The sequence below is a fragment of the Poecilia reticulata genome, chromosome 15 (assembly GCF_904066995.2).
Source record: "Poecilia reticulata chromosome 15, P_reticulata-male-v2, whole genome shotgun sequence".
NCBI classification, from domain to species: Eukaryota; Metazoa; Chordata; class Actinopteri; order Cyprinodontiformes; family Poeciliidae; genus Poecilia; species Poecilia reticulata.
Window position 1 is genome coordinate 16,827,509 of NC_088844.1, and position 56,595 is coordinate 16,884,103.

Consider the following 56,595-nt stretch of genomic DNA (forward strand, 5'->3'; position numbering starts at 1 on the left):
ATTCTAACTTTAGAGAATTAGCATCAGATTAACTGAGAAAAGACCTGAAGTTGGCACATCATAACTTAATTTTAAACAATTGTGAACTCTACCAAAATATGATGGTCAGCAGTTGTACTTTGAAGATAGTTTTATTCAAAACATTTTATACCTTTGTTTCCATTAACCGTGTGTCTTTTTCACTATATTTTAGAAACCTCCCAGGATTTGTGTCAGTAAATATTTTTTATATACTTAGAATGGGAAAACTGATCATTTTTAAAGTTGCATTAAAAGGCTTTTTATTGGAGTAGGAATTACAGCTGGTAGGTGTTTCCGTGTGGATTATTGCCTTTCTGTCCTTCTAATACTTTCGCATCTGTAACATCATTTTCAAAGGAGCTTTTTAAAATATATTTGTGGCATGAATGCCAAGACTTTGTTGGGCAACATACACAGCTGTGTGAGCAATAACTTAAATAACTTAATACTAATCAATCTCATACTATTTTTTGTTTTATCAATCCCATACTAAACAAAATAGAACGTAGACCTGTCTGTAATGACAAAGATTTACTCATGTCAACCAGTTAAACATGAAAAAATAAAATAAAAATGTTTAAATAGATGCCATTGCAGGGGAGCCGAATCAGTCTTTTTGACTTTGGTTCTCGAAACTGTAAAATGCAACAAGTTATTGTTAAAATACTTAGAAATACTTAATATTTTTTACCCATGGAGGTTGCCGTTGTTTCACCTGCACAATGTTTGTTTGTTCTGTACTGGAATCTACCGAGAAAACACAACAATGCTAACTTTACATGAGTTGTTGTTTATCGTATTGTGTTTGGTGTGAACACAACTTCCGAAGGACAGACATTTTTGCCTTAAACATTTCTTTCTAGAAGATTTTGAGTCGCTTGTACAAGAAAAATCGACGAAGGATCTAATAGGTGGTTATTACCCTCTCCAGCTAAAATCAAATACTGCGCCGGCAGTTTTTAATCCACAAAACGGCAAAAACCTCGCTGCCAGCTAGCAAACGAAAGATGCTGGGAGAAACATTAGAGACAAGCAGCTCTAGAAGCTCTTTTACATGCTAACGGAGCCATTGCTATAGCCGCCACCGAACCAAAGACCAGAACCTAAACAGCTGTTAGCGGACCGAAGACTGAAACGGACACTGAGCTACCTACAGAACTACTTATCGGATGACACAGTCCGACCAGAAGTACGTGTCATTCATCGTTTCGTTTATGAAGCTGAAGGTGGCAGCAGCAGTGAACATCAGCTTCTTCGTCCAACTCTTTCCTCTTCCTCCGTTTACCCCTACTGATTTCCACATTCCCATCCATTTCAGTGCGCTCTGGTTCAAATTGAAAAGGAACGTTACTCATTGCTGTTTTGGCTTGCATAATCGAACCAAGCATACATCATTTACCCAGAATGCACTGCAGCATAAACACCATGCGTTGATGTGACCTTAACATTTATAAAAAAACTCAACAGTCTACAGTATTATTACTGTATTGTTTTTGCATGTAAAATACATATTTCTCAAATACAATCCTTGGTTAAAAGTAATTGTGGTTCCCTTTAAGTGTTTTTAATTAATCACAGGGTATAGTCCACAAGAGAACCCATGCATTAACCTAAATACACCGCTGACATTCAGAATGTACATTATGCAGAGAGAGAGCTGCTTGTTACTAAGAAGTCCTAAAGGAGATTCTTGTGCAGGTGGCTCCCATGTACCGCCAGAACCGCATCCCGCAGTCTCGCTGACACTCGCCAACACGTGCACGGCAGCTCGCGCGCTCGTTGCTCTACAGCAGCAGCAGCAGCAGCGGCGTTGTCCCGCACAACACGAGCAAACGGCGTCCAGCACGGGACAGACCCCGCACCCTCTCACTGCAGCATGGCAACCGAGGTAAGGGATTTCCTGCTGCTTCTGTTAGTATTCCCTCAAAGACTCCATTGCTGGCCATTCTTATTTTTATCCCGGCAAGTGCAGGTGGGGGATGCGTTGCTGCAAACTGAATCAGATGCATGTGTGTCCTGAATGTGGCGAACACCTGATTGAATATTCGACTGATTCTGCAGCGCAGGAGAGGGTCGTTTGCTTATTTAGTTGTTCTTGTTCTTTTATTTATATTCCCTCCCTAATATCTAATAACATTTTGCAATTTGCTCGCATTTTACGTTTCTTCTTTTCTTTTTTTTTTTTTTTTTTGTACTCCAACTCAGATGCAAATATTCATTGAGTAGTTATTTATGGAGACTGTTGATTCAGAATGTGATTGCACTGTTTATGAAAATGACTATTACGATGACATTCAGTATCAGGGACGTACAAATCCTCGTCTTACCTTCATCTGCATCATGTCTTTACTCATCTTTACAAGGCTTAATAAATATTTGTAGCTAAAGTGTATCCTTTTGACACATTTCAGAGCCTAGTAAAACAGATTTCAATCCTGAACTCTTTTTTTTTTTACATTTTTTTAATTAATGTTCTTTCATTGTAGTTTTGTATGACTTGCAAATCTAAATCAAGATCAACAGCAATGGCCGTGTTCATGCTGTGACTAATAGCACAACTAGTTGCCTCGTTCAGGAGTTGTGGGTTTATTTTTAGATCCAGTAATGCCTGGTAGCTCTTGGGCCAGCAGCACGTCTTCCTCCCCTCTCTGTGCCCTTGGTAATGTCACCATAATGCTGAAGACATTATGGTGGCTGAGTTATCATGGTGATGATCTCACAAGAGGATGCAGCTTTTACTTGGTATGGTTTGGGGAGCACACTCATCCAGGCACTGATATGCCTGTGGGTTAATTTATGTAAGCATGTCCAGTACATGTGGGTAAGGGAGATGTATGTATAGCAGAATTGCCCCAATTTATTGATCAGTGAAAATAGTAAATTAAGCACACTAAAAATAAAGCTAAAGTTGAGAAGAAACCATGGAACTGTTTTTTTTTTTCTAAGGTTTTATATATTTTATTGTCTGGTGTTCTGTTGCAAATCCCATCATTTTCTTAGAAACAAATGTACGTGCACGCAAACACACGTATATTTTTTTAGTCCATGATCCTTCATTAATCCAGAATATAAATAATTTGATTTTACTGATGCAGTTTAAAACCATAAATACCAAACTCTGAGACACTAGCGGAACAAGTCAGCGTCGGGCCGGGGTGCGGGGCCAATGACCGGGCCCCTCATGTGTATCACCTGCGCTGCTGGAAACTGTTGAGCGGGGAGGAGGGGCGGGGGGTTGTGTCGCGTTTCTCACTTCATTTTTGAAGCACATTGGCTAAACCGTGAGTCAAACAGTCACTGGGACTGACTACTATATCTTCCATTGAGGGACAGTAACTTTAACTTTACATACACCTTTCTGAACAGGCGAGGGCACACTTTCTCTGTCTATAATCAGACATTAAAGCGACTTGAAAAAATTCCTCCTTCGCTGGCACCTCCAGACCCGGGGCCCCATGGGGCACCCATCCAGGCCCGGGCCGGGGGGCAGCCGCACTTCATCTGAGATGAGCTCAGCTTCTTGTGCATGTTTGCAATCCTTCCATTGTGTTTAATGCATGAAAAGTCGACAAAATGAGTTGGCTCGCTCTGCGTCTACATATGTATCGCCTGATATCATTGCATCCAGATCCCGATCCCAGTCGGTAGCTTTGCTTTGGCTTGGGACCTGGACTGTTTGGGAATAATGCGCCAAAGAGTAGACTGGCAGAAAGATCCCAGCTAAAACAATATTCCACCTTTTCCAAAATAAACAAAAACGAGATTTTGGTCTCAGAGTTGTTCATCTATCATTTCAATCTTTTTCAGAAGTTCATAGACCCTGGGGTAAACAGGAGGCCACTTGCAGAGTTAAGAAAGGATGAGAAAAAGAGCACTCACTGTGGAAAAAAAAATGCTGTGAGAGATAAAAATGAAATGTCTAATGTTGAATGCATTTACTCTGCATACCCTTATTGTTTGAGTATGTGTGTTGTCTGCCCACTGGCAGCACTCACCCATATTGTAGCTGTGTTCATTGAATCAAAATGACTAAACTAGGGAACATGTCATGTTAGTGAGAACTGCACAAAGCTAGAATGCAAGAATAAGGAGGAGATGTCATTAGAGTGGAAAAAAAGCGACAAAGAAAATATTACCAGTGACTATCTCTTCATTTTGATCAGTTCTCTGCCAGAGGCTTTCTCTTTTCTTTTTGCGTGTGTTACTTTTTTAAGCTTCCCCAGAGTCTTTTCTGATGACAGTTTTGTCCTTTTGTAAAATGCAGTTTTAATGGCTCACCCAGTCCTACAAAATGTCAACGCGTTTTATGTGAATTCATTTTTTATTTTTACTTGACGTTAATTATGTAACTTACTTACGTAATGTCAAAGGAAAGGAAACTATTCTAATTTCTGTGGCAAACGGGAAGACATTTGTAGAAACTTTTAGGAGTTGCACAATCGAGTGCATGGCATGAAGTTCCACTTATGTTGAAGTGGACTTCTTTCACAATTTCCTTCAGTGAATTGAATGGTGGGTCTCTTTGTCACTTCAACCTACATGCAGAAAGACCCTCAGGCTGTGCAACGGTACCCCAGGTTGTTTAAGTTCCTCATTCTTGTTCACTCACTCCAGGATTCTTCTGTTAGCCACAATTGTTTCCCCCGTGACTCTTGCCATCCACTTGCCTTTGTTAGTTTAGTTCCCTTTGGTCTATTTTATTCATTAAAAAAACACTTGCGTATCTACTAAAAAATCTCTGTACCTGGGTTTTTTGAAAACCTAATGATGAAATTTTATTTCTTGAGGTATTTCTTGTGGTAGCCTTCTTCTGTTCCCAGTCTCTACACTTGTGTTTTCTAAAATTTAAACCCTATAAGGAAGGGAAAACACGTAAAAAATATAATATATAGCTTTTATTCAGGTGACATTTTTGTTTAAAAAATAGTTTTTGATATTTTTTGTTATGTAATATCTTAATTTTCAGAGAAATTGAAACAGGTTTTCATTAGCTGTGTGTCATTGTTGTCAAAATAAAGAGCAGTCAAAAATAAATATGTGATGTTATTTGTGTAGTGAGTTTATGAATTTCACATTTTTAGTTGACTTGCTGAAATAAGTAAATTTTTAGTGGTGTTCCAATTTGTTTGGCTGTACCAGTACCTTTTTAAATGTCTAAATCAGCGGTCTTCAAATCCAGCCCTTGAATATTCAGGTCATTTGGACTCTGGAGAACATGAGGAGGTAATTCCTTCATTTACTTCAGGTATGTTGGACCAGGGGCACATCTAAAACTGGCAGGACACTGGCCTTTTGGGCGTGGTTTAGAGGACCCCTGATCTAAATATTAAATTCCTACTTTCGGACACTTTTGGAAAACATTCTTGCTGGAAGAAAGACTTAACCCTCCCTATTATGGATTTTCCTCGTTAGTGTTTAGTGACTATTAAATCAGTTCTAGCCATCTTTTGATGTTTTGGTGATTTTTATTTAAACAGTACATTACTTCACATTCTGGCACTGCAAAACAAAGAACCTATGTAAACATAATGAGGTTGACGTTGGGCCAGCTGATGCTGATTTGAATAAACAAAGCTCTGGCGTGTCTTCGTGATTACATCTATTAATAGAATGACTGATGTATCATCATGGCCCAAAGATAGACACTATGTTAGAGAGGCAAAGAAACGGATATTAAAAGCTCTGGCTGTGAGACGATTGTGGCTGTTAGTGGATGAAAATAGAAGCTTAGACTCTATTCCTGGTTGAGATTGATGTTAGCCTCTTCTGTAAAGAGATGAAAGACTGGCTCTGTGCTGTGTCTGCTTACGTGGACTCACTACCTTCCAGTAATAACAGACTGCTGTGGCCACCAAAGCTCTGCAAAAGAAGCACGGATTAAAAGTTGCCTATTTAGTTCCGGCAAATGCACAAATGTTTAGCATTCCTGGAGAATATTATAACCTGAAGGACAACCTCATATGTGTTGCTGTATCTTTTTATACTTTCTTTTTGTTTCTTCTCTGTCTCCATATTTCCCCATCTCTACTTACATACTTTTTCTGTATTGCTAATTGCCAACCTCTTGGGAGAAGTAATTTAGATCAGCATGAGACAAGTTGACTGTGCCTGTTTGGATGTAAAACATAGAAGTCACTAGCAAAGTCCTGCAAAGAGCAGTATCTCTGGGTGCTGCAATTGAAACTGGGTCTGTCACAGCTCAAGGAATAGTCGGTGTTAAAACATGAGATTCTCACTTTTGGGCCATTACCATTAGTTAATTAAAAGCTGCCAAGATTATTTCACATCTATGGGCCACTGGGAAAAAAAATCTGACTTTAATCTCAGAATTCTGAGAAAAAAGTCAGAATTCTGAGAAAAAAGTCAGAATTCTGACTTTTCTCAGAATCCTGAAATTAAAGTCAGAACTGTTTTTTTTTCTAGTGGCCCTAATCCTCACATCACTATTTTGGCATTTATAATAAAAAAATCTCTGTAGAATTGACTTGCCAGAAAATACAGATGAACGACCAAAATAGAAAAAAAAGTGAACTTTTTAAAAAATATATATTTCTATTTTTATATAATATATTTGTATAAATAGCCACAAACTTCAATTGAGTTAAGGTGTCTGTTTTTGAGCTTTACGCCACTTCCTTGTTCAGAACCCTCTGAACAAGGAGGATCCCAGTGAACAACACAGTGAAGCTGTTCACTGGAACAACTTCACTGTGTTCCAGTGAAGTTGTTGGTGTTCCAGCATTTTTTGTGTTTCTGGGTTGTTCCTGAACATTTTAATCAAGTTCCTTTCATCTGAGAGGTATAATGAGTTTTTAAGAATCACTTAGGTTGTATGTGTTTCTTTAGTGACTCCATCCTGGAAAAAGAACAGTTAAGAATGTATCAGTAAAAACCCCTAAACTATTATGACAATCATGTCTGTGATGAACTGTTTGTGAATTCGATTGGACTTAAATCTGAAGAAACGCATCCTTTTCCTCCCCCGCTGCTGTGTATCTTCTAAGTTTCACAACCTCCAGGACATGCAGCGCACTGCATCACTGGTAACAAAGGTGTTCATACAACGAGACTACAGCGAAGGAACCGTGTGCCGATTCCAGACCAAGTTCCCCGCAGAGCTCGACAACAGGGTGAGAACAACAACAGAGCATTGTGAAACAACTGCAACAGGTTGCACCTTAAAATTATGTCCTTTTAGTCTAATAAGCAAACATACCTATTGAGCTAATCTGCTTTTCTGCCCATGCTTTTTTCACTTCAGATTATACAAGCTTTAAGAGTGTGATAATTCTCATCAAAAAGTTTAATATTGGCTCGAGTAAAATGCAGCATTCATGTTCAACATGTTTCTCAATAGGTGCAGCTTGTTTATGTTGCTGTGGGAGAGCTAAATATACTCATGTTCCCAGTCTGCCATATCTATACCACTCGTTACTTTCTCTCCTTGTTTGTGTTTATTAGGTAGAGAGAGCTCTGCTTGAGCAGACGGTAAAGACCCTGAACTCTTGTTATGTGGAGGCTGAGAAAGTTGGCGGTCAGTCATACCTGGAAGGATGCCTGGCTTGTGCAACAGCATACATCGTCTTCCTCTGCATGGAGACGCGCTATGAGAAGGTAAGAAGTCGAAAATGTCCTCACCTGATGACTTGAGATATTCCCGTGAAAGGACAAAAGATTTAAACTTCTTTCTTATCTGTAAAATGTGTATTATTAACAATCTTAAAATCTTCCTACATGTACGGCAAGAGACTGACATCAATAATTTTGTCAAAATGCAATGTTTTCAGAAATAGTGACAGATCTGACATTTATTATTGGACAGGAGTGGAGGCCCTGTGTCTGCACCCTGGGAGCTTGAAGCAGTGTGGAAAATGGGAAGAGGCTGCATGTCTTAAGTTTCGCCCGACTTAGTGTTACATCATTAACACCAAGTTAATGATGTAGATGTTTAAAAAAATTTTGATTTGTGGTAGAATAATATGAAAATATCTAAGTTCTGACCCACTGTCATCTAATTGTAAAGGTGATAGTAATCAACAGTCTGTTGTACCATGCTCAATTTTAAAGGGTTAAAGATAAAACTTTAAGAATCTGCTTGTAACTGAATTTGTTTAGTATTAAACTCGTAAGTCATATAAAAATGTTGATTGGTTTAGCAATTTAGAAGTTGATGTTTAAAAACAGACAGAAAAAGACATTTGGTTCTGTTTTGGCTGCTTTCTAAACTCCAGTAGTTTTTTTTTAAAAACTCAACTCCAGTGGGAAACAGGCAGAACCCAGGAGATAAAATCAGGTCTTTAAAACCTTCCACTACTTCTTACATCCTGTTCTGAAGGCCACGCATGAGTGGCACCGGGTAAAGCATGGCACGCCATCTGTAAAACAGTTTTACTGAGCACAGGCAAGATGTCCATCTTCAGAAAAGACAGGTGGCTCAACCTGTTCATGACTGTATTGCCGCTTGTTAGTCGCTGAGATGAAACAAGAACACACACGCATGGATACTGCAATCGCACACACAGGCACAGTGAGCTTGATTAATCCTCTTTGTCGTTTTCTGTGAACTTGCCAATGCGTCAGATGAGATTGGAGTGGCGTAAAGTTCCAGCATGTCTTTCTGTTCTGATCTCTGACTCGCACAACATTCATCTCCCTCGTCTTGTTGCATTTTGTAAACATTGCTTTTATCAAAGCTGCGCCGGACACTGGGAGATTGACCGAGTGCCCACAAAGCAGGTTTATTGCTACGTTGAAGCCATGCAGAAATGGCCTGGTCTGACTCACCTTTCATCTTCCTGTCAGGTGGAACCGCTCCATTGAGAGGCGCAGATGCTATCGGGCTCCACATGAGAGTTGTTTATTTACCTGTTTAAACTTTATGAATACCTCTATGACTGACGACGATAAAATATACCCACCCAGGTTGAAGCTGAGTGTGCATATTCACGTGTGCCACACAACCGTGGTTTTTCCGATCTTCTCAGCGGACTCTCAGAAGGCACTGATTGTTCCCTGCATGTCGGAACAAGCGTCGAAAAGTCCCTCACACAGACTCTTCATTGTGCATCTCCTGTTTCTTTTCTTCTTTGCTGACAAGAACATGGCTCGAAATGCAGCAGCAGATTTGCCACGATACAAGTTTAGAGTTTGTACGAAAAACACAAAGGAGCCTCTACGTGCAACTTTAAAGAGGAGGACTACTTCTGTGTAGTGTGTGTGTGTATAGTCTTCCCAGAGCAGCTGACACAATCATGCCAGCGTAGCAGTGACACAGTTAGAATAAGGATACGTGAATGTCAAATTTTGAAAGTAAAGAGGGTTGAGCTGTTCCCTGGGTTTACTAGATGTGTGATTGGCTTTTTCCCTTGAACACACAGAAACAGTTTTTGTCATTTTTTTTTTTATTTATTTGTAGACTACTGCCTTTTAAGATATTCAGTGTAGTTGATTTCATGACATAAATATTTTACACCATTGTTTTCTTTTTCAGTTTATAATATTATCTTGTTTAGTTTCCACTATTTAGTTAAATCCATAATGTGTGTGAGTGTGTGTGAACTGGTGAGTGACTGCACCTTTGGGGTTCTCTGGACTTGATAAGGCGCTATACAAGTACAAAGTCATTTACCATTCTACCATTTAAGCTTCTCTTCTTAAAGTAATCTTTATTTTACCAACATGTTTCTTCTGACTGGAAGTAAAATCAACATTTTGGATCAGCGCAGCTAGAATCCTGACTTCAATTTCGATAAGATTTTGTCGAGTGGACAAAAGATTAAGGCGATGACAACCAGAGAGAAAGCAACCTGCCAACACTTTGAGCCCATGCCAGAAAAGTAGCTGATTTTTAAGTATGGTGTCTCCGAACCAATCAAAAGGTGAACAAATATTTTCAGATTGTAAGGCTGGATAAAATGCATTGCACCCGCACACAAAGCGGATTACCTGTCAGTAGCACTAAAAGTCATTTCTCATTGATTATGCATGACAAGATGACATAATTGTTTTCTATGTTGTGTTTGTGTTTGTCTGTTAAATCCAAACTCAACAATGATCCGTGTTCCCCGTATCAAAAGACAGCACTGATCACATTTTCAAGTCAAGTGGAGTCTCAGATCTGCTTATTGAAGCCTGAAAATAGCTGAATGTTTAGAAAAGTGGTATTTAAAAAAGAAAAAAAAAGATTTGCTGACTTTGTTATTCTTATAGCAGTGATCCTAAGGCTGAGTTGAATGAAGTGCATCTGACATAATTAGACTGCATTTTAGAGTTGCATGGCATGCCCACATTGCTGGGACCCACACAGGCATGTCTGATGTACTTCTGAGGAGCTGTTCTAATCAAGCCTTTAATTTATATCTGTTCATTTAGCATGACTCTTCAATTCTCTGGAGCAACCTATCAGCAACAAACACAGACTACAAAGGTTATTCACAACTGTTGTTTTGTGTACAGACATGCCAGTTTGAATTTGTATGTCGAGGCATAGCCTGAAGTGCACAGTTTCCTCCCCACTGCTTTGTGGTTATTGCACAGTTGCTGCAAAACTAATGGGTGGGTTCATTGCCAATACAATGTAAATAAACCAGCCACTTTACTTTTTAGAAAGTTTGCCCTGATGGTTAGCCAAGGCATAACATTTGGCCTGAGAGAGTCATCTGTTCCGTTTGGAGCCATGGCTTCAAGATGGAAATTTTCAGAAAGCGAAAAGAGCTCCTCAGTTTTAGCAATTCAATTTACAGTCATGCTTTAGCTTGAATGGTTAGGAATACGCTAAAAATATACTGATATACTTTAACTATAATAGAATTATTTTAAGTTTGTGTTATAATTCTCTAGAATAAAAGACTCAGGATATGCATTTGCTACAAGATGAACTAATTTCTTCCATTTTCATATTTTCCACTTGAGACAAAACATAGCAGGAGATTAAATGGCTAAATCCAATCTCATGGTTGATCTCTCGACTCTCCATGGCCATTACATGTCACATAAAGTACCCTTTATAAACTAATATGCAGGTATTAGCCTCCAGTTAGTGCAGCTGTTTAGATTATCTTCTGCAAAACTGCGTTTAGCTTTTGCATCCAATAAACTTTTGATGTTTCTAATGAAATCTGGATTAAAACCAGATGTATGTTGGTCCTTCTCTAAAACCTCTTCAACCACCTTTAATTTCAGGTCTTGAAGAAGATATCAGGCTACATCCAGGAGCAGAATGAGAAGATCTACGCTCCGAGAGGTCTGCTGCTCACAGACCCCATAGAGAGAGGAATGAGGGTTGTATCCTTCATTCAGCTGCTGCTACATTCTCTGAGAACAACAAACAAAAGTGTATAACGGTCTAGATCGTAGATTAGCAATTGGAGAGACTGGTTGTTACCAAAACAGTTGCTAGAGAAGGATACCTGGACATAAGAAAAGCATAATTTCATTTGTACATTTCGAATAAATCTTTAATTCTAGTTCTCCATGGTATCTGTTCGACATCTCTTTGCTTCCAGGAATAAATCTAACACATGGCAGCTTTGAAGAGGTTTGCTAAAAGGAAACTGTGAAAGCAGAAACTACCTAAAAGCCGAGAAGCTAACAAAATGAGCAGGCAGACCTCATGGAAAGTCTTATTTTTTCAAATGAGCCAAGCACTTTTACTGTTTTATAGTGACAGTTTTCCAAATGTCTTTGTGCGGTTCATGGTACCGCTGTTTTTTTTTTTTATTATCTTCCTGACTGACCCCAGAACAGGCAACAGGAGAAAGAAAAATGTGCCCAACAGATCATCACACTAGCTTGCCGTAGAATGACTTCCTGAAAAATGAGACTAAAAGTCCAAGAGCAAAGTTTAACCAATGTAGCTGGTGCTGTCCTAAAACTACAAATAAATGTTGAAGACCATTTTACAGTAAGTGAATCTCGAACGTTTAATTTACCCATCAGTTCTTCTACTCCCTTGCCACAGTGACATACTGAAGCTTGTTCTCAGGGATCCAGACATTTTCACAGACCAGAAAGGAAATACACTCCTTACAGTGGGAAGCATCCTGCTTTCGTTCGGATCACATGCCTGAACAACCTCGACTGCCTCTTTTCCTTGCAGAGCAGCATTGGCTTTACTTTAATCTTTCCTTGGATGGCTGAACTACAAACCCGGTCTACGCTGTTCACTGACTGCAGGCAACACGCATTTCCAGCTGGGTCGGTGATCAGTTCATACTAACCCGATTGTATCCAGAACAGCCTCAAAAAAATTCAAATATGTTTGTTCAACTGCGATCTAGGTCGGTTTGTTCCTCACCTCGTCTCACAATGGCAGATTTTTGTGCCAGCTTTTCCTGATGGCCAACGTCAGCAAGATGGAGACTGATTCAGACTTTCCTCAACTGGGAATTAGGGGTAACAGTGGTAAAAATAAAATAAAATAAAACATTCAGTGTGTCCCCAGCTTAAGACTGATAAACAGTTGCAGAAAGTTGATAATTGACATCATCCTCATTAATTGCCACGATTTCCCCCACCATGTGATTTTGTTTAGCAGGGTTCTCTCTCTGTTCGGGAAAGTAGGAACCTCACAGGTAAAGCGCCACTGCCATTGTGCAGAAAGCTTTGACATGGCAATATTCATAGCTGTTATTGGGGATTACAGATCGATATTGGTTTAGGACATCCCTTTTCGTGCTCCTCTCTTGTGTGTTCCTCTTTATCTGTATGATCCTTGACGCTCATTGTGTCCCCAGCTGGAGATCAGCGTGTTTGAGGACCGGGGCTCAAGCGGCTCTAGCCCCAGCAGCAGCATGTCATCGTGCAGCACTGCTCGGTGACTGGAGGAGCAGCACCAGGCTTACGGGTACCACCACAGAGGCAGCGGGACACTCACCAACATCCGCATGTTGAAACATGAGAGCACCAGGTTCTAAAGACGAGCAGAGAGACGAGAAATCCAAGGAGGTGATCCACAAGATTTACACGCTCTTCCTGTTGAGACCTTCGACTAATCACCATTGGAGAAGGATCCGGCTTGTATAAGAGCTGCGGCTACTTAAAATAATCAGCCTAAGTCAAACAAAACCCACATATCAGCTTTGTGACTAAATGCAAAATCCAGTGTCTAAGAGGATAAAACTTTTCCTTTTGCAAAGACGTGAATCATTTCTGTTCCATTCTGTCATGTCTGTTTTATGTCCTAGCTTTGTTCGCAGGCTTACATGAGTTTAGGCCTGTCATCAGTGCATGACTAGTATCATTTCACTGTCATTATTATTCTGTGCTCATTTATAGTCAGGGTATTCCAACGCCTTTGCAGCAGCACCAGCATCTAAAATGAGGATAACTTGACTGCGTCCCAGGAGACACGGTGTTCTTGCATTTGTTTCAGGTAGTTGAGGTCAAGTCGCTTTGAATGGTGCAAATTGGGCTTACCAAAGCCCAAAGACTTTGTTCAGAGGTATTTGGCATACATGTCAAACTGAGAACAGCGTGATTTATTTATCTTTCTTGTTCATCACAGTGGATTAGGTGACCTGCATCACAGCTGCAGGCCATATATGCAGACATATTCACATACCATGCCCAAGCATTAGACATACAGTATATGCAGTGAAGGGGACATGTATGCACATGTAGTATATAACAATGAGACACATACGTGTGGAGCATGTGCTTATGCTTTCCTGCCCACACTGAGATTATTCTAGAGTTTGGATATGAAAAAAGCCAGGAAATAAGGTTTCAGGTCTCTGGGAACATATTCAGAGGTTTGGACTTTTTTTTTCTTTTTGCTTTCTCTCTGGAAATAGTTTTGATGTCTGGCAGTGTTTATGATTTTGAATTCACTTGCAGTCTAGTGTGAGATGAAAGCTTTCAGATCTTAACACTGTCAAAAACCCTTTTCCCTAAACATACTTACTGGTTTCCTAAGAAAGCTGAGAGAGAGTGGGCTGTTATCAGTGAAGCTGGAGACTCTGCAGTCATTAAGCCGAGAAATGTGTTGCTGTTTGAGGACTGGAGCTCGCAGGAGAATCGGCCCACACAGAGTTAAAGAACTAAACCTTATTTAGCCTGTATTCACGGCTGTTATGTAGATGCAGATTGTGTTAATAATTCAAACACAACAAAAAAAAGGCAAAGAATAAAACGTCTTGGAATGCACTGCATCCAACTGGCGCACTCAGAGAAGAAGAAAGGTGGAGAAAGAAAGTTATGTTTATTGTAGGGTTTTAAAGTTTAGATAAAATTATTATTATTTTTTTTTACAATGTTCTAAGATTGTAAAAAAATCTTAGATCTTGCACAATCTTTCTGCTGTGGCTTTCCTACAGTTTAAAGACCTTAGAATGAGATAAAATACTGGAGTAACCAGAGTTTCCCCCAGCTGTTTGCAGCATAAAGTAATGCTGTGATTCCTCTCTTCCACCTTTCCATGCATGCTGCCTAGTGAAAAATGGCTACTTCACTTTTCTCTGGCTTATAAGAAAGAAGGAAGGAACCACCTGTCAGAAAATACTTTTGGTCCTGAAAAACATATCAGTCATTGCTTGAAACACAACCTTTAAGCTTCAAGTCCATCTTGCCCCACTTTGCTGTTATATATGTTAGTATAAAATGTGCCATAGTGATGGCACCATTTTTGTTCTTGCCAAAGATGAAACTACAGGGGCGCTATGACTTGTTATCCCAAGGCTCCAAAGTAAAACTACTATTATTGATAACAGCAGCAACTTCTACATGAACAGAGTCTGTCATTTTAACCAGCAAATAAGTCTGATGTATATGTTATTATTTAAAGAACAGAATAATGGAAACGTACAATATTTTGCTCAGACAATATTGCAAGACAATATTTATTTGTGAACCAATTTTAATTTAGCAGTATAATTTGAAATCATTGCTTAAGTCTATGCATCAAAGGTCATATAGTTATATATATATATATATATATATATAACAGTTGTTCTCTGAAAATTTCATGCATTTCAAGCAACAGTAGGAGCAATATTACGTTTTTGTGTTTCTTTTTAAAAGTTACTTACATCATGCTTAACATTTTTTTATTAATTTTGTGTAAGACCAAGATTATCATACCCTTGATATCTCATAACTGCCAGTATTTTAAAATAATGCAATTCTACTTTCTAGTGCACAGAATTGCATTACTTTTATAATTCTCCCTGTAATTTTAAAGGATGCATTTTGTTTTCAAATTAGCAGATTTCTAATGTGAAAAGTCTGTGTTCACTTTAGAAAGACCTCATTTGGACAGTGTAGGTAAATTCTGAACCTTCATTGACTTAATAAAGCTTAAAATTTAGCTGCAACTCAATTTTATGGAAACCATTATCTTATACCACCTCTCATATGGAAAACCATCAATCTTGGTTGCGTAGCGTCATTAAGTGTGACCATAATGTTGCAAATATTGACAGAGTATCAACATAACATCCATTTTGTTTGTCTATGTTGATCATGTTGTTGTTTTTTTAGTGTTACTGCAGCAACTGATGCTGTTATGTTTTGTTACTGAATGTTCGACGGTGAACTGACCACTGCAGATCTGTGTTTTAAGTGTTTTAATTTATTTCTGTGACTAGTTTTACATCATTTAACCCTTGGATAACTGATCTAAACCAGCAAGATATATATGCCACATGAGTTTAGATGTGCTTGGATTTAGCCTCCTGTGCTTTCTTTTTTTGATGCCTTCATGTTTCATACTGGTGGAATGGATATCCAACCTGGTGCTGATGGACTCACCAATTTAAAAGTGACTTAACACTGCCAAAAGGCACATGAAGGAGCTTATTGGACAATGTATATTAAAATGAGTATAAACAGTCTGTGCAGGTATGACTTTGTAGCTTTGACTGTATGCATTTGTGAATAGAAGATATTGGATATGTGATACAATAATCCCACTTCACTAGATGTTAGTAACTTGTTTCCTATAGTCTTTAAGAAATGGAGCAGCTAAATGCAGACGAAGATGTCGGATTGTATCATTTGCGAGTCATTATTGGTTTGTCTGTAAATCTGTTGAGAGGTTTGATACTGTAGCTAACGAAGTTGATAGTAATAACTAGTTGATAATGATTCTCAGGGAAAACCTTTAACAGGCCAAATTTAAAAGGTCTTAAAAGAGTGTAGCAACATGGTGATGGCCATGTTACTAAGCTGGTTGCACAAGCTACAATGGAGTCTCTGACTGCAACTCCTCAGCCTGTGATTAAGCTTTGCATAGGCCTAGTATTGAGCAATTAATTTGATTTGGGTGTTTAGAAACATGGATTCATCTTAACGTAGCATGTCAGTGGCTCCTGGGGATTACAGTTGAAGAATCATGAGTTTGACTAAAAAAAATAAAAAATCTATCAACCTATCAGTTTTCTTTTTGATAGTCTACTGATATATGAAAATCTTCCACAAAAGGTTCTGCTTCCAATTGGTCTGAAAGTCTTTTTTTTCCCTTTTACATATTTAATAACATCCCTGTCCAAAGTATAGAGATTAAGAAGTGAAAAAGTCACTTCTGTATAATCAATCTTAAATTTGCAAACAAGACAGCCAATCATAAAATGTGATTTCTAAAAAAATGGGATTAGGATTAACTTAAAATGTAAAAAAGATCAACATTTTCAAAGAAATCCTTATTCTTAAGGAGTAGTTGCTATTCTGTGAGTGCCAAACAATGACGGGTAGCTCATTTAATAATGTATCCTATTGGTACTTTATTTATCTTGTACTGCATCTAAGAGTGACACACCTTCATTAGGTTGTACACAATCAGTACTAAGAACATATCAAAAGCTCGATGTTCTGTAAGAAAAGAAATATTGGGCAGCAACTTTGATATATTCCTGAAAATATCTAACATGATGTGTGCAGTACTGGTGCCGAGTTGTTTTGCGTCTGGGGAGACTTATGGTTCTGCACTGATGTTTTATGCTGCATGGTGTGTAAATACGGTAGCAAAGGACAAGACAAATAAAATCCCTCTTAAAAAAAATATTGCTACGTGCTGCCAAAAGTTATATGTTAATGTTGTGTGTTTATATTTGGTTACTAATGAGTTCATTAAAATAATGTTATGTACATTTTATAAAAGTTGATTATACATCCAATCCAGAGATGCTTTTACTGTCTATAAAGTGTTTGATGAAGCCAGTGAAAACAAGATCGATTGTTGTCAGTATTAAAATAAAATTCATTTTGCTTAGAAGATTGATACAATTTCTGACTTTTGTTAGTTTTAGAAACTGATATTTTAGATGTTTCTCAGAAAATCTTGGAAGGGAAACAGAGTTATATCACCAAAGGCCTGTTGATAATGTGTTCAATAAAAGACAAAAAAAATCTATTTTCCATCCATGTATCTTAGTTGCCTTTAACAAGCCTTGTGATCAGTTGGGGCCAAAGCTGTAAAAATTGCAATTGTCCCAATCCCAAAGGAAACAAGAATGCAAACTTTAGGTTTGGTGGTTGGGAAAGTCATAAAATGCATAATTGTGGTCCTTTCAGCTCTAACTTTATGGTTAAATTAATGTTAAAGACTCAAACAAGACAATTCAGTTGTAGTCATCCAGTTTACATAATCACCTCAATCATGGCTCTTCAAAACGCAAAAAGTGACTAATACAAATACTTCCCGAAAAGAGAAACCAAAGAAAACCAATAAAAGTACAACAGTGCTTGCTTGTATTTGTAAAATATGATTTAAAATGATCATATTAAGACTGGTGAATTTGCAGCATTCAAACAAAATATTTACCTTTTTTTTCATCTTTGTAATCAACCAACAGATGCAGATTAGAATATTCATTTATAATCCAGGCATGTCTTGGCTTTGTAACTAAATTAACCAGATACAGAAAACATATTGAGATGCATGCTGGGATGTAGAACTGCACTCCAAATTCAGCATAAGCAGTTTTACGTCAACCTTCCCTATTTGTGATCATGTTTTTAGGGATTAGTTTTGCAGTGACAGTAACCCAGAATGTGTCTCTGTTTGTGTGTATGTGTTTATTTTTACAGTAGCTGTATAGTAGATCCAGCAGAGCCTTCTCATAAAACCAGAAGTCAGTGATAAAGTTCTACTCAGCTGAGTTAAGATCACAGCTGACCAGAGTTGTGAGAGTTTGCTGATATTTCTCAAAGACACGAAAGAAGTGATGGAACATCTCATCACCTGCGGTCAAAGGTCACTCTCACATTAACGAGCTATTCTCTACTTCAGGACAGTCTTTCTTTCTCCCTGCTCGATTTATTCTACTCTTACGTTTTGCTTAGACCAGGGGTCTCCAACCTGTGGCTCCAGAGCCATTTAGATCTTTAAAAAATAACTGGCTAAAAATTGTAATGAACCAACTAATATTTTTTTAAATATAGATATAATAATAATAATGTTTTTTTTTCAGGGAATAATTGAATTTCCCCAAATTAATGACAGTATAAGTATAATTTTTAGAAATAATTTTCTTATTAGGTTGGAGACCATCTGCTATTTTTTCTTGTTTTTTTCGTTTTTGTTTTTACATAATTTTCCACAAATAACATCACTCCATCTAATGTATCCATTAAAAAAAGAAAATACCTGTTTTTATTTAAAAACCTGCAAATGACAATAAAATGGGGATTCTTTGAAAAAAATGACAACAGTTTTTCTACAGACAATATTGATAAAAAAATGTAAAGCTTGTCCTTTTTGAAAAGGTCATCCAACATTTACCTCTGAACAAGTTTTGCTTGTTCAGAGGTAACTGAACAGGCAAAACTGAACTGAAGCTGAACTGAAGACAAAAATGGCTCTTTAGATCATAAAGGTCACAAGCCCCTCTCTTAGACAGAACCGGCGTTTCCATGTTTTCAACATTGGTTGCGCTCTGGCTGGACAACACTGTTCTTTTATTGCTTGTTTTCTCAACAGAAAGGAAGTTGTCTACTTAACCTTCTCAGTTGTTTGTTTTTTGAGTCACGGAGAAGAAAAGTCACTTCTTGCTCTTGCATTAATGGACTTAAATGCTTATTCTTTCTGAAGACAGAAAACCCATATGCCGCCCGCGATTCTGCTTTCCAGAAATAATGGAGCATGCAGCAATCTGGAAAATATCTGTGCGCACTTGCATGTAAAACAGAGTCTCTCGGGACAAGATCTTTTCATCACAGAAAACTCTTTGTCTGAACCCGGTATTCTGCCAGTGACATGTGTTGATGACTTCATTTACAAATGAATGTTAATGTATTTAGTTTACCATGGCAAAGCCCGAGGACAACATTTATTCAGTAAGAGGCAGCTATGACTTTTTGTGAGAATGCAGAAAGCTTTGCAAGCTGCTTTCAGGAAGCAACATAAATGTGACAATTTCCACATTGGGTCAATTTATAACTACGAAGTTTAATGTACTTTACAGAGATTTGATGCAACAGACCAGCGTAAAGTAGCAAATAGTGGTGAAGTTAAGGAAAAACAATTAAAAGTTTTGTTTTTGTTTTTTTTTTACCCACCCCCCGCTCCCCAAAAATCTAAAATTGTATATTTTTTATGAATCTAGTGGAAATAATTTCCTTAAAGCATCCTGTAATTATTAAAACAGAAAGGATGCAACAAGCTCCACAGTCTGTAAAGAAACGTCTTTGAATATGCATGTTTTGAACACTTTTCTGTAAATACAGCTGCAGTGACTTGCTTTTAGCCTGGGCACGGACAAAATATGCAAAGGCAATACCAGACAGCCATCTGCTAAACTGCTTCTCTGTGTTAGCTTTGGCGTGAATATCAGCACATTTTAAATGACCTCGGCGTGATTGACAGTTGTTGTGGTTGCTGCTGGATCTTCCAGAAATTCGGCCCGTCTACATAAAACGCAATGACGACCATCAAAGCCCGGAAAGATGTGGCTCCAGTTAAAACGTCACTTCGGATCACGCAGACTCATGGTGAGACAGAGATTACAGTGCGTCGCTCTTCTCAGATCTACTGCATGGACTACAGGACAGTAAATTGTTGCAGTAGTCCTTCAAACAGTCAGTTTTGTAAATGGATCAAAGAGTTGGTTTAGCAGAGGCTGATAAAAGGCTGACGGAGGAAGACATGACTGATTTGAAGATTGTCTGTTTTATTTAGCTAACACCAAAATTAGGACCAAAAAGAAGTGATAAGAAAAACGTTCACCAACGGAGGAATTCACCTCATCAGCATTATCCGGTAAAGAGCCTTTCAGGGGTCATCGAGAAGAAAGAACAAATACATAACACAATGCAACACTTAAAAGAAAAGAAAGACTACACAGAGTCTCTTACTGTGAGTGCACTGAGTTACATTAGACCACTTTTTAATAGCAAACTGACTCAAATAATTTAAAATGTGGCTATGTTTGTTTTCCTCCTCATATGAGACTTTCAACGTTTGCTCTTAATTCTTCAATGACAAGCACATCCTACCACCGAAACTAATGTTCGATCAACATCCCATTGAATTTTGACTGCAGATTTTGGTAAGTTTACATTTTGATTTTATTAATAGACACTTCTGTTTGGATCAAATGTTTCAGTCAATATCTCTCTCGGGTTATAACGCATGTGGCAAACGACGGTTTTTGCATCTTTCTTTGACTTTCTGAATGTAAAAGTGGAACGAGTCAAAAAATGCAGTTTTCTGAATACACTGTTAAAATATAGCTCTGTTAAATATGCTGCTAAAAGTCAACTTTAGGAAACCACAGGATGTCTCAAGGGAGCTGAAAATGTTAAATTAAAAATAAACGGAGCCAAAAACAAGAGACTGCAAGCTTAGTGAACTTTAAGCACCTTTTCAGGTCTCTCTATCACAAATAAAGCATTGTTAGTTTGACTTTGGTCTCGTGCTTTCTTCTTTTTTTTCAGAAGAATGCGGTATTTTTATTGAAGGAAAGAAAAGTCTGTTCCGTTTGTACTATGGATGAACTTGTTCTAGCCAGAAAACGCATAAAAGGCATCTTCTTCTACAGTACATTTTAAAACATGTGACTATGTCATAATTCCTATCAAGAAAAAAGACGTAGCAATGTATCTCTAGCCTTTTAATGTCTGTAAACCTGCTTATGTTTAATTTGAACCTTTATTTTCACCTCCTACCTCATAAATTGGTAACAGCAGAAAAGGAAAGAAGGCAGTGGAAAGCGATGTTTGAAACAAGGTTTCAATGTTGAAACTCGTCCATTTAGGTCATTTTGTAACATTAGTCTGCATTAACAAATCAAAACAAAGCAGAACTCTGATGCTGGTGGTGGGCAACATCCAGGGTTAGAAACATAGGCTTGGATCACAGAACAGACTTTGGCTTGTTGTTCTTGGCCTTCCCAGAACCCGGCAAAACCTCTAAGATAAAGAGCAGCTTCCAATGTAAATGACATAGCTCATTCCAAGCTAATGAAAACAAGATGTTACTCTCTTTATAAAAAAAAACAAAAAAAAAAAAAACATGAATTTTACATTTACAAAATCCAATTTAATGAAACAAATGTGAAATCTCACATAGTAAAATGTGGCATGTGTGAAATACATGTACATGGGTTTAGATGGGGTGTGCATGTACAATGTGCACCGCGGCTGTTACAATGTTAAATAAAAATAAAAAAGTAGGGTCCCCTAAAAGAAAGGCTTCCTCTACCTGGAGTCTGTCAACTGATATGTAATTATTAATAAACTTGTTTTAAATCAGGGGAGTAGAACTTGTTTAGTGATGTTGCTTTATGCGATTTTGAGCAAAGATTTTATACAATCAAATCAGCAGGATCTGAGTGCTAGATTTCAAATCGGGAACGTTTGTTCACATATTGTTTAATAAAAAGTTAAACATTTATGCCACAAGAAATGTGTTCTCACTTGCACATTTACGTACATTTATCTGTACCTATTTTATGCACAGATTTAGATCTTAATTTTAAAAGAAATAATGGTCTGAAGTTCTCTGCAAGACCGTGTTGCTTGAAGAATCTTGCTGTAAATAGAAGACAAAAAATCTAATAGTTTGTTATATCTGTGTATCATATGTCATCTTTAATGAGAAAAAACACGAGCCAAAAACAAAGAGTTATGACCTTCCTCAAAGATGCGTTCCACGTGATGCCATTCATGCTTAAGAGGTAACGGAAAACATTTTATCAGTCATATCAGTGACTTATTCCTGTATTCAGACACACTTAAATTACTCTGATAAGCTTAAATCGAATTACGACCTCTGGCAGCAAGAAGCAAGGAAGAAAAGATGTATTTGATCTAAGGTTGCGGTAACCCTTAGTGAACCCTCAGGCCAGCATTAGCATAGTTTGTGCAAAGGACTGCAAATATGGCTTGACTTACTTATATCAGGGGTAAAACGATGCATATAACAGATGCAGCTGAGAGGAAATGACAACTGCAGATCATACTCCGACACCGTTTGGACAGTGTTTTCTTGGCACTCTTTCTTTCTCCTATTTTCCACTTAGAAAGGCTTTCTCGTCATTTCCATTCCCATCAGATCCCGCATCGGTTTCTGCGAATTGTGCATTATATTCGCATGTGCGGCCTCTCTCTTTGATGAAGACTTTGTGGCTGCTGATTTGAGGCAGAAAAACTAAATTTCTGGGTCACAACACCAGTTCACATACATACACACCCGCCGGCGAGGCCATGAGAAGTCGGGGTGCCGGACATGCTACAGTATCCCATTTATGGGTGGCTGACGGGAAATGCTGGGAATAACATAAACAAAAATAAGTTATTTAACAACTATTAGGATGAGACATTTATATAAGAAGCTTTAGAATTCAGAAAATGTGGGGTTTGTAATGTTTTGCTGCATCAAGTGTCACACCTGAGAAGCAAAATAACTCCCGTTGGCAGGAACCTCGTAACTCAGAAGTCAATGTTGATTTCCAAAGATAGCTACATTTGGTAACACTTTATTTGAAGGGGTGTGTATAAGACTAACACGACACTGTCATAAACATAGACATAACACCTGTCGTGGGCATAAAGAAGTCTTTATGAATGTTTATGACAGTTGTCATGAAGTGTCATTTGGTAAATAATGACAATTTTAATGCAAAGTTGCTTTAAAGTTACATTGAAAGTCCATTAAAAATGCCAACTTTGCATTAAATTATCATAATTTACAAAATCATGCAATTTTAATGGACTTTTAATGCAACTTTTAAAGCATCTTTGCATTAAAAGTGTCATTATTTACCGAATTTCACTTTATGACAACTGTCAAACATTCATAAAGACTTCTATATGTTCATGACAGATGTTATGCCATGTTTATGACAGTGTCATGTTAGTCTTATGCACACCCCGTCAAATAAAGTGTTATGCTACATTTATCCACTATGTCACCTTAGAGATGTTATGGCAACCCCGTGTGTTCCCATGGCTATGCCTACAGGACTTTGTCATAATCCACAGCCTGTACATTGAGTTTCAGGTTTTATTTTAAACACAAGGACATGTTGGAACAAACAGGTGGGGAATCATGGACATAAACCTGCACTGCTACTCATTGTGACAAACACATCAGCCTCCCTACCTAGGTATAGTTCATAGGTAAAACCTGCACCTGTATTTTTCTTCTCCCACTTAAAATATTGGCTGCCTGCTAAAAACAAGTTGGTAGCACAACCCGATGCATCTTTGTGGAATATTTTACATTTATTCATTTTCTTCAAGTTCAACCAAGTCTCTCTCACTGGACACAAATCTGTGACCTGACAATATCTGATTTCAGAGACGCCCTCTGGGTTTAGAAAGGCAGAACCCACAAAAACATTGTACACATTTCATTTAGTTTTAGATGATAAAATGTACATGCAATAAGGATTCGGATCATTTTCTGTATTGTAACATCTGCAGCAAATGTTGGCATCAGCTAAGTTTCAACAAACAAGTGATTTCAAAAAGACGCTTAAAAGAAAATGAACAAATTGGAATCACACAGCCAGCTGAAGTAATGAGAGCTGTCATGATTTTTATGGAAAGAAAAGCTCTGAAGTAACGTTGGAACACGTTCAGCCGTGTCCTTCCAACGTATTTAGCTGACCCATCCTGCAAAATGGAAGATTACATTTCATTTCTCGGTCAGGAAACCGAGTCCGTCCGCGGGGAAAAAAAAAAAGAAAAAAAGTTTCCTTTCTTCTTGACTCTAAAGTTTCACCTTCGCAGCAGCCTCTGGTCAATTGTCCGACAAATATGTCAGTGAAAACATATTAAAATATAAGTGACTTTTAGTTTATTGTCTTTTTAATGGACTGCTGCCATTTTATTTTTCAGGAAAAAAAAAAAATATGTCGCTGATAAACTGATACTATGAAACATTCAGGACTTATATTACAGTGGGTGCTGCTAAATATTTTGGTGCATCTTTATAGATGATAAAAAGCTGGTAGAATAAAACGCCACCTGTGAGCAATTCATAGTCTCCTGACAGAAACACACAATAAATCATTTTTTAGTCATGTACAGAGCTCCGTAAAGAACGAGCCTCCGGATTACTCGGTGCATCTGAAATCATCTTGACAGAGAAGAACTTTGGTAAGTCCAAGGGCATAAAGAAATATTCTAAATAGTATCTGTAAAATGACAGAGGGTTCACATTTCTGTTAGAAATACCTTTTGAACCTAAAGTGCATCCATGAGCTGACACTTCCCTGCAGAAAAGCAATGGAACGGTCAAGCTGTCCATCAAGATGTTGTTAGTATCTTCACCATTTCTATTTTTTTGCCATCTTTTTGACCACAGTATAGTATATATTTTTTTGTTTTGTTTTGTTTCTCAGGACATAGCAATGTAAAAACATATTGAAGCATACATATTTTCAGAACAATAAAGAGTTCTGCTTGTTTTATGACTTGCTCTCAACTTAAAGGTTTGATTGTTGAAAAATTAACTACACTGCCACAAAACCTCAGGGGCAAATCTAGACGGTTTTCCTTGGGCATATGGCTCGGGGTCAAAATTCAAAAATAAACAATGCAATATTAAACGATATACATTTGGGATGTGCAAAAAATATAATGGCAATACACAAATTTTGATTTGTACACTTGAAATTGCAAAGGCAGATTTTAGTGTGAATTGATCAACATGTTGATGCTGGTGTGAAAAATAAGCCAACATTGTAAAGTATTGTAAATCTTCCCTACATCTTCCCGTGACTTCATTTCAGTGTTTGTTTCATTCAAATCATCAGATGTAGTCTCACACTCTGTATGCATTTCTCCACACACACACACACACACACACACACTCACACAGCCTTGCATCCGTTTTCTGCTCCATTTTATTTAATAATTTATTCTTAAAAAAAAAAAAATAAACAAAAGGAAATGTGTCCTGCCATTGGCGACAGATGGTCCGGCGTATGTTTCTGTACCTGAACACTTCATTGGACCACGCACAATCAGGCACCCACACGTCGCCCACACTTACATAAACACACACGCGACCTAAAGCTTTGTATTCATTCGCTTTTCAGCAAACACATAATCAAGGTGAGAATGATCTGTAATGATTAATACACATTGTGGTATGGCAGAGATACAGGTGGGATGTCTCCAATAAACATGCTCTGTGGATTCATCTCTGTATGTCCGGGGGGGGGGGGGGTATACTAAAGCTTCCCTTATTGGCTTGGCCTCAGTTCAGGTCACACTTTGAATGCCAGGCGATGAAATCAGGGGTCCACAGGTGACAGTTCTGATCTCTGCAGCTCACAGCGAAGCTCCCAGAGGAGGCCAGGAGCCACAGGGTAAAATACAGCAGCGGTGACAAGCAGGTATATACAGTAACCGATGGAGAAAAGACAGCAGAGCTTCGTGGTGAAGAAGTGGGAGGATATTTCTCAGAGAAAAGTTTGCACACAGTTTCTGTACATCTCCGCTCGGAGCGGAGGAGACGAGAGTAAAGCTACAGCAGTCCTATCTGCAGATGAGTCGAGATGACGGGTAGCAGAGTGAGAGTAAGCATATGGAAAGCATTGCATTCCCCCGAAGAGTGCGTCCTTCCAAAGTAAGCCACCTGGGCTGCAAAGCAAAACGAGAAACAGAGGGTGGAAAACTGTCAGGCAGCAACTCATTTAGACTGATGCAAGATAACAAGTGTGGAAAGGGGAAATGGTCAGAGAAATGTTAGCAAGGCTAAGCCTTCACCCAAACACCAATGCAATTATAGCCTCTCGTTTTCTCACGGAGCTTCCTTTGTTCTCCTGATCTTGGGCAATCCAGCAATTCATTTTGTCAGGACAACTCACCCACACAGGCAGACCCATCGTCATTGGGCTCAAAGCCCTGGTTGCATCTCTTCTTGGCACGGCATTTATAGCTGCCGTAGGTATTAGTGCAGATGGGACGGTCGGAGGGGCACATAGAGGGGAACTGGGTGCATTCATCTTTATCTAGGGATGGGGAAGGCGAGGAAGGCAAAGACGCTTGACTGAAGGAGACTCACACAAGGAGACGAAGATCATGAAGGGAAAATAAATGAGGTCTGCTTACCTGTGCAACGGCCAAACTCGTTTAGAGCAAATCCATGACCGCACTGTAAAGCACAATTGATGTGAAGCAAAAAATATATATATTTACAGTCCATTAATATGTTCACAGTAAATATCGCATTCTCTGAACTGCATCTTCAGATTCTACAGCCGACTTAAAAATAACAGAGAACTAGCTTAAATTGGGCAGCATTTTCTTTAGCTAAAACCGAACTGGCAAAAAAAACTAATCAGTTTTAACCAAGTAGCAGCGTAATATTGTGGGGTTTGCAGTACATCATCTGATAAACTTTACTTGCTTCCTTGTCAAACCTGGTTCCTCCTGGAATATTGTATCCTGTAATGCAATTTGAACTCTGTGTCCTTTTTCACCCTCTGTCCAGAAAGCAAACTTCAGTGAAATTCATTTGGATTTTATGTAAAAGACACAATGCAATGCATAAATGAGGTATAAAGTGAACACTGTTTCCATTTTTTTATTTTTTTTTAAAGAAAAAACTAAACGGAAATGGTGGCATGCAGTCTACCCACTTAATTTTTTTATGTCTAATCAACTGGCCGCTACCAGAAGCTTAATTTGAAGTCAGACCAGACAGACTGGGGACAACCAAACACTACTAGAGCATGTGGATTGCACTGAAGCCACTTAGACAGTGGGGAGGGTGAGAAATGCAGGAGATGGACTTTAATTTGATATCCTTAAATAATATCCACTGCAACAATTACCTTCAGAACTAACCTGCTTGTTAAACAGAGTCAACCTGTGTGCAGATTAACACTCACTAACACTACACTAAACACTGCTGTTCTTTGAGGATCATAGAAGAAGCCATGTGATGCCCAGTTTGTAATTTGTTAAATGAGACCACAACCATTTTTTTGTTTGGCCTACATGCAAAATGCCACATCATATCTATCCAATCTGACAGCAGTTGATCTACTTTGCAAAGAAGAACTTTACTTTATTGTCCAGATGTGTAAAGCTGCTTGAGAATGCCCCCCGAACTCCCCCAAAAAAAGCTAAGAGTGTTTATGCAAAGTATGGACTCTCCAACAGGCTGAATAGAAGCACACAAAATATAGGAAACCAATTTACATGTTGATCTATCACATACAAATCCCACAAGATGTGACACAATGGAAAAAAGCTCATGGGGTGTGAATACTTTTGTAAGGCACCACATGAAACTGGAAGAGTGTCACTGTGCTGTTCCTAAAATAGCCAATTATATGTCTTAAACCATCAAGTTCAACCAGAGCTTCATGTTGTGTTCTGTACCTCGATTTCCGCAGTAGGAGTGACTTCCTCCTCATCTTTTGGGTAGGGGATCTCCAGCACTGAGTTGATCTCTGAAGGCTCCAGAGGACGGGCTATTGAGCGCCCATCTGGCCAGTACACTTCAACATTTGTGGCCACATCCCTACCTGTTTAAGTAACAAAATGATTTCAGGTAGATATGATGCACACACAGAAAGAGGTTATGTGAGCTCAGCGAATCTATAGAGCAACAATTTACTGTGTTGACAGTCATGACTCTTCCATCTTTGTCTCCTTTTAGGGGACTTCGTTGCACTCTCTTCCCATCATTAACTGTTTTAATCAGGCACAGAGAAAGCTCATCTCCCGGGAGCCTTTGTGGATCTTAATTAAAGTGGCATTTTTAATGTAAACAGATCTTCAGTAACCCTGCCAGACAGGTGCACTGCCAGGGAGCCAGAGACTATTTCACCTGTTCTGAACCGAGATGACACCCTCTCACAGCGCTGCAGGGTGTATCATGTATAACTCCCTGAAAGTCTGGAGGTCCTATCTAAAGTTACAACGTTTTGGAAAGTTTGCTGCTGCAGAGTGTAATGTGAAGGCCACAGGAGCCGACCTTTTCTTTGCAAGCCCTGGTGCAGAACTGAGAGAGACCAGAGAGCTCAAAGGATTAAAAACATGCTTTCCATACTTTTCTTTTTTCTTTCCCTCTGTTAGCATCTAATCTCGGAATAATTTAGAAAATGAAGTATGTTATTTTAGAACATGTCAAATAAAAAAATGGCTGTTAATATAGTGCAAAACTTAGTAGTTGGGGCCTCACAGAGGAGCAGATTTAGCCGGATGAAGGGCTATTTGGTTCTTTAAATGTGATCTTACCAAGGCCAAAGTGAGCGACAGGTTCCATCTCACACAGATACCCTGAGCCCCCATCAATAATCCGTGTGTGTGGGCCGCTTTTCTTTGTGTAGACAACCACTTTAGCTCCTCGGGCAAAAGCTCCAAACTTGGTTCGGGGAATCACTCGGAGCCATGAGTTAGTGAGGCCCTGACACATGATGAGGAAGAGGAGGAGGAGGAGATGGGTCAGGGAAGGATGACTTATGCTTGACCAGCCTACAGAATATAAAATGCTATTTAAGACCAGCACACTCACCTGATTGACTCTGTAGACAGACAGCGGCTGTGCTGCGCTTTCGCCATGAGACACCACCAGTTCCAGACGGCCGTCACCATCAATATCTGTGGCTATGGCTCCTGGAGGCCCATCACAATAAACACTTCAGGAAGCAGGCTTTACAACAATCACTATCCTCATCAGCGAAGATATGCACATAACTCAAGAATAACAAGGTGACAATGTGAAAAAGATAGGAAGGGGAACACATTTTCAAAAGTGGAGCATTGGTGTCATCTAGTGGTTAGATGTGGTACTACCATATGAGACTTTCAGATTTCCTTGATGTGTTCATTTTGTGTTCATACGTATTTTGTTGTTAATGTAACAACAAAATACATGGTTTTTTTCCGCCTTTCACAACTTCAACAAAAATATCTTAATCAGATTTAATTTTCCGTTTCATTAGACTTGATAGGCATGTCCTCAGATAATAACAGAGTCGTACAAATAAAGGTTATTGATTGTTTTGAGAAGATTACCAGTTCCTCGTCCATCAGGTTCTGCGGCCTCACCAATGTTCAACTCTTCTATCTGGGGGTCTGAATGTTCTCTCCTGCTCACCCTACAAAGGCACAACGTTACCTTCACATCTCTGCACAGCATCAAAGCATTACCACTAAAACATAGAAAAACTAAAAATCAATTTACATGCACTTATTTTATTTCACTCGATGGCACACTGCAGAGACATGTTTATTTACCTTTAGTTTATTTGTTCCAGAAGAAATATTAAGTAATAAATAAAAATACTGAATTCTGCAGAATTTATAGGCTGTGCTAAAAAGTTATACCTTTCCCAAGCTGGTCTTTTGGTTGCATAAAATCAAAAAGAACATTATAAAACTTTATAATACAAACACAGAGCTGAGGATAGATAATATCCTCGACTAGGGACTAGGACCAGTCAACACAATGTAAAGGAGTCATGTCTATTTTTTTGGCCTTTCTTAACAAACTGTTTCAGTTTTAATTCCAAAATATGCAGACATAGTTTAAGGCCTGGATTTGGCCTGTGAAACTGAACTCAGCAATCTAAGCATTGTAGATTAATTCCCTGTTATTGAGGATTTAACAAGAGAGGCAATTACTTTTCCTAATAGTCACAGGTTGATTTGGATATCTTGTCCCTTGAATGAATAAAATCATCATTTGAAAACGACTTTTATTTATTTACTCAGTTTATCTTTGTCCAATATTTAAATTTGTTTGATGATCTGAAACATCTAAGTGTGACGAAACAGAAGAGGCAAGTACTTTTTCACAGCACAGCTAATAATGCATGATGTCCACTTTATTGGACAGTTCAATTTCTTTTCATTGTAAAACCAATACTTAAAAATGCTCCTAATAATTTTCGTCTATGGTTATCAATTGGTTTTGGATGTATGTTGCTCAGTGGCTTTCCAATTCAGTTCTTGCAATTGGAAAGCTGACGGTTCAATTCCAGTTTCCTCCTGTCGTGAGCCCAAGGTGCTCACCAATCTGTGCATAAATGTGTGCAAATTGCTGAATGGATCTGTAGTGTAAAGTAGCTTAAGTGGTCAGTATAGCTCGAAAGGTGCTATATAAATTGAGTCCAATTACCGTCTTTGAATGCTGTTTTTCTGCGTTTGAAGTTTTCTGTTAACTTACATATTGGTGGTTATGAACAGTGACACACTACAAACCAGCCAAGCGTGCTGTATGCAAGGATACCATCAACAACCACACACATCCAGAACAAATGGCTGAATAGCTGCCTACCATGCTGACCACCATGCATGAAAGTGAGAGTTCCACATTCTTAGAGCCACTAATGTGGTGATTTTAGCTGCTATAGCACTAACATCAGCTTGATATTGATTTGTTGTACTGGATTAATTAGCTTGTTCAAGCATGTTTTTATTTATTTTTTTTCTGCGCCAAAGAGGAGAAAAAAAATAAGCTTGTTCATCTGACAATGGCTGAGCCACTGGCTGTGAAGTAGTGACCTCTTTCAGACCAGAAAGATAATATTTTTCTTGGGTGACCTGGCGTGGAGAAATATTCTGATCCGGGAGATCTTTGGTGAATAGACTGATTACTGATATTCTGTGTGAACTGAAATTTGAATCCTGTTCAAACAACTTTGCCAAATCAGATTTTACTCAGAGAGGAAAGGGTTCATTTTGCTATCAGTCAACCAATCACACGTTTTGCACATTTTGAGCACCGAGTTAATTAATATTATCTAGAGAGGAAACCAAACCATGAACAAAGAAAGATCTTAAAACTGTCTTAATGAAAGAATCATTCGTGTGTGAAGAAGGAAGAAGGAAGAGGCGGGACGCCAGACTAGATAACTATCCTTTTCCTGAAAATTTAAATTCCCTGCAGCTTTCAAGCATAGCATTAGAATATTAAATCAAAACACAAGAGCATTTTATTCACCTCCTCATCAAAGTGCCCTTTAAGCATAAGGTCATAAATCTCATATTTGCAGTGGGAACACCTAAAAGTGTTTGGGTTTCACTCACTGTCAGTACCTAAAGAGTCTGTTGGCTGAGGGTCCCCTGTAGGCGATGTTATTGAAGAACACCTCCAACTCGTTGTCATTATCAAAGTCAGCAACAATGACTGTTCGCACCGGAGATGGCATGGAAAACTTCTGGGAGGCTATGTCCTGAGGAAAAGGGGAACAGGAGAGAAAACAAGTGCCATTTTTCTATTGAGTATGTGCATTCATTCATCTTCACATCATTTGTATTTATTTAATACTGTTCACATGTAAGGTCTTGCTTAGAGTTTGAATAATCCTCTCCAAATGCATATTGACTTCGAGAAAAAGTATTTTATCTGTGATGCAACGTGTGTATTTTTTTGCATAAACAATCACTGTCAGTGATGTATTATTGCTTTAAAGAGCAGAGCACAAAATAAAAACACAAATATATTGTTGATACGAGAAAATGGCAGCTTGACAGAGCTGAGTGCTTGTCTGTAAACAGAAATGGCTGCTTAAGTACAACAGAAGTATGACAGTGTCTTGCTATAAGCCGATATTTTTACAGGGTTTCAAAATTCCAGATTTTTCCAGTTGACATTTCCAGATATCTCATTCCATTTTCTGACCAGTTGGGACATGGAAGTACAGCAAAAGTAATTTTGCTGACTTTTCCGTGTGTTGTTTCGGTTCTGTTCGGAGTTTCCGCTGTGTTATATTCTGCTAATCTGGTTTCTCTTGCATGTTGAGTCATATTCACAAGCTGTTTTATCTATAAGCCACTTTATAGCCCAATTTATCACATTTGGTCTTAGTTTTTTCCTTTGTACCCTTGTGTTTAGATGCATCCCGTTTAGGTTAAGGCGTACCTGATGTGTCTACTATTATTTTGCCATTTCTAGCCCATGGCTCCCTCAGTTATGCTCCTCTCCATACCACAGCAGTAATAGTTACAGGGAAACATAGTTGAAAAAAGTATTTCTTAGTCTGTTTTAGACATGGGGCAAACAGGTTAGACGCCTCCCCTCTACTCCACTTCCTAAGGAAAAGTTTCTGCAGTAGCTGAGTTTTTGCATGACGAAGTAACAGATATGTCCTCGCTTCAGTGAGCTGGTGATAAGTCTTGAAAGAGTTATAGAGCGGTCCTTCACTCCTCCCAGTATTTACTCCCTGTTTTAATTATAAGGCTCATAAAGCTGCAGAGGTAGGGGCCGCCCACATTGACCTTCTCCTGCTCAGGTGAAGGAGAGGGGATGGCTGTCTGAGGCGCCGAGGGAACAACTACATTTACTGTGTCACTTGCTTAAGTGCAGAGACAAAAAATCTGAGCAAATAAACATTACATTAACATTTTGAGTTGAAAATTGGATCCATCACGACATGGAGCAAGTGTACGTGTTGAAGTTAGTACACATTTTAATTTACTGAATTATTTATTATTGCACTTTTAGATAAAATCCACTGCAATTAATTACCATCAAAAAAAGAGGAATCTGTGCCAAGCGGCCGGCGGCAGATCATTTCACTCTCAGCATTTTGTCAGATGAGAGTGAAATTCAATATTAAGTACAGACACTTGTGCCTACATGTAAAACAGTATCGGTCTACAACCCATACCCCGAGTGAAAAATGGTGGTGGCAGCATCATGCTGTGGGGATGTTTTCTCTGTAAAGGGGATGCGGGAAGTGGTTGGAGCAGATAGGATGATGGAGGGAGCTGTAAGCGTACCTTAACCTGTTTTATCTATTTGTGGTACGATTTTTCTGATTACAGATTCTCTCCATCCAGTCTGACTGATGATGACCTAACTATGGAAAAGAATCGATAAACTTTCTGTTTCTGCAAACTGTTAACTCAGGATCTGAATACAAATGGACAACACTTCAGATTTGTACTTGCGGGGGGGGGGGAATGGTACTATGCACTATTTTCTTGACACTTTTCACAATTATGTACACATTTTGTTATCTGTCAGACAAATATCCCTACAAAATACACTGATGTTTCCTAATGACAAAATGTGAAAAAAATGTGATAGGAATGCTTCTACAATAAAGTACTTTTATTTTGTTCTGCGGTGATTGAGTAAAAAGCTGTAATAAAATAAGTGATAATTGATCACAATTATATGTAATAAATCAAATTCCCTACAAATGTCCTCACAAAAAGCTTTTTTATTAAAATACCTTATTTGCAACAACAGAATCTCACTTTAAGTGCATTTTCAATAAACAAGAAAAATTGTATGACTTCTGCTAAGGCCATCTTCCAAATATATAAATTGATTTTATGTATTGGATGTGTGGGCGTGTATGTGTGTGTGTGTGTATATATATGCAGGTTTCCAACCTACTGTAAAGAGTAACCTATCTAACAGATTTTAATTAAACATAAAAAAGGCCCAATCTGCACTTTCCATTACCAAGACAAGCTGCTGGCTCAGCCCGATTTAAGTGTTGGTTATTGAAGTGATACAACAGCTTCATTATGCAAGCCAAAGGTCAATATTGGATAATATGGAAACGTCTCAGCTTTTCTGGTGTCTGAATATGTTGTTGGCTTGAGATTTAACTTGTTGTCATACAGGAAATCACTATGCCCTAATTTTGTTTGTCTTATCCGCAAGAGTGTGGAAGAGTTGAGACGTGTGTGTTGGTATGATTGAATAGTCTTGGGGCTAAGTATCACACATTAACCCCATACTTGACCCATATAAAAATGGCTCCTGTGACGTTTATCTCCTGTATAAATGATGTGGGGGCAGACAGCGAGAGGTAGGTCACCGAGCATGAATGGAAAGGTCTGCAGATTCACACACAGCACAGCTCATTCCTCCGTGTCTGCAGCCGAGTGGCATAAAGACCCCAAACAACACATGCACAACGCTGGTCATTGATGGAGTAAATCACAGGAGCCTTTAAATACCACTTAAACCCAAACTGAAGCCCCATGAGAGGTGCTAATGCGTTAGCCAATTGTTGGCACCTAACAAGAACATGTTCACTGTGATAACAGTTTAGATTTGCTGATTTTGTCCTGGTTTCTCATTAGACATTGATTTTGATCAGAGGAGAACAAATGGAGAGTAACAACCTGAGATATACTTCAGGATGTGAAATGTGGTTTTTGATTGTGGGAATCACTGATCGAGATTTGACCATGCTCAAAGACAACATGATAAAATCTGTTGTCTGGATTATGCACAGAGCTGCTAGTGAGTTTTAAATTTGCACTATTTCTGTCAATGAAGTCCCCACATTCCATAAAGTTACTCCATAATTAAGTAATTACAAAATTGCTATTATTTATAACAGTTTTTTGTTTATTATTGTGTTATTATTTATCTATTCTTCACTGGTCAGGTTCTCCTAATGGTACCAGCTTACAGTTTTATATTTATCATTAATAAGCCATATTCTCTGAGAAACAAAACTTTCAGACGTTTTTAGTTTAGAAAATAATTATAAAATTATAATGATAAAAAAATTACTTCATCTGGTATTTTCTAAATTATGTGCATGTATGCGTGAACTTTTGGATCATAAGCCATTCAAATTTTGTTTGTTTTGTGGAACCACATACAGGATTTTTTATTTTTTTTAAAGACATCATTTCACCTTAAATTTCTGCTTGCGGTTGTTTAGCTGTATGTACAGGCGGTGAGGTCCATTCCAGTTCCCGTACACGATGTCAGTCCTGCCGTCGCGGTTAAAATCTGCCAGTGCCACCCCTCTGCCATGCTGCATGGGGTCCTCCACTCCTGGAAGTATATACCCAAAGGTTCTTTCATACTCCAAAGCCTAGACGTGTTTAGTTTCTTCAAAACTTACACTGCATGTCCCTTACCAGCCTGCTGCGCAACATCCGTAAAAGTTCCATCGCCGTTGTTTCTGAACAGGAAGTTGGATCCGTACTCATTGTCGCAGAAGATATCAGATAGAGTTTGACTAACAATTGGCCCCACCACCACGCCTCTCCCGCCTGTGCAGATGGATACATCGAGAGAAGGTCCCTCAGTGAGACAAAATAAGGCAGCTAGTTAAACAGAGAAGAAGTTTTTGAAAGAAAAAATAAAAATAAAACTGGGAAGGTGAAATACTGTACTGAACAACGGGAGAGAGATCGGCTCCATAACAGAAGGGAATTATAAGAGATCATTAGTGTCTTTTCGGTCCATTTACTTCGAACAGTGTAGGGCGTGTTTTTGCTGACACAGACTCTAATTCTGATGGCTACAAACACAGGTAAATAACTACAAGGGAAGTACAAGTGCAAACAAATACAGCGGACCAGTGATACAACACATACTGAGATGTTTTGCATTAACCAAAGACTAGCAGTAGTTTAATCACCAAGATGGGGGGAAAAAAAAATCACAGCGAATATCACCCCATGATTTTCCAATGACTTCCTATAAAGTAAATGCATCTTGCTAGAGAGTTTCATCTCAGACCAGCAGAGTTTAATTATATAGCTGATGGGGCTTTGATTGCCCTTTCTCCGTGCAGAGTCAGTGCTGTGAGTGAGTCAGGCCCTGCGCCTGATTTACTGGCCCGCTTCATCAGCCCGGACAAATATCACTTGCCCCCAACAGCAATAAACCACGAAACGCCTCTCCAGAGATATGTAACCATCAGATATACAACTTCACAGGCTGTCCGTCTGCTCTGATTAACAGCAGTCTGATGACAAAGCCGTCCAGCTAACATCACTCACGGTAACTGTGAACCAGCTCGCTCTGGCCCCCTGGGTGGATCAGATGATGTCCTTCACGTGAAAAAAAAAAAAAAAAAGAAAACGATCCAGAGATGATAAAGCTTCATTCTGTCGCTCTCAAACACAAAGTCATTGCCCATTTTCGAAACTCAGTGGAACATCAACATCAAGGACTTTTCAGTGGTTACAATAAAGTTTCATTAACAGGTGATCTCACTCTTGGTTATGAGGAAACAAATCATACTTAGGTTGGGCCTTTCTGGCATTTACTGCTCCACTTTTCTATACATCACTGGCTGTATAGCGAGCTTGAATTGAGTCACAGAGATGAGGGAGTTCTGGTTTTAGAGCTCTAAAATGAAAGAACAGACGGCTGGCAAAAGTTTTGAACTCATTTGAACAGTTTTAAAGAAAATGCAGAAATAAATTCAGGAAAACAAAATATCTATTAAAGAAAAAAGTATTCATAAAACCACAGATTTGTAACTAAAATAAAATACTTCAAAAGACTAACATCAAAAGAACACAAAGCCTATGCTAAGACGTTTAACTGGATATAAATTGGATTTAGCTCTTTGAACTATTCAGGCCTTTTCAGCATGTTGTGTCTGGTAAACCATTGTAGCCAACTGGCCAGATGTTTTAGATCAACATGCTGCTGAAAGATGCAGGGACAACACATTTTCACTTTTCTGGCACAGGCCACCATATTTGTATTTAAAATATTTTTTTTATTATTATTTCAAAGGCTTCAGAATGCCATTGGCTCAGACAAGGTGCTGATGGCCCTTGGAAAGAGACACCAGCACACTCCATCACACATTATCCTCCATTAACAGCGGACAAATAGTACTTTTCCAAATATCCACCCCGTGTTTCATGCCAGACTTACATGAAGTATTTGCTGTTAAAACACTCAACTTTAATTTTGTCTGATCAAAGCACATGGTCCAGGCTCCAGTGAGGTTTGGCGGATTCCACGCTTGGTGATCGTATGGACATAAAAAGTTATTTTCTAAAGACTTCTCTTCTGATCATATTGCTGTCAAGGAGCTAGAAGACCTGGTGAGTCCAAGATGCCACTTTTTGCTATTTCTGTAACATTAAGTTTGTATAGTGAAAAGATAACCTTGGCTGATCTTCGGTTGTTTGTCTGAATACCGGTCTTTACTAGTTTTGTTTACTAATATGAGCGAATTTAGGAGGTTAGCTATTTTCACGTGGCCATTTCCAAAATTAGGAAAAACAGCACACATAGCTTGAAGGGTATTTTCTTCAAGTTACACCTATAAATACATTGAGAACGTTATTATTTATGGGCAGCTGATTTGATATAATTTCCTGCCTTCCAGTAAATGCTCTACTAAAGTCTTTGTGAAAACATAATAGAACCGAAAGACGTTCTCATTTACTCCCTTCTTGCTTTTCTCCCTCTCTGGAGAACCGAGCTCTATTGCTCATATTTGACTTTTTTGTCGTAGAATCTATGGCAACTAAAGGCAGACTCTTTACGACAGATGTCAGCATTGATAACACTTTAAGGGCAGGTAGCACAAACAAATCATCAAGACCTATTTCACAGTCTCCATAAGCTCTTGACACCCACCAATTAGTTTGTTAACTCCAGCTTGCTCTGCAATGTTGGAGAGGGCAACGACTCCCTTGGAGAGGTCACTGGCTGCCTCGTCCATCTCTATGAGAGCGTGAGGTCCCACGTTTCCGCTGGCGTAGTTGGCGATATAGATAGCATAGCGGCCGGTACCCTGCAGAAAAAAACACGTGCTGTTTTCATTCAATTACATCTGTTGTCATTTTAAAGCACAAACTCAGACATGTGAGAAAACAACTCGGTCGTTTGACCTTTCTGGGAGCTTCAGAGGTAACATTTATTGCCGCCACTTAACTCGAACATATGAACCAGATACTTCTGATTAAATAAAAATTCCTCTGGAAGTAAGGCTAAGTGGTTGAAGATCAAAAGGTCAAGCATGGAAATGACATTTCAATTTTAACATGTTTATTAGCAAAGGCAACCTTTCCTATCTCTTGTTTCTCTGTTTTGCTTCTCTGAATTGACATTGCAGCAATGATTGTTGCAAAATTCAGTTTACAGTGGAAAAAGGTCAGTATGAGTAAAAAAAGAAACAAAGATGGCTCAGATTTCAGTCCAGAAACAGACCTGGGGCTTAAAAACCTTTTCTCATCTGAATGTTCTGACTTTTAAACAACCATGCCTCTGTGATGTTTCCCATTTATTTGAGGGCACATATGTTTATTTTGTTGGATAATGTAGTCTAAATCCATATGGAATTGGGAATTGCTTCTATATGGCACACCATAGTTATTCTCTAAAGCGTACTTTGCTCTCTTTTTTTCCACAATATTGCTGTAAATGAGCTCAAATTGGGAAAAAAAGTTCCCTGTTGGCAAGAGTGATTAATAAAAGCTACAAAATGCATAATTAACTTCTATGCTTGACTATTGTAATGTTTTATTGCCAGGAAAAGCGTTCAGCTGGTCTAAAATGCTGCAGTAACAGTTCTGATGAAGAAGAAGAAGAAAAAAGAAAGTTTTAGCTTTGCCTTTATTGGTTTCCTGCAGAATGCAGAAAAAAATGTACAATTATTCTTACATGTAAAGCTCTGAACGTTTATATTTAATATTTGATTGCTCATTGTGTCACTGGCTCCCTAAGAACTTTTCCCTTTACCTGCAACTTTATTTTTAAACGTCCTGGAATGGTCAGACCGAAGCCCAACTATGGTCAGTTGGGTGCAACCATGCACCCAACTATGGTCGGGTGCATGGGACGTTCATTTTCCCATGCACCCTTCACGGTCCACACGGTCCGGAGTCGAGTTCCTGTGAAAACCCTCCCGAATCAGTTTACCTCGTGGTGTTTCCACATGAGTGTGGTTTACAAAAGTAAAGAAAACCTAGCGAATACGGCAAAGGAGCAATTCTTACAAGTTCATAAGTTAGGAGGAGGAGGAGGAAATGATGAATGACGAGCTGCAACATCATATTTTATTTTCCATGTTATCAGAAAAAAACACACAAAAAAAACAGAAAGCGTCGGTGGGACATTTGTCGCTGCAGCGGAGCAGAACTGAGCAGGTTTTAATGTTTTAGCCCAACAGTTGTACTTCCTGTTGGGACAACTGATCCTCAAAACTATCCATGCTGCTCACTGGCTGAAAAACTGGCTTCTGGAAGATGAGCAGTTTGGGATTGTTTTCCACGTACACAAACACTCCCGTGAAATTCTGACCAATCACACAACGGCTTTGCATGCAGAGGGGCGCTAAAGGTTCGCCGTGGGGGTTTTGACAACAAGGGGTGGAGAACAAAATGAAGTGATTCTCAACACGCAACAGTGACAATGAGAACCAATTTCATCAGTCTGGCCCGACAATGCAGAGACCTCAACTAAAACAGGGTGAAATAAGTGAGATGTTTGTTGATTTACACTAAAAGAGAGAAGGAACTTTTCCCCATTTAAATTACTTTTTTTATTTCCTCTATCTATTAAGCACCTTTTCCTCATCAAACCTTCTCTGTTCTCCCTTCATCGCCATTCACCCTGCTTTTTACCCTTTGTCCCCTCTTACTCAGCCTGGCACTTCTTGCTCTGCCTCCCTTTGGAGATTAATTTCACACTCCATTATCAGTCAGAGTCCCTGCAGACACAAACTCACAGACGGAACCACACTAATAGACTATACACTCGATTTAAATGAGCTTTCCCACCAGGCCTAACGTGTTTCCATCAATACGAATGCATGCACGTATGCAAGACCACACAAATAAAAGCCATCTGACCATTTTTGCTCACCCTACTGTATTCCTACGTGGAAAGCAAGGTAAACAAGTCGGGCTGGTGTAAATGCCACTTTACCGTGCACAATATGATGAGCCGTTTCACAGAAATACACACACATAAAGGAAAAATGAAAAAAAAAAATGAAACAAAAAGTTAAGTGTAATGAAAAACCTGAAGGCTAGTGGCTGTTACTTAACAAAGTTAAAAGTCAATGATTTTTCAATAAGTCTTCACCCTAGGCTAATTCTTGTCACTGAGACTGGCAGTCACGACAGCCTCTCATACGTTCCAGCACTAAAGCTGCATGTGTTAATAATCAAAGCCTTTAAAGAAAAAAATGAATGACTTAACACACGCAATACCATTTTTTTTATTTTTTTTTTATCAACAGAAACTGTTTGTCATTCGTCTCAAAATTTGTCATTAATCTCTTATTTGAGCTTGTAAAGTCCACTTATTTTCTCCGGGTCCTGCTCAAAGTGGGCCGATCCATCAGCCCCATGTGAGACGCCTCAATATGTCAGTCTCATCAGTTCGTTTAGGAATAATAATGGGACGTCAGCTTCAAGGAGACCTGGAGAGACGGGATGGCCCGATGACAAATGCTCTTCGTCTGCTACAAGATAACATTTTATTTATGGGTAAACAAGATCAAGCACATTAACCACCCGGCTGACAACGCAGCACACTTTGGCTCCTCTCTGCAGTCGCTCCGAACACGTTCCAATAAAACACGCTCAGCAAAAAGGAACGCTTGGATCTGCTCGAGCTGGCATGCAAGAGCGCGCATCAGTGCTTTTGGCTTCTTCTAAAAGAACTATGCTATTAAAGAAGATATCTTTCCGATCTACTTGGCACCTGCACCTCCTATCAGTGCTCAGTGAGATGGGACTGTTAAAAAAAAAAAAAAAAAGAAAGAAAAAACTATTGTAATCCCTGCTGTCCTCTTTCGCCTATTACTATCTTTATCCCATCCTCTTATTAGAAGGGAGAGCTGTGTGTGTTTGTGTGCGAGATAAGAGACAAAGACAGAGCGTGTCAGTCAGAGCAGGGAGGGGGGGGAAATGTAAGTGAGAGAAGGATAAAAACAAAAGAAATGAAAGAAAGGAGGACGCAGCTACAGGCAGGAAGCAGAAGCGTGCAGTCATCACTCCCTTCCTCTCTTTGTAGGATGCGTTCTGTAAAACAAACGAGCCTTTGCTTCTGTAATTACACTGGCGCGATGGACAGAGGAGAGAAAATAGCGCACCATTCGCCCAAATGAACTGTCAGAGCACATGCTGAGAAGGGCGGCGTAGGCAGGGCATGACTTATCACTGGTAAACAAACAGAAGCAACCGTGCATGTACGTAGAAGACACTACTAGCCGGAGTGGGTGTGTGCGGGGGGGGGAGCAGACTTCATACTGTACTCTGGTCTGTATGTGTGTGTGTGTATGTGTGTGTGTGTGTGTGTGTGTGTGCGTGCGTGCGTGCTTGTGCGAAATACCTTTCTGTCTATGCAGGCCACAGAGCGCCCGGCCATGGGGTTGGCCACGTCCCGGTGCTCGTTTATATCGTCGTTCAGCAGGTCCTCGAAGCGACCGTTGCGAAACTTGAACAGTTTGTCTGAGTAGGTCGCCCGACCTTCGTGTAGGTGTGAGGAGGTAAAAAATAAAAAATAAAAAAAGATGGTAAGTTTGCGTGAGGTAAAGAGGAAGGTCATGAAGAATGACAAGTCCAAGTGATAGAAAAGGAAATGTAGAGTTGCCGTGGTAGAAATGTGAACATTGAGTTTTCAGAAAAATGACAACGGGGCGGTGCTGCAGTGTTAACAGCGCGCTCACTGCAGCCCTCTCTATGATTTATCGCTGCACAAAAGCTTATCTGTTATCTGATGAGGACTCAGATGAGATAAGTTCGGTTACTGCTTTCAGATTCTCCTCCTTGGATACAGTGTGCAGACCGTGTGCCTTTGTAATAGCTTGTACTGTACCGGAGAAGGCATTGTTGCTGTTGAGGACATAAATCTCCTCCCGTCCATCTCCATCTATGTCGCACGCTGTCACTCCTATGGCATTGCCTTGACGGTCCCTGAGCGCATAGAACGGGGAGCTCGGGTCGTCTACGGCGATGTTGACAAGCCCTTTTCTCTGTCTATCGTACTTCAGCACCAGGTTTGGACCGTTGTATCTGTGAACATGTGGAAACAAAGCGTTTCTCTATTCATAAATCGGAGCTAATCATGTGGACTGAAAGCAAGCTCACCGAATAACTTGCTTATTTGATTTCTTTTTTATTATCTCAGCCAGAATTTGGTCAAACTAGATTTTATTCATTTGTTCATTCGTGTATTTCTTTATTAGGGGATATGCTGCACCCAGTCAAATAACAATAAGTAAAAAAACAAACAAACAAAAAAAGAGAAATTAATTTTCTGATTTTAATGCACATGGGCACCTGGTAGCAGTCATCTTTAATGTCATCTTCAGAGACCTCTCGGCCAAATAAAAAAAATAAAAATACTTTTAATCCAAGAAGTTCTTCCAGAAGATTTGTGTTCCTAACATGCAATTCAAATGGAGCCGGTTGCTCCCAGGTGCTCATCTGTATTAAAGTCAGAATTATTAGAAAAATGTCAGAATTATTTTTTTTTCTTCCTTAGATTAAGATCAGGATTTTTCTTTTTCTTCTCTTTTTTTTTTATACCATTGGCCCAAATCCTCTTCTGTATGAGATTGGAAACTTGTAAAAAAAAAAAAAAGGATACTTAACAAGGTAACACCTTTATGTCGGATTTAATACAGAATTTACAACATGCTACCTAAGCAAACATTACTAGATTTGAACCAAATCGGGGTTCAGGATTCTTCTCGTAAAAGATCGGCATATTGTTGCATCAGCTCATATTCAGTTACATGGTAAATTGTGAAGTAGATAGGTAACTCTGTTACTCAAATGTTTTATTTTGTATTTTATTTTGAAATCACATAGGTGGTATACCTTAAAAAGTGACCAATGTTCATTCCCAGAATTTGAGATTGTAGATTAAAGAGCCTGTTGATCAAACTGCCTGTTATAATTATGTTTCCAACTGAGAGGCATTAAGCTTCAAAATAATTTGTTAGTTTTGTATAAGCATAGCTTTGGTATTTTGAACTTCTGAAATACTTCTTTGGAACGTAAATTATTATTTTCTTTTTTAAAATAAATACTTATCTCTGTCTGTCAGATTGGTTTGTTACATCAAATTTGCCAACAATCAAAAGTAGTGAACCAGTCGGGCAAATTTTGTTCCCATCTGCTGTTCAGAACAGGACTTGCCTTCAAATTGAGCTTCCAAAGGAGCCTGGACAACAATAAAGAAACCAACCTGAAAATCATGAAATCATAAAACAATTTCATGAACGACTAAAAAAAACCTGACAGCATAAGAAGTTGATAAGCTCCTCATAAATAACAGTCTGAGACGTTTGCTTTATCATTTCCAGCATGAGTCACATGAAATATATTTAGGTTCCAGACATCCTTGTGTGAGATTAAAAATGCCTAAAGTGATCATTGTTATGATTACTGGAGGTCAGCAACACAGGTGCAATATAAACTATATGGAAGCTATTCAAGCAAAGATTCTCCTAATGGCAAATGAAATTACATCCTCTAGAAGGCTGTGGGATGATCCTCTTCCTGGGATACCTGCTGAATAGGTTGTTTTGGCTAAATTACATTTAGTAAGCACCCTCATTTGGGCTTATCTATATTCTGTTAAGCATTGAGAATCTCATTGCTGCTTCATTGGATAGCAAGAGGCTTGCAAAGCTATTCCCATCAGTGGCATTCTATTCAATCACATCCATTTTCATCAGTTGAGTGAGCTTCAGGGCACCTTAATGTCCCCTCTTCTAGTTTTTCACCTTTGTTTTAAAGGTTTACCTTTGGAAAGTGACAGTGGATTTCGGTTTTAGTATTCAGTGTTAGGTAGCACTCTAAGCGGTTGCTGTTTTTAAGGATATGTGGGTCACCTAAAACATCGGATCAAGGTCAAGAAGCCAGTGAGTGAAAAGAGAAACACTCCTCTCACCCTGCCACAAATATCTCCAGGTCTCCGTCGCCGTCCACGTCAGTGACAGCCATGCCGTAGTTGAGCTGGCTGGGGTTGTTTTCGTAGTCCGGACGGAGAGCGGTCTTGGTTACAGCAGAGAACACGGGCTCCGACCGCTGAGCCGAGGAGTGGGCGTACAGGAAGAAAAGCAGGCACAGCAGCATCCTCACCTGAAGAGTAAAATACACCATTTGCCCCTGCAAAAAACTGGATTGACTCTTTATTTTGTCGGTCAAAATCCGTCGGCTGTGATGTTTGAGCAATCAAAAATAGCGTACTCACTTTATACCTGCTCACACAATTGTTCTGTTAGTTGGAAATACAAAGTCTAAAAACTTATTGTGACCTGTGAGTACTTAGTTTTGTTAAGACGTACAGAAAATGGTCAATCTCCGAGTCAGCCGCATTCTGTAGGTCTTAGATCTAAACAACCCATCACATGTGGACAGGACAGAAAATCCATACATGAATCGAACATTCTGGTGAGCAAAGAGGAAACCAATATAACCTGATACACCAGGCATAAGGTGCTGCTCACTCAGACTTGTGTTTATCTTTGAGTGGGGATGAAAGGTTCGGATTGAAAACAGTTTGGTGTGTAAAAGCATTCAGGCATAGGATTTTGGAAAAAATATAGAAGGAATGTAATTACTGAGAAAGAAAAAAAAAGGCAGGTCACCTTCTCATAGCCAAAATAAACTTTACACACACCTCATTTACACACACACACACGCAGTAAAAGGTGTTTACAAGCTGAAGATTTGATTTTCTCTTTTCATGGATTTATGAACTCATCCCTCGTCATTCCTTCTGTGACACCAATGAGTCGCTCCCTCCTCCGCTTCCCGACTGCTGCATATTCTTTCCCTCAGCTCTGAGTGTTCCAGTGATGTATGGCTCTTTAACGTCTTCTTCAACAATTCAATTTGAGATAAAACTATTGCGCTGTTTGCGTAATGCTCTGCAGTAAGTCGAGGAGGCACCTCAGCTGACACCTGCAGAAATACAGCTGGGGACCGCCGCTAATTTGCAGGCAAGCTGTGCTGCGATAATGCACACTGGTTATCTGGCAGAAATGTAGACAGTGGCTGTTAGCAGGAAGGGTTAATTAACAGCAGTTTCTCCCTATTAGAGCAGGGTGAAATGACAAATGAGCTGGCTAGTTCAGGAAGCAGTTTTGCAGAATGAGAAATTTACCCCAATGTGAGATAGAAGAGCTAACGTATAAATTACTAAGAGTAAAGACTTGTGAGAAGTAAAAAAAAAAGGATTGTTGAGAAAAGTGAAAAAGCAAAATTGTGCTGCAGACCATTTGACCCTGCAGTTAAAATCTCCAGCAGCTTTTTTTTTCTTTTTTTTTTCACTGTTAAATCTTTCCTGAGTGTCGCAAAATGGACCCACGGCGCCCCCTAGAATTCTTCGGGCTAATTTAAGTTTATGTGTAATTAAACTCCAGTCCTTAACACATCTCTATGGGTGTATCCAAATTAAGGAGTTGCATCCTTCCAATGACCTGTCCTGGGTGGTCTGGCCTTCAGATTTAAACGCACCCTTACCTCAATGTATGTCCTTCCAACTAACATGGCAGCTCTAAACACAAGTTGGTAAAATTCGAGCCCAAAATCTTGCATTTTTTATTACTAATTTATTTATTTTTATTTATTCTTACAAAAATCTTGTTGGAAAACATGTCCATGCAAGTGACAAAAGCACAATCACTTTCAGCTTTTAACTTTCGTACTGCCAAATTTTAATAGACCTTTATTTAAAACTCTACTCCTCTCCCACTTTAACTCCCGTTTCATCTGCTTTTCTACCAGAAACAAAAATCTGCCTTTCAGCCCTCAATTCATCTTGGGTTGGGTTGGGTTGGGATGGACTGCGAAAGATACACCAGACCTTCCCTTTGAATTCGGACAGCCTTCATCACATCACTGTCACGTTAACTGGTCATCAAATGCGGCCTTAGAAAGATGCATTTACTGAATATGTGGGTCACATGGCATGATAATTAGCTGACATCAATTTAGCCCCGCCCAAAAAGAACAAGAGATGACATGATTTTCTGTCACACATTTCCTTTGACTCTGTTAATTATGACAGCTTCAAACTTTATCTGATAACAGGTAAAGAGTCGATGGTTCCAAATTCAGATCTTGTTGGATATTGTAAATTGCAGAGCATCTTTTGACTATCAAGTTAGCATGACTTCCAGAAGCAATGTTTGATTTCAAACACATCTAATCCAGCTCATGCCAGACCTTAGCTAAAAGTGACAGAAAGTCACATTCCAGGGTCCTGAACAGTGTCACCTACTGGCTATGTGGATATATTGCGAGCCACTGCGTAATTGCCTGTGTTGCAGCCAAATGTTTTGCCGTAAAAGAGTAAACATGCAGACTAAATTTTGTGTACAGTATTTACTGACCAGCGATGTCCTGGGCATCCATGTTCCATGTAAATCAAATCCCTTCCAAAGAGAAAAATTCAAAGGAGATTTTGAAGGGTCCAAAAACCAACATACATCATCTTTGTTAATCCATTAAGTGTTTGGAAGCTGCATGCTAACCAGTATTTGGAATAAGTTTGCCAAAAATATTTGACATTGGTGTTTAAAACAAACATGAGAGACAGTATTATGAGTGCTTCGTTGTCTTGCATGTAAGTGTGTGAAAGTCTTTCAATGTTCTTATGCAAGTGCATCAGATAAATGGTGATTTTTTTGATTTTTTTTTGCTGAGAACCCGGCAAATCAATGGCAAACTTTTGATACTGTGCATGTTTGAATCAAAAAGCGTGAATGGCTTCATTCCCATGGTACATTTTTAGTTAAGTATCTGCCCGAAAACTCTGTTATATAGCCTCTATAATTCAGACTTAAAAAATGCTGGCTGAAACCACAGGGGCCTTTTTGATTTGATTAAGCCATGAGGTATTACATTATCCAGCCAAGGACACAGAATCGCTTTGCCCAACATTCAGTGCAGTAAAAACCTAGACATCCCACTCAAGTGAAGCTGTGATGGATCCACAAAGCATTTCATGTACGCGTTGAGGTTTTTACGGTGAGATATCTGCAGGGTCAACAATAATAATGGGAAGCAACACATTTGTTCCAAACCAGTCAAATACCATACAAAAGAGCTGGGGAAAAAAAACAAAAAAAACAATGCTGTTTGAAGCCGAGTGATGTTTTTCCATTAGATTATTTATACGAGCGGTAAGAGGCCATTACCACAGCGTGCAACATCAGCATGTGCTTTCTGGAGCGTTCCTGCCCAGCTCTGATCCTGATAACACTGCGACAAAAGAGCCAGCAACATCTTCACTTTCAAACACACTCTTCCAGATGCTCTTACCCTACGAAGGACAATCCTTACTGCAGAACACACACACACTATACTACATCAAAACCAGTGATTTGCTCTTATTTTAGCAGGTAACAGTGGACTTATATTCAGTTTGTCTATTATTTATCACAGTGGTAACAGGATGGAACTTCTTAAACTTCCCATTGAAACAAAGACACAAGGCACGCTACTTTAAGATTACGTTTTAGAAAACTTCAGGAAATAATTTTTTGATATTAAATGAGTTTAGAAAATGTGAATTATTTAGTGATTTGTTCATAACTCCCTCTCTTTCTATCTAATATATATATGTAATTACTAGTTCATATGTTCATATATCAAATAAATCTCGATTTATATGAAATAACCACAAAGTGCAGTTATTTTTGTTAGTTTTCACAGTAAGAAAACTAACAAAAGACACCACTTCTGCAAACATGACTGATAATTCTAAACAATAATAATAATTATAATAAAACAAGTCCATCTATCTACTATCTAGATATATATCTGAGCTTCTACCTACAATTTTTTGTTAAAATTAATTTTCTTTAGTAAAGGAATAACAACAATCAGGAGAAGTAAGCATGAAAATCTTCTTGAAATACAACTGCTGCAATCATTACTCTTCTGTCAAATTGACTCTCTTTCCATCAGCACCTTAAAGGTGCGCAGCGCCACTTCATCCGTGTCCATTACCGTCACTGCAGGTGGTTCATTAAAACATGTATACTTTGTTAGCAAGCGACTTAATCAAGGTTAACTGTTTGCTTTGAGGAGAGGCGGAGGGGGGAACGCAGACAAAAAGTTACGGTCAAATTGAAAGCAACTTTTTTTTTCTTTCTTTCTTTTTTTGCTTCTTTCGCTGCAGCACAATCCAGCCGAGCGCTGCTTGTTTCAGAAGCCGGAGTAAGGAGGGCAAACTCAGGTACTCACAGATGCAGAGAGGCGCTCCGAAAACTCCCAACAAATCCTGCAGCGATTGACAGCCAGAGGACAACGGGGAGAAACGCACACCCGGCGTATAAAGGTTGGCTAATTGGAGCCGTTGATACCGCGGACATCTGAAGGGTTTTTTTTCCCCTACACACACACACGCACACGCATACACACACTTTCACACAACTTCCCACAAAAAATTGCTTTATGAAATCGTTGGTGTGAGAGTTTGGCCAATAGCCTGAGAGCTTGCAGACTATGTAAAGACACAGCCAATGAGGGAGCTGGGAAAGCGAGAGGTGGGCGTGTCTTCAGGTGTTGATTACAGATGGAGCCGGGGGCGCAGCTGGGATGGAGATGCGGAGTTCAGCCTCTTCACTCGGATGCTTCAGATCCTGCTCCATCTGCTTATGGGCGAAAGGCTATTAGATGTCCTGGGATGTCTACCAACCTTTGTTCTATAATTTTAATATGTAGCTACAGACTCGATCGGATGAACGACTTTTCATAAACTCAAGCACAAAATATCGACTTTTAAGTGAAGATTCTCAAAAATTCTCTGACAAAATCTCACACTGTCACACCTGTTTTCAAAAGTACTCGAAACCACTTGGACTTTTTTCATATTTGGTGACGTTACAATCAGAAATCTATGTATTTTATATGTTAAAAATAATTACTTTATGGTAAAGTTGTGCATATTTTTTGTTAAAAAACTGAAAAACATTATATATATATATATATATATATATATATATATATATATATATATATATATATATATATATATAAAATGTTTTTTTAAGATCTTACAATAAGAAGAATGTCCTGCGTGTTCAGCCCCCTCGTCTCTGATACATTTAAATAAAATCCTGTAAAAATCAGTTATATTAACTGTAACAGTTATATTAATCATATTTATTTCAATAAGACCTTGTATCTTCTATCTGCTCCTTTTTTAACAGATTTTGTAAAATTGCATGTCAATTGGGCATGTTAATTTGTTTTAATAATTTGTTTTTTTCAGTTTTTACTTTTTGACTGTTTGAAATAAATAAATAAATAAATAAATAAATAAATAAATAAATGGGGTCCACCTGAGCAGCTAACTTTGAGCATCTTAGAGAGAAAAGTTCAATCTATCATTGGAAAAGGGCAATACGATACTGAACACATCTGACACACCTGACTAGGAGACCATTATAAAGAGATTAAAGATTCCAGACACTGGTACGAAGAGCACCTATCATCTGTGTGCTGCTCAAACTTTGGAGAGCATGGTAAAATGAACGCTACTGTTGAGCAAAAGCAAAATCCCATTCAAAGTTTGCCACTGGCTACAAAGAGGATTCAGCGAAACTGTGAGAGAAAGTGCTCTTGTTATAACGAAACAAAACTGGACACTCTGACTTAGATGGAAAAACTTTACTGCCCAACACTGCACATCACATTTGCCTAACACTGCACATCGTGTAGATTTTCACATCTACACGAGGTGGTGGCAGCATTAGAAGTCAGGGAAAAGCATTTCCAAGATACCACTAAAAAACTGAGACATGGAAAGTGATCCAGCATGACCTTTACTTTAAATATACAGCTTGACATTTGATACATACAATGATTTAGATGAAACTGTATCTGTGTTAGAATGGTACAGTCAAGTACCATTGATTGCACTTAAATCAAATTTGGAATCTTTGGGACAATTTCAAAACAGCTTTTCACAGATTCTCTCTATTCAATTTGACTGAGTTTAAGCTTTTGCAATAAAAGAAAACAGAAAAAAAAGGCAAAAGGTTTGGTCTCTACATGTACCAAGACTATGTCGCTGACAGTTTTGCTAATACTTACAACCCTTAGTAGCAACAGGTGTTTCTAAAAAGTGTTGACATAGAAACTGAAAAGAAATGTATGCTTTTGAGATTTTATTAATTAAAAAAGGAAAATGTATGTGTGTTTTCTCTCCATTTTTTCAGTCATAGCTGATTTATATTGATTCAAATCTTTGTAAAATAGTACAGTTTGTGGTTGTGAAAAGATTTAAGAGGTATGAACAGTTTTGCACGGTTCAGCATTCAGACAGTTCACTTAGCCTCAGAATAAATGAACAATATAGTTTAAAACCTAACAAGAATAGATTTTCATTAGTGCATGAACGCAAAATGCTTATTTTCATCTGTAAATAGTCAAATCTAAATATTGATTAAAACTGCATTTTCTGTTTGCTCTAGCAGTCTAACTGAAGCAAAGGAAAGCAATTAACGCAGCTAAATGCTTACTGTAGAATAAAACAGCGAGTCCTTAAATAGGCTGCTTATTGTTTTGTAAAGGGAGGCAGCTGTTGTAGGTATGTGTAATAAAATAATGGACAAAGTAATGCCCCCCCCCACCCATTTGCATAAAGAATATTAAAAACATCAACAGCAATAATATTCAGATCTGAACTGACTCTCTCTCTCAGGATAATGAGCGAAAAGTTAGTGTTCTCCCTCATATAAGTGGTGAGAGAAGTTTGCAGGTTTACAGCTGTCAGATGTATAATTCTTGTGTCATGCCCCAGTGAGTTCAGTCTTCTGGAGAAGAGAACCCCAATAAAAAAGTGTGTGTGCGCGTCTGCGTGCGTGTGTGGGGTTGCGTACAGCCATGGCGGAATGAGATGTTCGCATCCCAAGGTCGTCTCCCACCATAATTTAAACTCACTGGTGCCGGAAGACTTCAAAAGTGAAAGCGCTGAAGTCATAAAACGGTGCACTCCTGTCTTTAATGTTATTGTCTGTGATGCGCCAGCATTAACCTGCAGGCAGGTGGCTTTGACACCGACAATGCAAATATAGGGAGTCAGGGACAGGATGCATTAGGCTTCTACCCTGCTGTGAGTTTTGCTCATAAACCCCAGGTAATAAAAATCAACTTAAAGACCGACGAGAAACGGCTTTTCTTTCGGTTTTCTCCTTTTGTGTAATTTACATTCGTTGTGGTTTGGGAGGTTAGACAAATAGACAATTCTCTAGGTGGGCATTATTCTTAAGTGCATGCACCTTTGGCTATTTACACCCTGATCTACAGTCTCTCACTCTGAAGACTGGTGCTTATTTATGAGGAGGGGACAAGAAATCAGTCAGCGCTCAGCTGAAGCCAGTGACAGTGTGTAGTATGACTTTGAGCCAGAGAGTGAATTGTCTTTCTCTCCCTGGGGCACACTGGGATGAACCTAGGACATCATGTTGTAGCAGGTTGGAAACTCTTCTATCATATGGAGCGTTCTTCACCACCTCACCCCAACTCACTGTGACTTATTATCAGCGTCATGCCCCCCTCCGTCCCCCTACCCCCCACCCGCCATCTTAGACACGTCGCTTCAGTAAGCAACTGTGACAAGGTTGGAGAGCTCCAGGGGAAGAAACTGGAAAAGGCTTTAACAACATGTAAAAAATGTATTCAAAACTGTTGATTGGTATAGATTTAAAGCACTGTGATGAACCATTCTCTCATATTATTAAGCTTTAATAATAGTCCCAGTACTACCTCCCTTGCTTCATATTTACTCCTCTGGTTACTAATGGGAATAATGGCTTTATTTTCTGTGAAAATAATAAGAGCTAAATCAACATCATTAAATACAAAGCAAAAACACTAATCTTTACTCAAACAAAAACTACTCAAGATGTGAAATGAAAAAAAAAATTGAAACTTCTGGTGAAGCCTGAAGTGACTGGCAGTGAACCAACACCATGTGCTTGTAACTAACTATGCTGAGACTCAATAAAGTGTCAGTCAGAACCAACCAAACTGTGTTGAGGTGCTTCTAAACTTTGTGAGGTTTTCATGTATTCCAGCTTGCCTCCTCCTGCTGAGGATAACCCCCACATCATGATGCTGCCACCACCATAAATCTGTCGCTATAGGGATCAGGTACCCAGGGTGATGTTCAAAAATGTAATTAGGTCACCAGTTTTTATTTATTTATTTTTTTAGACACTTGTATCATTTTAAAAGAAGAAAAGCAACAACTTTGGTAACCGAAACTGAAAAAAAGATAATGTAAATGTGTTGGAACATAACCTGTGCAAATATCCAGCCATTATACCATTGAGAAGAAGATGGATTCTGTGTCTCAGACTTAAACATTTTTGCCTTGCAAAATGTAACCGTCAAAATAAAAGCAAAGGACCTTGTGAAAATGCTACGTGAAGCTGGTTTAATAGTGTCACTGTCCTCCATGGAACAAGTCCTAACAAAGACTGAAAAGGCTCTCACAGGGAAGAAGCCATCAATCCAAAAGCAACAAAAAAGGCCAATTACAGTTTACAGTTGCAGTTTAGTTGATCAGAGACATGCCCTGTGGTCTGAAAAAAAAACCTAACATTTGTATGTTTAGTCATAAGAAAATTCATCACTTTATATTTGCCAGAAAAAATTTAAGCCTGATACTATCATCCCTACTGTGAAGAAAAGTTTACCTTCGAACAAGGTGAGGGAAAAGCACCGTGTGAAGCAACATATTCAGGTCATCAGCCAGGAAGTTAAAGCTTGGACCAAATGTTGTTTCACAGTCTTCTAATTATTTCATAACATTTTTCTTCTACTTGTGACATTTTAAGATACATGTATATTAAGTTGGTTAGTGTAATAATAACCTGTCATGTACTGTGCTACAGAAAACTAAACTCTAAGTTATTTTTATAATTATCTCTCCCCCTCCCCCCTCCATCGGAGACACTCTGTTTTTGTGGTTGAGCAGTCCGTCCCTTGTTGTTTACTCTCTCACTATGTTTTTTTAATTCTTTGTTTCATCTTGTGCTGAAATTGAAATCGTTTGATTTTCTGTGTGGATGGACTCACACTTACTTGAACCTCCAGGGTGTAGGTGCATGTGTTGCTTCATGTATTAGTGCCACTGCACTCATGTCTTTTCACTGCTCTTTTCCACACATCCACGCACACATACACGCATAGGCACAATGGGCTATAGGTTTCGCTGGGGTCCTTCATAGATCAGCTTCCCTTGACAGCTCTCTTAAATGTCCTTGGCAGCCCCCCAACACTGAGCCCTCGTTCCCTCTCCGTTCCTGCATCTTTTCTTCTTCCATCGAGCCTCTGATGGATGTTGCCACATATTTCTGTCGCTCTCCTCAAGAACACACCCATACCCCGTCAGGCCCTGTAATGCAGCGCACAATCTGTATATATCCCATTAAGTGTCACTTTGTAAATGAACCTGTTTCTCCACACTCGGTTCACCTCAAAGAATGACGAGCACAACACGTAGACTTGGGTTGCCCCGCTGCTCGAAAAGCCTCCTGGATTCAGACTTCTTTCTGCTCTTATTTCTCTGGTAATAACATTTCTGTTGTAAGACTGAATTTATGTTTCTAATTACTTAAATTTAAAACAGTTTTTTTATGTGCATTTTTATGCATTTGCATTAAAATGGCAAAACACTTTTTTTTTAAATGTAGACATATAAAACAAATAAATAAAAACAATGCACAAAAACAGATGTGTAATAAAAGTGAAAATGTTCCTTAAAACGAGTAAAACTGTGTAAGAAAACAGAAGTTTAATCCATTGATTTGTTTTGTGTTTGGCAGCATTGCTCTTTAAACTGTCTGACCTGCATTACACATTTCATCTTGTCAAAAGCTTCTCACAATAGTTTCTTGAATTTTGGCCCATTCTGTCAGTTGTTGATTCAATGTTCCCACAAGAACTTTTTCTTTTCTTATTAAATTACCTCAGTTTATGAGATGCACCTGTAAGCAAAAGGCCCACAAAATAGCGTGTATTTCACAATAGCAGTCGTGTACTCCGGTATGTAAGCTTCCTCCCTTTTCCTCCAATTAGACGAGGGGTCACTGTCAATAAACACCTCAGCTTTGGTTTCATCAAATCACAGGGCATGTCCCCACAAAGTAAGGTCTTTGTCTCTGAGCTCATTTGCACACTATAATTAGTTTTTTTTTTATGTTGCTTTGTAGTAATTGCTTCTTCATCACTGAGTGGTATTTCAGGCCATGTTTATATACAGGATTGTTTTCTCTGTGGACAATGACACCGTGTTCAGCCAACATCTTTACAAGTGCTTTTGTTTGTGCTCTGTGGTTGATGCAGACATTTCTCCCCAAAATAACATTCATCTGTTGTTAAAAGAACATTTCTCCTACCAGAACAGAATGGCAGGGCATACCCGTGCACATAATTGTTTATGCGCAATTTGTGCAGGTTCACAGTGCTATTCATTAGAACTTGATGGATTTCATTTTATATTCCCATGATGTCATGATGATGCCTTAAAATACAAGGAATCGCCTCCTTTGGTCATTTTCACTGAGCTAAAAATAAGAGAAGTATCATTAACAGCAAATGTTTAGTCACGTTCAGTTTCAGACAGTGAAAAAAAAAATTATTATGTATCTTTTTTAGAATGGGAATATCTGGTTTCAAATGTACTAGGGTTGTTTCCGTGGCAGCAGTTTGACAAAGCGTCCCTTTTCCCTTTCTACTCCTGAGCACAGAGATCTCCCTGCTCCCATTAAACTGTACTACAAAACAATGACATCCGTTCTCTTCATCCTCCGTAGTTTCTAACTAACATTTGCTTTGTTTTGTGTCACAGGCTTTTAAACACACCGCGTGCTTTGCTATCAATCACATTTTTAATTTAATGTATGAATATATGATTTATGTTGCTCGGGCGGAAGATATAAATCTATTTTTGCAAGCCGGGATAAGCACATTGATGCCCCCTTATTGATTGGCTGGCTTAATAGTGTTTGTTCTTTATAGCTGATCTCAGGAAATAAACCAAATAAATAGCTGAAAATGAGTCTAGTCACCGTGATGCTCACCAGGATGCGAGAGAGAGAGATTGAGTGCAGGGGAAGTTGAGGGAATGGCGAAGGCTGCAGATAAAGGATGGAATGACAGGTAAAAAGCTGAAGCAACATAAAAATTTTACAGACGCACACAAAACATCCGTTACAGCTGTGTAGCAGAGGGTATTTTCAGTGTGAAACAAAAAGGGTTAATTGCATAAAAAAATAAATGAAAATCTTAAAGTTAGAGAACAGTCAAATCAGTTTTGACATGCTGCGAGTCTGGAATTAAGGCTGTTGCGTGAAGCTATAATAGAGTTAACATCCGATTTAAAAACAAATAAGCAAACATGTCGAATGATGTCTTTGCTGGAAGTCCCCGAGTGACAGAACATGATGTTTCTGTGTAAACCCAGAAGCCACAAGACCCAGATGTCAGCCTCACGTCTTTCTCCTCTCCCGTAATGCAGATTGTCAGGTCATTATTTGCTCTAAGACAGTTGTACAATTTTCAGGGGATTTGTCAAATTGATTTGAAAACCAAAGATTGGTTAATGCCCTGCACCGAGCTCTTCAGAGGAGAGGTGAGCTAAATCTGTCTTGACATGCTGCACGACGTGAAAGCAAAGAAACAACTTTCTTACTCAACAGTGTTGCATAAGCAAAGTTAAAAACGTTAATTATGATTTTTTTTTTTTTTTTTTATGTCTTCGGGGCAATTTTTTTGTTAGCTCCCCCAAAGTCTCCAAACTTTAATGACGACCCGACGAAGGAAACTCTAACGCGACATCACATCTGTGACCTCACCCTTTTTCCTACTTGGTTCAGAATAAAGAGGAGGAGATGGAGGCATTAATCGAGCCCATTAGCACTCTGGTCTCCCGATGACAGTTCCCGCCCTTGGGCTGATGTAAACCAAACTTCCTGTTTGGAGATGAAGAAGCCTGTCATGTGGCTGCATCCACCTCGGCCCCTGTCAGCCTCCTCCTCCGATACTTCGGGTTTAATAGCAAATCGATTTTAAATGAAGGAGAGGAGAAACAAGTGAAGGAAAACAGGGAACATGTCGAACGGACATTGCAAGAGAGACAGGTTTAAGATTATTAATTTTAAGCTGTTGCTATTATCTGACCACAACATTTATTGAAGAGAAGCTGAAGGTGATCAGCGTGGATGGAGAATACGCCGTCTATTTATGCTGATCCCCATAAAAAAATAAAACAGTGGTCCAAAGCTCTGAATATTAAACCACTCCAGTTCTCAAAATGCAATAATTTCTTTTGATTGATGCAAAGAAAACAGTGGCTATGCACTGCCCTGATCCCGCAGAGTTTTTATGTCTAAGAACTGCTTTTCACCAAGGACTTTCTGAGCTCTCATTGCCCCACATTTTGGACCTACCCCGTTCTCAATCCTAATCACAAAAGTACAAATGTTTTGTTTTTTT

At 38.9% G+C, this 56,595-nt stretch overlaps 2 protein-coding genes across 3 annotated transcripts; one reads left to right on the plus strand and one right to left on the minus strand.

The window, feature by feature from the left end:
• Nucleotides 1-1,120: 1,120 nt before the first annotated feature.
• golga7bb (golgin A7 family, member Bb) lies at nt 1,121-17,230 on the plus strand. Its single transcript, XM_008429626.3, has 6 exons — nt 1,121-1,210; nt 1,720-1,909; nt 7,026-7,151; nt 7,483-7,635; nt 11,203-11,304; nt 12,756-17,230. The coding sequence occupies exons 1-6, from the start codon at nt 1,191-1,193 to the stop codon at nt 12,837-12,839; spliced, it is 675 nt and encodes a 224-aa protein (XP_008427848.1). The 5' UTR covers nt 1,121-1,190; the 3' UTR covers nt 12,840-17,230.
• Nucleotides 17,231-25,336: 8,106 nt separating this feature from the next.
• Nucleotides 25,337-48,915, minus strand: crtac1b (cartilage acidic protein 1b). 2 transcript variants are annotated; one of them, XM_008429627.3, is made up of 15 exons: nt 48,331-48,913; nt 44,024-44,214; nt 41,939-42,135; nt 41,453-41,589; nt 37,748-37,904; nt 35,272-35,406; nt 35,043-35,185; nt 31,468-31,604; nt 29,443-29,525; nt 28,940-29,040; nt 28,663-28,831; nt 27,802-27,947; nt 26,524-26,566; nt 26,280-26,423; nt 25,337-26,052 (listed from the first exon to the last, which is right to left on the minus strand). In XM_008429627.3, the coding sequence occupies exons 2-15, from the start codon at nt 44,206-44,208 to the stop codon at nt 25,937-25,939; spliced, it is 1,893 nt and encodes a 630-aa protein (XP_008427849.1). In that variant the 5' UTR covers nt 44,209-44,214; nt 48,331-48,913; the 3' UTR covers nt 25,337-25,936. The 2 variants fall into 2 exon arrangements, with proteins under 2 accessions (XP_008427849.1, XP_008427850.1); XM_008429628.3 differs by lacking the exon at nt 26,280-26,423 and having other exon boundaries at nt 48,331-48,915.
• Between the last annotated feature and the right edge of the window lie 7,680 nt (nt 48,916-56,595).

Excerpts from the sequence above, each read along its gene's own strand:
- golga7bb (XM_008429626.3), top strand. The coding sequence starts at position 1,191 with ATGACACAGTCCGACCAGAA. Across the intron at positions 7,152-7,482 it reads CCGCAGAGCTCGACAACAGG|GTAGAGAGAGCTCTGCTTGA; the intron begins GTGAGAACAACA and ends TGTGTTTATTAG. Across the intron at positions 11,305-12,755 it reads TAGAGAGAGGAATGAGGGTT|CTGGAGATCAGCGTGTTTGA; the intron begins GTATCCTTCATT and ends TTGTGTCCCCAG.
- crtac1b (XM_008429627.3), bottom strand. The coding sequence starts at position 44,208 with ATGCTGCTGTGCCTGCTTTTCTTCCTGTACGCCCACTCCTCGGCTCAG. Across the intron at positions 26,567-27,801 it reads CTCCTACTGCGGAAATCGAG|TGCGGTCATGGATTTGCTCT; the intron begins GTACAGAACACA and ends TGTGCTTTACAG. Across the intron at positions 26,424-26,523 it reads CGAGTTTGGCCGTTGCACAG|ATAAAGATGAATGCACCCAG; the intron begins GTAAGCAGACCT and ends CCCCATCCCTAG.